We start from the raw sequence: 72,089 nt of genomic DNA, 5'->3' as shown, positions 1-72,089 counted from the left end.
CGAAGGACAAATACACGTATAACTCCAAATATCGTTATAAACGAATCGCTCGGTCTCGAGTCGATACAAAAACAACGAACGTTCAACCAAACCCTCCACTAGAGATGCGTTACCTAAGACGAGTAAACATTCAAACTTTGGGCTTGAAAGTTTCAAATCATGCTTGTTGGACCTTGCAAGTCCATTTACATGATCTATGGGCCCAAAGGGGATAACGCTTATGTGTCATTGGGCCTCCTATGGCCCAATTCCATATAAAAGGACTTTCAATAGCTTTTATGTGCTATTGGGCCCTAGTGGTCCATTAGTATTGCTAGTAAGGTCAAAGTAATCAAATGCGAGATGGGCCAACGTGTCCTTCGCATCCTCGACAGCCTAAAAGTACTTACGATGGTAGCAGGACTTCGTACTCCTCTTCTCTTCGTTTGCTAAGGCTTATGAGTCATCAAAGTAGACGAACTTAGGACGTTATTCAACAGTAATCAAGGCGGTTTGGATTACGTGAGTAATCACGGACGGTACCTCTATGGGTCGTTCGTAGTTGACAGTTATAACCAGCCTTTACCGGACCTCGTTATAATGACTCACTAGTAATGATACTATCCGACACCACCCGAGAAATCAAGGAAGAGTAATCAATATTCATTCGACGTGACGGTATAACAATTAGTAATCAAGTATATCTTTCGACATCGGAAAACATCGGGTTTTCCGGGGAAATCAACACCACTCGCTCGTAAACTCTATAACTATAATACAAAACACCCTTTTTATATATATGCCTTGAAATCATTCATGCATCAACTTATGGATCTTCACACTTTGATAAACTATTGTCTTTTCAGAAAATATCAGATTTTTTGGGTTTTACAAACTATACAAATCATTTTTATCACAACTCTGCTTATGAACTCACCAACATTCCATATGTTGACGTTTTCCAAAATAACTTGTATTCTCAGGTAACAGGTAAGCGGAAGGGTAATACCAAGTATGTTAGGATGTTTTGTTTTGAAAACTCTGAAACATTTTGTGTTATGAATGTGTAATATTTAAAACAATGTATTAGATGTAAACAATATCAGTTGTAATGTATTGATGCATGGTGATGTTTATGTTATGATTCATGTATATTCATTGTGATGGTATTCAATTTAAGTCACGCAAGCCCCCGGACTTTCCGTCGTCTGGTTTCGGGGGTGTGACAGGCGGTGGCTTATAATTTTGACCTAAACCTCGTCAAAAAAACCCAGGGCACACAACACACACCTTACTACACTCATACATACGTACACAGCCACCTCCACGCGGTGGCTGGTGGCGGCAAGTGGTGGTTGAGGGTGACAGCCACCACCTCACGGTGGTGGTGGGTTCTCCATTGGTTCCCAAAGAAGCCAACAATCGCCAAACACAAACCAGCATACTCAGATCACGATTCAGCACTGAAATGCGTACCTACTCTGGGCCATCCTCGTGGCGGCATAAGGCAGTCGGAGGAAAGGATGTCCATCGCGACTGATGCTTGGAGTAGAGATGACGATGGCAGCGCAGCGACAGAATAGGCGGAGGGGAAGAGAATAGTCGCAGCAGAGAACCGGGGGTTGAGTCCTTACCGACAAACGACAGCAACGATCGCGCCTCACAGCTCTTGCGACCCACGTGACGTTTCAACGTTGCTCACGACGTCCGACAGTCGTGGTGGCATTCCGATGGCGAATTAGCGGCGACAACGGACTCGCTAATGCAGCGGCGGCTGAGGGCACTCCAAGGTGGCGGCTAGCAACGTTTTAGGGTTAGGGTTAGCTGATGTATCTTCATACGGGAGGGAATAAGCCGCCGGGTTCAAGTCCCGTGTCCATACCAAACTTCCATACACTTTTGTCACAACCAATCTCTCATTACCAAATCTTTTTCAAACTAAATCCATAATTTACCTTTCAGCCCTTGCTTCCATGATTCCTTTCATAATAAGTCCTAATAATTACCAAGCATACCCTCACTTCTAAAATCCTTTTCAAATTAAATCCGTAATTTACTAAACAGCCCTCAACCTTCAAAACTCTTTACAAATAAATCCGGAAATTACATTTTAACCCCCAAACTCTCAATTATGACTTTTTAACTCCCAAAACCAACGTCTTGCTAAATTATTCCGCATTTAGGGCCACTATTCATTAATAAATTTTATCTATTTATTTATTTAATAAACGGAATGTTACACATACTTTATTCTTTTTCTTTCTTTATACACTTACTCTCTATTTCTCTCTCTCTCTCTCTCTCTATATATATATATATATATATATATATGTATATATATATATATATATATATGGCTTATTACTTATACACTATCTCTATGTGTGTGTATGTATATATATATATATATATATATATATATATATATATATATATCTTTATGTATCTCTATCTTTATACTCATACTCACTCTCTATACTCACCTTGCTCCATCTCTATACTCATACTCACTCTTTATACCTATACTCACTCTATCTTTATACTTATACTCTTTCTTTATACTCATACTCAGTCTTATCACATACACACACACACACGTACACACACACTCTCTCGCTCTATACTCACACTCGTTCTATCTCTATACTCATACACTCTCTATATATATATTCACACTCTTCCTATATATATATATATATATATATATATATATATATATATATATATATATAGATCTCAATTATGCTAGCTCATCAACTCATATAACAATACTCTACTATGTATCTCGGTAACACTTTTTCCTTAACTTTTATAGTAATATAAAATTATGCATCTCAACCATAGTCACTTGTTAATGCATCTTTTAATACTCTATTCATATCTTGAATACTCACTAAAAATATAATGCTTTGTTATGCATCTCAATTATCTCTGTCTAATTATTAAGATAGTAATAAAGTACTATATATATATATATATATATATATATATATATATATATATCAATTTCTCCACTTAGTGTCTCGTATAACATTAGATAGCTATAATGCTCAATTATAACAATTACTCATCTCATGTGATAATAATAAATAAAATTTTAGATATTATACTCTACTCTAAACATACACAATAATTATCACATATCTGGATAACATTTATCTCGAAAAAGATAAGATTACTCACTTGGTTAGCTAGTGAAGACTAACTATTATTCTGACCTCCATCGTTATATTGCGTTTCAATTCATCACTTGTCTAACCATATTTGGACAATATATCAAGTTCATTAGGACTTGTCCAATCTTATCACTATATCAACCACAATGATCAATTACCTGATCACTGACCAGACTCGGTAACCAATTGTCACCAGCTACTCAATCTTTTAAATATAATCACCCAACGACTCACCCTGTAAGTCATTAATCCAATCGACAACTCTCGGTTGAGAAGCTAGCCGATATCTACATTCGGGAGGTTGTGGCACGACATGTGGTGCCGGTTTTGGTGGCTTCTGATAGGGATGTTTGATTCATTTGCAGGTTCTGGAAGAGGTTTCATGAGGAGTTAGGTACTCGTCTGCATTTCAGCACAAATTTCCACCCATAGACTGATGGTCAGAGTGAGCGGACTATCCAGACCTTGGAGGACATGCTTTGGGAATGTATACTGGATTTTGGCGGGAGTTGGGACACGTTGTTGGATTAGGTGTCTAAGCCCATAACTATAATTCGTATGTACTTGACCCGAGAGTAGCATGGTCCATTTCGGGTTGCCTTCACCAGAACAATCTGATAGGATGGATAATTGAGAAAGAGGTTATTTGTGATTTATTAATATATTATAAGTATAATATATTAATTGAGAAATCATATTATTTAATTAATATTGGCCAAGAATTAATTTGGAATTAATTTAGCGATCAAAAGAGATTAATTAAATTAAGGTGACTGATTAAGTAAATCAGTAATACATATAGTTTGGGCCAATGATCCATGATTGATTAGTGATGGACTAAGTTTATGTGAGATTCCATGAAATATTAGTCCATAAGGCTTATCATATGGGTTATTGGATTAAAGGCCCAAGGAATGAATTAGGGTTTATAAGTTGAAACCCTAGAAATTTCATACTATAAAAGCAACCCCTTAGCTCCAAATTCACTACCCCAAGGGTTCTAAGAGAACCCTACCTGATTTTGGTGGTTCTAGCCTCTCTCACAAAGTCCTCCATTTGTTCATGGTGTTTGTGACTTGTTTGAGGCATCACACTTGAGGTGTTAAGCTCTTTAAAGGCCAACAACTACAAGCTACAAATAAGAGGTATTCTTCTAACTAGTCTTATGATTCATGTACCAAATTTGTATGCTAGATAGGTTCATGCTTTGGATATTTTTTTGTTGCATGTATAACTAGAGAAAACTTAGATCCAAAGCTATAAGGTTTGAATGTGCACCATAGGAGTGTTATAGCCCACAAAACTCAACAGTGGTATCAGAGACATGGGTAGTTATCTGTTATATTTGATGCATGGCTAACTTTCAAAGCTGAAAATTTTCAATTTTTTGCTGTCTGACTACTGGAATCGACGAGTCCCATGGGTGGATTCGCCGAGTTGGATCATCTGGGGATGAACTCGTCGAGTCCATGCCTTGACTCGACGAGTTAGGCAGTCTGTTGGCAGAATTTTCGAGTTTGGCCTGTTTTGGATTACGATCATTACCACAAAATGTTTTGGTTCATAAAATTTGATTTTGTTGGTATGGTAATGATTATCCCCATCCAATAATATGATGATTGCCAAACTTTAAGATAATTACTTGATTTTGTGAAAAACTAATTATTTGTAAAATTTGGATCATCTTGCTAAGCGACTTGAATTAGATCAATTTAGTAATAGATAAAATGATATGATTGTTTTATTAGTTTAAAGTTTGATCTAAATGTGTCTTGCATAGTTTCATAACTTGTCCTCAAGTTATGGAACTTGAAAAGTTTGTATTCATGAAACAAATTAACTCCTTAAGTTATGGATTTCAAGAGTCTTGAAAGGTTACAAAACTTGTCATTAAGTTATGGAATCCAAAAGGTTTTGAAGAGTTTCAAAACTTGCCCTCAAGTTTTGGAATTTGAAAAGTTTGAATAAAAAGTTTTAATTTGGAATATTGAATTCTAAAACATCTAGTAATTGAAATGTTTCAAAAGGTGCAACTCTTGGGTTCATAACTTAAAAATTAATTAAATAGTTTTAATTTTGAATTTTTAATAACCTAGATGCTTTGAATAGTTAAATTACACCTTATGGACTTTATTAAATTGATTAAAGTGTTTAATTAAAAGAGAATTAATAAATCCATAATCATATGGTTTAAAGTTAATTAAATTAAGAGTATAATTTATTAATAGATTAAACAACCAAGTATTTTAAATGGGTAAAATACACCCTTATACTATATACAATTAAAAGTTTAATATATTATATATGTATAAGTTAAAAGTCAGTCTTACCGTTAGTAGGCCTCATTCACGAAGCTGGTCTATAAGGGGTGTTTAGGGAAATTGCCTATAAAATGGCGATTGAATGTGTATCCACTCTTACCCACCGAACTCTTGACTAGTGGAGGGTCGTTAGCCGAACGGGTTTGATATGACATTTAAATCCTCATTAAAAGTATAATGAAATATAAAGTAACTAAACCTTTTATAAATTCTCAATCTTAGTTACTTAGGAAAAATGTGAATTTGATGCTAACCCATGAAATTGAACATTGCACCTTATTAGTCATTAGTGGAGCGTGTGTGGTTAACCGGCACACTAATATGGGACTAATGAAGGATGGAAATAGGTAGCTCGTAGTTTGTCATAGATCAATGGAGCGTGTGTGGTTAACCGACACATTGGTTAGGTGATAAATAACTTCGAGAGTACCAAGCTAATTTGCATGGTTATTCACACCTTGTTTGTGATCCTCGGTATCCCAATCACAAACTTGAAGGGCATAATCGAGATTAAACATGCCATTGAAAAGTTCAATGAATCTCAAAAGAATCGAGGAATTTCAATTCATTTAAAACCTAATATTCATTTTCGTTTTTCATGGTGGAAATTGGTAAATCCTCATTTACCTACCTTCAAATATTTTACAATTGGATTACAGCATCCCTCTTCCGAATTGTACAATATTGTGTTGGGTCCTAGCCTTAATATTTCATTTTGGGTGTTATATTAAGGACTTAAATCAACTAACTTGAAATTCTCCCCTTATAGATGTCTAGGTCAGACAACTATGGCCTGCCTTATCCTGTTGGAAAAAGCTTTCCACATGAAGATGATATTCTACAATATCATACTTCACTTCCTCCACCTCCTCCAATAATTCTCCCTAACCCACATGTTCGTCGACTTGAAAAGTTCAAGGTCACTCAAGCCCTATTGGCAAGCAAACATGAAGATGGAAGGTCTGTGTGTGCACATGTCTTGGAGATGAAGTCACACATTGATAGGCTAAGAATGTTGGGTGTCATTTTTCCAAGGAAGTTGGCTGTTGACTGGGTTCTTCAGTCACTTCCCGAGTCATATGGTCAGTTTGTTAAAGACTACTATATGACAGATCACGACGTGACCCTTATCGATCTTACCTGTTTGTTAATTGCTGCTGAATCAGCAATGATTTGGCGCACTGGTCAAGCAAATTTGATTGGAATATCTACTTCCCAAGCTGCCATGGACATAGGCAATGACATAGATAGTCCAGAAATGATCCATTCTCCTATAGGAAGGGAATTGGCTATGGTCAAAAGATTTGACCATAAGAGAAAAGCTAGTTCTGAAATAATTCCATGTGCAAATGCAAAAGAGTCCACTTGCTTCTATTGCCAAGAGAAGGGGCATTGGTGGCGAAGCTGCATTATCTACTTGAAGGATCATAAGGATGCTAAAGTCAGAGTGTATAACTCTGCTTCAGGTAAGTCCACTATCTAACTCTATTCAGTTCCTATTTGAAGATTCTTAATACATGATGTGATGAGATCACATTTTGATGTTTTGTAGGATCGAAGAAGAGAAAGGAAGCTTAAAGAAAGAGTACGATGAGTCTGATCGCGAAGAGATGGATTTCGATCGCATGGTTCGATGATCGGATTTTTGAGCTGCTACTTAAGAGTTATGATAGATTGCTTAGAAATATGTAGTAACATAGTTTTCATTTGTAATTGCATTGTAAGGACAAGTTTATCCGCATCTTATAAATAAAGAAAAATTCTGATTTTATCTTATTTCATATTTCCTTGCAATGACATTTGTGAAAATTGATGTTTGTATGTTTCTATTTTTAGCAATATGGATTTGATTCTTTAATTTGTGGTAGTGTCTAAATTTACCAAATAAGGAAAGATTCTCATCACCAAGTTTCAATTGGACAGAAACTTGGAATCATGCAACTTGTATTGTATAATGAATGAGAACATTCATCTTTGGGAAATTAAGACTAATTCCTTGTTCACATATAGATGTGAGTCAAGAGAAGGACTAAGAGATCAAGTACACATTGTTATGCACTAGTCGGGTCCACCACAAAGAACGATAAGACTATTCGTCATGATTTACTAAAAGTTTAGTAAATATGGTTATGCTTACAAGTTCAAGTACATTGAAAAAGTTTCAAGGTATAGCAGAACGAATAAGAATAATCAAATTAGACAGAAAGATAAAAGTTTCTCCAATCTGAAAGGAAAGGAGAGTACTTTAGTATCGTGTTTTATGATCATATTTGTGACATCCCCAAAATCACGTCCAGAAAAGACCGATTTAATTTATGCTTTTAAAATAATTTTCAGAGTAATCATTTGATTTAAAAGAGTTGCGGAATTTGTTCCCAAAACAAAACATGATAAATAAAATATTTACCAAAGCATTTCGTAAAGAAATGTATTTTCATTATATAATCAAAACTCAGGATGTCATGTTCCGATACAGACCAAAAAGCATAAACGGCACATTATAAGTCTTACAACAGTTATATATAACTACAGGCCTATAAACAAAATAACTTGATGATTCATCCATCTTATGCCCTCACGCCACTACCTGTAATGCAAATAAGACTGAGTGGGTCAGGCTTGGGAGCCTGGTGAGCATATAGGGTTTTCAACCCACATTAAATAATTATATGTAATTTCACCAACCAACAATAACCCGATTACCCATTCCCGTTATACTGACTTTACGTCCCTAAAACAACATCTATTACCAGGGACCTAATCTACGATTTTCATCGGGATGGACACTACTGCCAAGGGGTTTCCTCAGCAATGAATGTCCTAAGGCAACCATGAGGGGGATAGAGTACACCGGTGAACACATCGTTCATAACACCTACAGGTTATGAACCTGCCAGCGTTCCACTGGACAGTCTAGAAAGAGTCTGTGGTTGTCATCCATACTCTGCTAGATGACTAAATCAACAACAACATCGAGGCCTCTCATCAGTTTATCACACGTCAACTATCTAACCAAGTTCTACCCAACAGTTTTGTAGATAACAACATACATATGCATTAACATGCAACTTAAAAACTGATAAGATATTCATTTGATACTCATTCCAAATAAACATATAATATATATATATATATATATATATATATATATATATATATATATATATATATATATATATATATACACATATATTTATACACACATAACACATATCTTATAGAGACACTTCATATTTATGTGTTAGAAGATAACACTAATACACTCACATAAAACATATACTTAATACATTCAATCGATACTTGTATTAAAATCGTGTATATGAAAGGGACTATGCACTCACCTGATCAGAAGATGATCGGACAGCACTACGGCTCTAAGAGTAGTATTCTTCGGTGAAACCGGGATGCTTTCTTGAAAACCGGGCTTCTCGCGGGCAGAGTTTCGGCTCGGAAACTTTACTTCTCGGGATCCTCGGGGATTTGGGACTTGCTTCGGGTCTTGGGAATGATACCGGGGCTTCGGGGGTACTTCTTTGCACGTAAATCGAGGTAATATGGGTGAGAGAAGAGTGAATTAGCAACCTTGGCCGGCTGCCCCTTCAATTCTATTTATAGGGCTGATTTCATGAAATTCACGTCGTGAACAGTACTCCCACGTTGTGGGCTTGATCGTCACTTCATGCGTCATCACAAGTTGCGTCTGACAGGCTCTGAAAGGTCAAATCACTGAGTTCACGTCGTGAACCCTGACACAGCTTTGGGGTTCGCGCCCCGAACTTCAGGAATTCATAACTTTCGCATACGAGCTCCGTTTTCGACGTTCTTTATATCGACGCGTAGGTGAGATTATGCTCTACAACTCTCGTTTAGACTCTGTCGGATAATTTTGAATTTATTTTTATTATATTTTTATTATATTATTTTTAGTAGGCCGGGACAGGAAAACTCCGTTAGAAAATCATATCTTTTTCGTCTGACGTCCGTTTTCGTCTGTCTTTTCACCGTTGGACTACTATCGAGGAGATCTTCAATTCTCATTTAGAAAGTTTTGGCTAGATATCTCTCTATCTTAAATTCGTATTTTACGTCACACAGTGTCGTACCGGTTCTGTCGCGAAACTTCGACAGGTCATAACTTCTTCGTTATAACTCGGATTTCAGCATTCTTTATATATTTGGAAACCTCGTCACGACCACTACCACATCCTTCATAGATATCGGGTTTATCTAACATTTAATTTTGACGCTTATTTTTATCCTTAATTCATTTAAGTCACACAATTAAGCACAAAACACATAATACTCAAATAATACATCTTTATTATTTCAAGACGGGTTACAAAGGTTAACCTAGACTATTACATCATCATTAATGCCTAGCCTAGAAACACAGGCATTAGAATTCTCTCCACCTTAGGATGATTCCGTCCCCGGAATCACACATCAACAAACAAATGCGGATAGCGACTCATCATGTCACTCTCCGTCTCCCAGGTGAGATTTGGCCCATTCGTATGTTTCCATTGGACAAGCACTAATTCGACCATCTTGCGTCGTAACTTCTTAGTCTTTTGGTCAACGATTGCCTCTGGTTCTTCAATTAACCTTTTGTTCTCATCAATTCTTAACTCAGAAATTGGAATTATATCGGGAACTTCTCCTGTGAACTTCCTCAAATAACACACATGAAAAGTGTTATGAATACCATTCAGTTCTTCTGGTAGTTCCAGCTTGTAAGCTTGGTTCCCAATCCTCTGAAGAACTTTAAAAGGTCCAATAAATCTTGGACTCAACTTTCCCCTTTTACCAAATCTTATAAGTCCCTTCCACGGCGAGACTTTAAGTAAAACCGAATCTCCAACCTCAAAAGTCATCGGTCGTCGTTTCTTGTCAGCATCGCTCTTTTGACGATCCTGAGCTGCTAACATTCTCTTCCTAATTATTTTCAACTTTTCAGCAGTCTGATGGACTATCTCAGGTCCCATAAACTGCTTTTCTCCAGCCTCAAGCCAACAAGACGGTGTACGACACTTTTGTTCGTACAAAGCTTGATAAGGTGCCATCTTGATGCTCGAATGGAAACTATTATTGTAGGAAAATTCTACCAAAGGTAAATGTTCATCCCAGTTACCTTGGAATTCCAGGGTACATGCCCGTTTGTACCGAACACCTTCAGTCCATGACCGTTTGTACCGAACACCAACGTTTTGCCCAAACGTTCCTCCTTACGGTCATTCTTTTCAGAAGCTTCCTCTTGAGCTTTCTTTATACTCTCCTCAATTGTCGAGACAACTTCTATTCTCAACGCTCTTGGCCTTTTTCTTTCAAGATTGACTTTCCGACTGAGAGCATCGGCAACAACATTGGCTTTACCGGGGTGGTAAAGTATCTCACAGTCGTAGTCCTTAAGTAATTCTAGCCAGCGTCGCTGCCTCATATTCAATTCCTTATGACTAAAGAGATATTGGAGACTCTTATGATCAGTGAAAAGTTTGCACTTCGAGCCATAGAGGTAATGCCTTCATATTTTCATAGCAAATACTACCGCTGCCAACTCCAAATCATGAGTGAGGTAGTTCTTTTCATGCTCTTTTAGCTGTCGAGACGCATATGCTATCACCTTTTCCCTTTGGGTCAAAACACAACCCAACCCAACACCAGACGTATCGCTATAGACAGCGAAGTCTTCAACTTCATCGGGTAAAGAAAGAATCGGTGCTTCACATAGCTTCTTCTTTAGCAACTCGAATGCTTCTTTGTGTTTATCACTCCAAGCATAAGTAGCTCCTTTGTGAGTCAAAGCTGTTAATGGAGTAGCGATCGAAGAAAAGCCTTGGATAAACCTTCGGTAATATCCGGCTAATCCTAAAAAGCTTCGGATCTCCGTGGGACTTTTCGGTTGTTCCCACTTCATCACAGCTTCAATCTTTGTTGGATCAACCATTATTCCTTCTTGGTTGACCACGTGACCCAATAATTGGACTTCTCGAATCCAAAAATCACATTTGGAGAACTTAGCATACAACTTCTCCTTCTTCAAGACTTCTAACACTTCGCGCAAGTGTTGGCCATGCTCCTCCTGGATTTTCGAGTAAATCAGAATGTCATCTATGAACACTATCACAGATTTATTGAGGAACGGATTACAAACTTTGTTCATTAAATCCATGAATGTTACTGGAGCATTGGTTAGTCCAAACGACATAACCAAAAACTCGTAGTGTCCATATCGTGTTCTGAATGCAGTCTTCTCGATATCCTGCTCTTTCACCTTCAGCTGATGATATGCTGACCTCAGATCGATCTTCGAAAAATAGCTTCAACCTTGAAGCTGATCGAACAGGTCATCAATCCTCTGCAACGGATATCTATTCTTTATCGTTGATTTATTCAGCTCTCTGTAATCGATCCACATTCTCATACTTCCATCTTTCTTCTTTACAAATAACACCGGAGCTCCCCAGGGTGATGAACTAGGTCTAATGAAACCTTTGTCCAACAACTCCTGAAGTTTCATCATCAGCTCCTTCATCTTCGTTGGCGCTAGTCGGTAATGTAACAAAGAAATTTTTCAAATAGATTTTTCATTTTAAAATCGCATACTTTTCATAACATATTGTATAGAAATCTCGTTTATTCAAATTACAAAGCACAACTCCATTAATAATCCAGGATCCTCATAACTCTTTCTCTGGTGTGTACAATCAAGCCGGTGCCGTCCCGCGATCCTGAGAAAACCTGAAACACATAACACATAACACGGTAAGCACAAAGCTTAGTGAGTTCCCCAAAATACCACATACAACACATACGCCACTCGAGGCTACAGTACGACCCTCCGGTCGATGTGTCTCAGCGGGACCCTCCAGTCCCGTAGCTCGTTGGACCCTTCGGTCCGGTCTGTATCGTTGGACCCTTCGGTCCGGTCTGTATCGTTGGACCCTTCGGTCCGGTCTATATCGTTGGACCCTTCGGTCCGGTCTATATTGTTGGACCCTCCGGTCCGGTCTATACAACACATAACATGCATTTATCACATAACACAAAATCTGATACATACACATAGCACACAAGACCCTCCTGTCTACACATAGATACCACTCTAGGTAATGTATAGTGAGAAGACTCACCTCGGATGATGAACAGCTCCTATAGACACTGTTGATACGCACCGGCCTCTATCTCTGTGCCAAACCCACAATTATCTCAATTAGGAACTAGGTCCAAACCCTTACTTATTAGGTCTAAAGATAGACCACCTACCAGCCCATCAACGCCCTAAACCCATTGGGCCCACCAAGGCCCAATAATAAATGGGCCCTCACACGGCCCAATTCCCAAACAAAAAGGTAAGCCCAAACCAAGGGCCCAAAGCACATATATACACTTCTCTAGTCCAAGACTCTATTGCATGAAGTCCAAACTCTAGGCCCAACACTCAAGGCCCAACACAATGCTTAGCCCAAAAACCCCCAGAAGGAGTTACGCGGGGCGTACCCCCTTGGTACGCTCAGCGTACCCAAACGCGCATGGAACTGGTCGGGGATCTCAACCCACTACGCTGTGCATTCTGAGACTTACGCCCAGCGTAAGTCCCAGACTCATCCTTTCTATATTTTTGGTCTAAATAGATTAAGACAACAGTTCATATCTCAGATCTCGACATTCCTCAGTCTCCTAAACCATAAAGTCGAGACCTTTAGGCCTTTACATGGCTGAAAAGGTTATAACTCACTCCGACCTTTTATCCCCTTTTCTCATTAAGACCAAAACTCATGCATGACCCCATAACCACGACCAAGTTTGGATTTTTATAGATCCACAACACATCCTAAACTGAAATGGGTCAGATCAAGGCTTAGGGAGACCATTTACACCAAAAAGTCTCCATCTTGGGACAAAACCCTAGAAAATGGACTATGAAACACAAAACCAAAATAAAGAGGAAAGTTCTGAGCTTTTTACCTCCAAGTGAAGCTCCTCCCTCTGAAGAACTCAGATCCAAGCTTGAACTCCAAACCCTAGCCTCCACAAGCACCTCCCCTTCTTCTTCACTAACACACAAAGGCACTTTCTAGCTCAAAACACTCACACACAAGCTTTAGAACGAAGATAATGCTCTCTTAGGGTTTCTCTCTGTGAAATGGTGGCTGAGGATAAGGCCATAACATTCCTTATATAGTGCACAAGTCTCATTTAGGGTTTGAGTCTGGGCCCACTACACCCAACGTAGTTCAAGGTACGCCCAGCGTACCGTGAGTATTCCGCGTCCAACTTAAGCGCATGAGTACGCGCAGCGTACTCTTTAGTACGCCCAGCGTACTCATTTGCCATGACTTTCATTTAAGGGCTAATCTTGACAACTTGAAGAAGAAGAAGGGTTAAATAGATATATTCAAATTCCCGGATGTTACAATTCTCCCCCACTTGAATTAGGTTTCGTCCTCGAAATCGCTCCTCAAACCACATAGATCGAATCCAATAACCGAAATGCACCACCGAGAGGATCTAATACCACACAACTATCTCCCTCCCCGGACACCTAAATCCAAACAGGAACTCCCACCCAGAAAAAGGACAGACCCTTCTGCTGTTACGATAACCCTTCTGACTCTCCAGAATCTGGAAACTCTAGTGGCCTGTATCTCTGCCAGACCGCCTTCTCCATATGTCACCACGTTATTCACTCGTCGAATAACAAACCACGATAGCTCTTTGCCCCTCTGATTCTCCAGTGGGGACCGATAAAACAAGTCTATGCCCAAAACTAGCTACCGATCACTCGTCCCAGACATGATAAACAATCCAGATCATATACCAAGGAATGGGAGGATCACATCACACCAGGGACTCATCCACTGTACTGCAATCACAACCCTTCTGAACAACGAACCCTCAACACCCTGTCCTCAGACACGAACAATGACCATGCTTGTTCAGAAGCGTCCTCCGACATCTGACAAACATAAACCTCAACTCCCTTCTCAATATCCCTTTCAAGACTGAGCACCAGGTCATCTCCCGACCCAGCAATTGAACCTCCAAAGGTTACCCATTGCATGTACCAAAACGTCTCACTGACTTCCTTATCAATACAACTATCTCGGCCCAGTGCGACACACAAGTCGCAAAGTTTGCTTTACCTCAAGCGAATACGGACTTCGACTCACTCTCGATCTCTGCCGTCTACTACTCATTAGTTCCATGCGTTTCGCGGTTTTCTCATACCAACGAATTGACCCACTCAGGTCTAAGACACCAGATGGAACCAATACCCCCTTCCAAAGGAAATTCGTTTCTGAATCCAGAATCTCGTTTTGCCTACTCAATACACCACTAGAATCGAACTCAACTCGAGAGTCTGGTCCGACACAGAGTTGGAACCACTCGTCCCAATGAACCACTCAACTCATGACTCATGACCCGCAACCCATGCGTTCCTCACTTATCCACTTCCCTTTGGTTGCGACAACCACTACTCAATTCAGAATATAACGACTCTCGACAAATATGGAGACCCCAGTCTCGCCCCTGGTTCGACCCCAGGCTTTCACAAACTCAAATATTAGGGCTACCCAAGCCTATAACTCTCGCTGACTAATGGGTACTACGGCTCCCCACAGTATCACAACGACCTCTCACTGAATAGTGAGTACTACGGCTCCCCGTAGCATCACCACACCCCTCACTGAATAGTGAGTACTACGGCTCCCCGTAGCATCACCACACCCATCACTGAATAATGCGTACTACGGCTCCCCGTAGCATCACCACAACCTCTCACTGGATAGCGAGTACTACGGCTCCCCGTAGCATCACCACACCCCTCACTGAATAGTGAGTACTACGGCTCCCCGTAGCATCACCACAACCTTTCACTGAATAGTGAGTACTACGGCTCCCCGTAGCATCACCACAACCTCTCTGCACTGACTCATTGAAACTGCAGCTCTCCGCAGTCTTACCGCACTTACTCTTACCACTTCACAAACTCATCCTCAGGTTGGCACCACACTACGATCATTAACTCATGCTCTGCGGCCCAGCATAGATAGGTACACACACACCCATCCAGGCTAAGCATCACTGCTTCGGACGACCACCGTCGTGACAAGACCTCTTTTTCTCGCTGCAATTCACATTCTCAAAGAAATCCCTTTGATGTCAATTAGCTGAAGGGCCCCCACCGAAACCATAGACACTCGATACACCACTTGTCATCTCAAACTCAAAACTCAAAATAATCCGAGATTTAGGACATTAAACTCGGATACCCCGGAATACTCCATCTCCCAAATTAAAACACGGAGGAATTGCCAACGACTCAGAACACGAAGATGACAATCCGAAACTTCCTCCTCTATTGCTCAAAACTCATGCAAGAATACTCATAACGACCCTGAAGTTGGTTGCCCAATCAACTTCTTCCCTTCCCATACTGCATATAATAGCCCATACTCTGAACCAGAATTCCTCAACCGCCGAACTAACCTCACAAGCCAACCACCTCGAATTCACCCTTTTAATCTTGAAGGATTCCTAACCACCACAAGGTCTCCGACCAACGGCCACTTGCTGTGGAGACACTCATCCTTTCTCAAGCACGTACCACATGCACTATCTCACTCTGCACCTCTCCTTGACCACCAATAACCCTGGTCTTAGGAATCCGCACCGCAAGCCATCTCTATCTAGTTCTCTAACCGCTCTCGAACAAATCTCTGATCTCCTCAAAAGTACCCGGTTCTCCCCCACTCAGGGTTCGAACCATCACCAATTGGTTCGCCAACAATCTAACCCACAGACTGTTTTTACCAATAACATCGTACCTACTCCTGGAAGGTGATACGCAATGCTCGATGATCTCCCCGATGGAGGTCAAGCAATTCCAAATACCCCGAATCTCCGATGAAATCCTCAAAAACTTCTCATCATGACTACCTCTAGTCATTCAGAATCTCGTACCATCCCACTACCGGACATCTCAACTGTCCAATCGTAACCCTGACTCTCAGTCTGAAAATAACGAACTAACATATTCCTCATCCTCGACTCTTCAACCAACGTTCCATCACGTGGGTTGTAATAAGAGTGGAGTCCTCATTACCACACTCGATACTCATCATAGACAAAAAGAGCCACCGCCCCAATATCCTCTTCTTGATCGTCTGCCGCTGCAGCTAATGAATGCCCTACTATGCTCAAATAGGGTGTATCTTTGTCCTTAACCAACTCAGCCCCCGCTGACAACCTGCTCATGCTCTAACATTACCTCTCGGCAGACATACTGCCCAAATACTCTGATGAAAGATCGTAACTAAAGCTACCCCACAGGGCTCGCCCCCAACCTTGGAAACTGAAAATCTCAATACCTCTCATGTTTCCCACAGGAATAGAAATAGCACCGCTCAGGTCACAGAAAATGACATCTCCACCATCGGCCGGTTGCTCAGCCCAGACCGTATTCTCCCATAACGCACCATCTCTACTCATCCCTGAGTCTTGCGACTCCAACTGGCATCTCACCAACAATCCCTCGGAGCTAACTCGATTTCCCTTTAAAGGGATGCTCGTTCATCATGGCCCTCTGGCCCCATATTCTTTCACATCAGATCTCAGTCTAGATAATCACAACGAAATAACTGGTAGAACCAGTAACACTAACCGCCACGGGTCATGGTACTCGAACCATGTGGCCACCTCTCGATCTGCTATGAATCATGGTACCCGCACCATGTTATCTCTTCTCAATCCGCTACGAATCATGGTACTCGAACCATGACATCACCTCTCGAGCTGCTACAAATCATGGTACTCGAACCATGAAATCACCTCTCGACCTGCTACAAATCATGGTACTTGTAACGACGTAAATTTCCAAAACAATTTTTCATTTTTAAATCGTACTTTTAATCATAAAACAATATCAAAACATAATGTATCCAATGTCATCATCACAAAACAATTCCCAGAAACTCAACATAATCTCTATGAGTGTGTACTGATCATGCCAGCGCCTTCCCGCGATCCTCACTGGTACCTGAAACACATAACACACAACACGGTAAGCATAAATGCTTAGTGAGTTCCCTAAAATACCACATACAACACATACGCCACTCGAGGCTATAGTACGACCCTCCGGTCGATGTGTCTCAGCGGAACCCTCCAGTCCCGTAGCTCGTTGGACCCTTCGATCCGATCTGTATCGTTGGACCCTTCGGTCCGGTCTGTATCGTTGGACCCTTCGGTCCGGTCTATATCGTTGGACCCTCCGGTCCGGTCTATACAACACATAGCATACATATAACACAATGCACATAATCTCATATATACACATAGCATACAAGACCCTCCGGTCTACACATAAATACCACTCTAGATAATGTATAGTGCGAAGACTCACCTCGGGTATCTCGGATGATCTCTCACACGAATATACTGATCTAGCCCCCGCCTAATCACATACACAATATCCTCAAATAAATAATGGCTCTCAAAGGCTAGATTAACTCCCCTTCTACAATCCCTCAAAAGGGTAAAAGACCATTTTACCCCTCCTTGATCCAAAAGTTCAAATGTCGACCAAAACCCTAAAAGTCAACGAAAGTCAACGGTCAAACTTTGACCCGACTCGTCGAGTGCACATGGGCGACTCGGCGAGTCCATGCGTGTCCTTTTCGCCCCTGGTCCTCACTCGACTCGCTGAGTCAACCCTACACTCAACGGATTATCACAGGCCGCGAATCGCGGGGCAACCCGACTCGACTCGTCGAGTCCCTTATGGACTCGGCGAGTTCCTCCCATGAAAATGCTCAAATGATCTTTTGAGGTCAGATCTGATTCACCAATCAGTAGATCTATCCTTCTAACACTCGAAAGTCACGTAAAGGTTCAAACTTTACGTTCATGCAATGCTTATAAGACCAAAAATGGAGAAATAACCTTTAAAATGGGGTTCTACTCTCAAGGCTCACATGAAACCTCATAAAGCTGGAAGCTTGGGACCTTTTGGACCTCTCAAGGTCCAGATCTATCATCTATACCCAAAGGAACCTCATATGCTTCACAATCTAACTCAAAATTGTGCAAAGGAAACCCTAGATTCAAGGAATCTATCAAATACACGAAATGGGAAGGAACTTGTACCTCAAAACGTGAATCTCAGTGTGAACAACACAGATCCAAGCTCCACAATCGATCTAGCTTGGATTTTCCCACTCCTTCTTGCAAGATCACACCAAAGGATGAAGAATTAGCCTCCAAATTGCTCTCTAAGCTCTCTTTGCTCTCTAGGGTTTTCACAGGGGAGTAGTGGCCGCAAATGACGGCCATAAGGGCCTTTAAATAGGGATCATGCCCTGAGATTTAGGGTTTCACTTTACAGCGCGGACTCGCCGAGTCCACTCATCGACTCGTCGAGTCCAGTCATTAATCCAGACAAGAACTCGCGATCCTACTCGGCGAGTCTGAGCGGCTACTTGCCAGTCCCTCCATAAAACTCAAGATAAATAATTACAATAAGATACCTGGGAATCCAGATGTTACAGTACTCGAACCATGAAATCACCTCTCGATCTACTACAAATCATGGTACTCGAACCATGAAATCACCTCTCGATCTGCTACTTAAAACCTCTAGAATATTCCCTATATCGAGTATGGGTCCTCTGCTTTCAGTAGTACAGGCCCATACTACTTGCCACATCTATCCATACTTTCCACACGGACCATCCCCGAGTTCCTAAGTAGCTGCTCGACCTTCTCAATCACCAACCCCGTCATGCGTGTTCGCTCCTCTGCGAAATATCCTACTCTGTCAGCGTACTCATCTGACTAGGGTCACCCTTTCATAGGCTTTTCCTAGGTTCTCACACTTCTCTGCCATCAGCTGCTGAAGAACTCTTTATGATGCCAGCCATCTACCTCCTGAATATCGTCATATTCACTTAGTAGCTGACTCTCATCATCAAGAATTCCACAAAGCACGAAGCAAGCAGCATTCGGGCATCGAATAACCTCTACCAACATGTAAAACCACTCTAGGTCATTACCCACTTGCTCTCCTCATACTTAAAGGATATCACCGAACTCAAGCAACTTTACCCCACGCGGGCATCTGACTACTCTCTCAGTAGGCTCCTTAAATGTTCATCTAGGTATCTCTCCTAGATTACTCCTCTACTCAGATCCCTCTCTAAAAGGATTCCTGCTGGATACTTATACTCAGCACATACTCGAGGCACATCACATATAACAGCAACTCCTAGGCTAAGGCATCACAAATCAGGCCACTCTAGTCCTAAAATATGAAATACCTAGCCTATCTCTAGCATGCATAGCATATCACATAATATCTCATAACACATAATGTAAGGGAATTTTGGGAAATCACCGTTCGGGCGCTGGCTGATCGTACACACTGCTCCGTTCTGATTTTCTCAAAAATCTTTTACTCTTTTTAGAAAAATTGTTTCTTTTATGAAAAATTTCCTCAAATCCTCAGTTTAAGTTCAGATACGCCCGAAGGTGCATCCGAATCCCTCAAACCAAGGCTCTGATACCAACTTGTAACACCGAAATTTTTCAAACAGATTTTTCATTTTAAAATCGCATACTTTTCATAAAATATTGTATAGAAATCTCGTTTATTCAAATTACAAAGCACAACTCCATTAATAATCCAGGATCCTCATAACTCTTTCTCTGGTGTGTACAATCAAGCCGGTGCCGTCCCACGATCCTGAGAAAACCTGAAACACATAACACATAACACGGTAAGCACAAAGCTTAGTGAGTTCCCCAAAATACCACATACAACACATACGCCACTCGAGGCTACAGTACGACCCTCCGGTCGATGTGTCTCAGCGGGATCCTCCAGTCCCGTAGCTCGTTGGACCCTTCGGTCTGGTCTGTATCGTTGGACCCTTCGGTCCGGTCTGTATCGTTGGACCCTTCGGTCCGGTCTATATCGTTGGACCCTTCGGTCCGATCTATATTATTGGACCCTCCGGTCCGGTCTATACAACACATAACATGCATTTATCACATAACACAAAATCTCATACATACACATAGCACACAAGACCCTCCGGTCTACACATAGATACCACTCTAGGTAATGTATAGTGAGAAGACTCACCTCGGATGATGAACAACTCCTATAGACACTGTTGATACGCACCGGCCTCTATCTCTGTGCCAAACCCACAATTATCTCAATTAGGAACTAGGTCCAAACCCTTACTTATTAGGTCTAAAGATAGACCACCTACCAGCCCATCAATGCCCTAAACCCATTGGGCCCACCAAGGCCAAATAATAAATGAGCCCTCACACGGCCCAATTCCCAAACAAAAAGGCAAGCCCAAACCAAGGGCCCAAAGCACATATATACACTTCTCTAGTCCAAGACTCTATTGCATGAAGTCCAAACTCCAGGCCCAACACTCAATGCCCAACACAATGCTTAGCCCAAAAACCCCCAGAAGGAGTTACGCGGGGCGTACCCCCTTGGTACGCTCAGCGTACCCAAACGCGCATGGAACTGATCGGGGACCTCAACCCACTACGTTGCGCGTTCTGAGACTTACGCCCAGCGTAAGTCCCAGACTCATCCTTTCTATATTTTTGGTCTAAATAGATTAAGACAACAGTTCATATCTCAGATCTCGACATTCCTCAGTCTCCTAAACCATAAAGTCAAGACCTTTAGGCCTTTGCATGGATGAAAAGGTTATAACTCACTCCGACCTTTTATCCCCTTTTCTCATTAAGACCAAAACTCATGCATGACCCCATAACCACGACCAAGTTTGGATTTTTATAGATCCACAACACATCCTAAACTGAAATGGGTCAGATCAAGGCTTAGGGAGACCATTTACACCAAAAAGTCTCCATCTTGGGACAAAACCCTAGAAAATGGACTATGAAACACAAAACCAAAATAAAGAGGAAAGTTCTGAGCTTTTTACCTCCAAGTGAAGCTCCTCCCTCTGAAGAACTCAGATCCAAGCTTGAACTCCAAACCCTAGCCTCCATAAGCACCTCCCCTTCTTCTTCACTAACACACAAAGGCACTTTCTAGCTCAAAACACTCACACACAAGCTTTAGAACGAAGATAATGCTCTCTTAGGGTTTCTCTTTGTGAAATGGTGGCTGAGGATAAGGCCATAGCATTCCTTATATAGTGCATAAGTCTCATTTAGGGTTTGAGTCTGGGCCCACTACGCCCAGCGTAGTTCAAGGTACGCCCAGCGTACCGTGAGTATTCCGCGTCCAACTTAAGCGCATGAGTACGCGCAGCGTACTCTTTAGTACGCCCAGCGTACTCATTTGCCATGACTTTCATTTAAGGGCTAATCTTGACAACTTGAAGAAGAAGAAGGGTTAAATAGATATATCCAAATTCCCGGATGTTACAGGTAAGGTGCTTTTGCTATTGGCGTCGTTCCTGGTAACAAGTCGATTCTGAACTCCACTTGTCTATCAGGCGGTAATCCGGGAAGATCTTCGGGAAATACTTCCGGATACTCACACACGACGGGAATGCTCTGCATATCCTTTTTCTCCTTCTTTGCATCAATTACGAATGCCAAATATGATATACATCCTTTGGCCAAACACTTTCTGGCTTTCATTAGAGAAATGATTCCAGAATTTACCCTGCGTTTGTCCCCATACACCATAAATGACTCTTTCCCTGGCGGGTTTACTTTGACTATCTTCTTTCTGCATAATATCTCGGCATCATTGGCGCTAAGCCAATCCATTCCCAGCACGATGTCGAAACCATTTAACTCAATAGGCAATAATTCCTCAGGGAACTTATTCCCATTCAAATCAATTAAGATGTTTTTCATACGATGGCTAACAGGTATAAACTTGCCACTAGGAACTTCGACTAATAAAGCATTATCTAGTCTATCGACAGGCAAAGCTAGTTTTCTACCAACTTCATGCGAAATAAAGGAGTAGTTGGCTCCTGAGTCAAACAAAATTTGGGCAGGCAATTCATTTACGAGAAAGGTACCTGAAGCGACATCAACTTCTTCTTTAGCAGCTTCCAGTGTCATCTGAAAGGCTCTCGCCTTCGGCTTTGGTGGAATGTTGGGCTTTGCTGCCTCCTTCTTTTTCGGACAATCCATCGAGATGTGCCCCTCCTCACCACACCCATAGCAGACTTTCTTGGTAAGGGTGCATTCGTTGGCATAGTGCCCTGGCTTTCCACATTTGAAGCATGTGGCTTCCCCGCCACATTTCCCAAGATGCTTCTTCTTGCATTTGTCACACCATTTCGCTTCGCCTCCTCCACCTCCTCTCGAACTAGACTTCGAGAATTTACCCTTTTTACTGGACCCTGAGGGTCCGTCGAACTTCCTCTTTTCACCAACCTCTGACCTCTCCAGACCCTTCTCCCTGATCTGGGTCTGAACATTTCTGGCAGCCCAGATGGCGGCTTTCAATGTGGTTGCTTGCTTAACCATTGGACCATAGTCCGCTGGTAGTCCGAGGACAAACTTGTTGACTTTTGAGAGTTCAGTTGGAACTAGGTATGGAATAAGTTTCATCTTCTTCGTGAAACTTACAGCGTATTCAGCAACGCTCATCTTTCCCTTCTTCAAATTCTGAAACTCGGTATTGATTTCCAGAAGGTCCTGCTCTGAGCAGTATTGCAAATTAAGTTGCACCACAAAGTCTTCCCAAGACATTTTGCTCGCTTCTCCCTTGGGCATAGAGTCAGCTAACAGCTTCCACCAACTCAACATGCCAGATTTTAACAAAGGGATCGCAAGAGCGGTCTTCTGCCTGTTGCTGCATTCGCAACTTTCAAACATTGTCTCCATTTCAGAGATCCAGTCCATAGCTTGCGCCGGCGTCGGGCTTCTGGATAGACACTGTGGCTTAGATGCCATAAAATCCTTGTATTTACATCCTCTCCCATCATTTCCTCCATCACGATTGTTTTGTCTAACAATTGGTGGGTTGGCTTGACCAACAGTCCCACTGAAGTTTCCTCCTTCCGACGACCCTCCATTCACTTCGGGCTCTTCAACTTGAATTGTAAGTTCTTCGCGATTTTGTTGAAGCAGGCGTCTAGTTTCTTCCATCTGACGATCCAACATCGTCTGAATCATCAATTGTACACCAGCCATTGTCATTGGCTCGGGTGCAGCAGCTACAACAGGTATTTGCTCAATCACCGGTGGTTGATTCTTGTTTTCGTTAGCGTTTCCAACGCCACTTCTTGTTCTTGACATTGTTGATCTATACACTGAATAAGGTGAATTTAGATCTTTATTCACGATAGATAATTATCCAAATCACTTCGAAACGTTTACATGCTAGTTCTAATACCGTAATCCAACGCTTAGAATCCTAAACACATAAGCTTTCCAAATCCGATTGGCAACAAACCGTAGATCCGAACAAATAATATCATATATAGCAAACATATAACATTTAGCACATAAAAGCATTTTAGGCAACTTTCCTAAAATAAACTAGTGCTTGTGTCTAAAATATAACAGACACCCATCTCACAATCTTCACTTATCATTCTAAGTTTAAGTCTAGAAATCCTACAAATTCCTAGTTCGCTTAAACTAATGCTCTGATACCAACTGTGACATCCCCAAAATCACGGCCAGAAAAGACCGATTTAATTTATGCTTTTAAACTAATTTTCAGAGTAATCCTTTGATTTAAAAGAGTTGCGGAATTTGTTCCCAAAACAAAACATGATAAATAAAATATTTACCAAAGCATTTCGTAAAGAAATGTATTTTCATTATATAATCAAAACTCAGGATGTCATGTTCTGATACAGACCAAAAAGCATAAACGGCACATTATAAGCCTTACAACAATTATATATAACTACAGGCCTATAAACAAAATAACTTGATGATTCATCCATCTTATGCCCTCGCGCCACTACCTGTAATGCAAATAAGACTGAGTGGGTCAGGCTTGGGAGCCTGGTGAGCATATAGGGTTTTCAACCCACAATAATTAATTATATGTAATTTTACCAACCAACAATAACCCGATTATCCATTCCCATTATCCTCACTTTATGTCCCTAAAACAACATCTATTACCAGGGACCTAATCTAGGATTTTCATCGAGATGGACACTACTGCCAAGGGGTTTCCTCAGCAATGAATGTCCTAAGGCAACCATGAGGGGGATAGAGTACACCGGTGAACACATCGTTCACAACACCTACGGGTTATGAACCTGCCAGCGTTCACATAAAATCGTGTATATGAAAGGGACTATGCACTCACCTGATTAGAAGATGATCGGACAGCACTACGGCTCTAAGAGTAGTATTCTTCGGTGAAACTGGGATGCTTTCTTGAAAACCGGGCTTCTCGCGGGCAGAGTTTCGGCTCAGAAACTTTACTTCTTGGGATCCTCGGGGCTTCGGGACTTGCTTCGGGTCTCGGGAATGATACCGGGGCTTCGGGGGTACTTCTTTGCACATAAATCGAGGTAATATGGGTGAGAGAAGAGTGAATTAGCAACCTTGGCCGGCTGCCCCTTCAATTCTATTTATAGGGCTGATTTCATGAAATTCACGTCGTGAACAGTACTCCCACATCGTGGGCTTGATCGTCATTGCATGCGTCATCACAGGTTGCGTCTGACAAGCTCTGAAAGGTCAAATCACTGAGTTCACGTCGTGAACCCTGACACAGCTTTGGGGTTCGCGCCCCGAACTTCAAAAATTCATAACTTTCGCATACGAGCTCCGTTTTCGGCGTTCATTAAATCGACGTGTAGGTGAGATTATGCTCTACAACTCTCATTTAGACTCCGTCGGCTAATTTTGACTTTATTTTTATTATATTTTTATTATATTATTTTTAGTAGGCCGGGACAGGAAAACTCCGTTAGAAAATCATATCTTCTTCGTCTGATGTCCGTTTTGGTCTGTCTTTTCACCGTTGGACTACTATCGATGAGATCTTCAATTCTCATTTAGAAAGTTTTGGCTAGATATCGCTCTATCTTAAATTCGTATTTTATGTCACACAGTGTCGTGCCGGTTCTGTCACGAAACTTCGACAAGTCATAACTTCTTCGTTATAACTCGGATTTCAGCATTCTTTATATATTCGGAAACCTCGTCATGACCACTACCACATCCTTCATAGATATCGGGTTTATCTAACATTTCATTTTGACGCTTATTTTTATCCTTAATTCATTTAAGTCACACAATTAAACACAAAACACATAATACTCAAAAAATACATCTTTATTATTTCAAGACGGGTTACAAAGGTTAACCTAGACTATTACATCATCATTAATGTCTAGCCTAGAAACACGGGCGTTACAATATTAATGATTATGAAAACCATATCACAATTGATCCTCTAAGGTCACCTTAGTGCACTTGTATGGCTAAGAAGAGGAATTAGGAATTGTTGAAATGGTTAAATCAATTAAGGTGAGTCATACTTCGTTCCAAAATCAAGTCTTAGAGTCATACTCCAAGATTGTTCCTTGAGTGACATATCTTAAGTAGGTTTATAACACATTTAGAATTGGTAGTTGTGATGTCTTTAAGACAAAGACCAACTAAGACCAATTGTATGAAGTGTTTTTCCTTGATAAGAATCCGCACTAACTCTTGAATATTTGTTTGTCAAGGAGTGTTTCTTGACCAGAGAATCTTATATGTCAAGAAGTCAGTGGGAGTCTTAAATATCTTGAAAAGGTTCAGGAACTGATTAAGAATAAACCATTGTTTATCACTAGCACACGGCTTGAGGTTTGTAACCTATCGTGTTGACATATTCTTGTTTCTGTGCCCATTCCAGTTAAAGTTGACTATGCATGTGAGTTCTATGAGTTCTCAATTGTTTGCATAAGGCAAGGCACCTTGATTAGTGAAAGTTCATTGATCAGTAAGGGTGATCTGCTCAACAACTTGGAAGACATGGTAGGCCCTTGTGTTGCCAAGTGGCAAGAAATTAAGATTGAACAAGTTTAGTCCATATGATTTTGTATCTGCCATAGACCTTATCTAATGATAATGGTTGGAAATGACAGGTTCACATGGATAGGAACACATACACCATAAAATCTAAGTGTCATAAGGATTCTCTCCAATTCATGAAAATGATTGTGAGGAAACGCTTTCACTAAGTAGATTTTAAGGAGATAGCAGTTGTGTTAATTCATTATCAAATTCGATTATGATTACAACATCCCTCTTCATAGTTCGAATTGTGAGAAATGGCAAATAGTTTGAACATTCGGAACTTACTGCTGTAATTTCTGAAATAGTTTAGACACACATATGAGCTATCTAAGGTAAGGTGTATGATTTTGAGAAGCCTAGATAAAGTCTTATCGAAACATCTCATATCAAAAATCTAAACTTTGGTAAGAAAGTCAATAAATTATTGATTTCTAGAAGTCCAGCTGATTTCCGAGTACATGTCAAAGCTAGTGGGAGCATAAGTGTTATGCTAGTAAGAATATAATTATCATGATAGTGGGAGCATGATTATTATGTGAAGTGTTGCAAGTTAGCAATACTAGTTATAGGAAACAAAGGTTACAAATTTGCAAAGTTGCAAAGTTTGAAAAGTTGTTTCGCTATAATAAGGGAGAGGATACTTATACTTTATTTCGAATCTAAACGTTTAGATTGAAGTATTAATTAGACTTAGTCATGGATATATATATGATTACCATATTGGAATGTTTCAACATGGGAATTTTATATATGGAAGTATTATAGCAAGAGACTGGTATAGTATCATGTCTTTATGTGAGACTGTGACATCCCCTAATTTCTCGGCCAGAAAAAACCGATTTAATTTATGCTTTTAAAATAAAATCAGAGTAATCCTTTTAAAAGATGTTGCGGAATTTGTTCCAAAAACAAAACATGATAAAAGTTTATCAAAACCTTTCTTTAAGAAATATATAATTTCATTTTATATCAAAACCTCGGGATGTCATGTTCCGATACAGATCAAAAGCATAAACAAGACATTATAAGCCTTACAACAGTTATTTACAACTACTGGCCTATAATCCAAAAATCTCTCATCATCATCCGACTATGCTCGGGGTCCACTACTTATAAGATAAAAAGCTAAGTGGGTCAGACTTGGGAGCCTGGTGAGCATATAGGGTTTTCAACCCACAATAAATAAATTTATTATGCTTAAACATCAAAAAATCAACCTAATTACCCAACCCCATTATCTTATTTATTTCTTAAGGATTTACCCTAAGAATCAACTATCACTCATTCCTAAGGGTTCATCCTAAGGAATAGGAACGAAGTCACATCGTCGCCAGGGTGTATACAACAGGAAGTAAGTCCATAGCTGCCAAGGTAACCAAAGGATTAGGCACGAAGTCACATCGTCGCCAGGGTTTATACAACAGGCACTAAGTCCATAGCTGCCAGGTTTATACAACATGTGCTACGTCCATAGCTCTTATTTATCGACAGTATGATTCACGGGAATCCCCCTGCAATACATGTCAATGGGTTTTTAGAGTACAACTGATGAACATATAGTTCACACACTTATAGGTTGCGAGCCTGCTAGTGTTCCACAGATCATCTAGAATAGTCCATGGTTATCATCCATACTCTGTTGAATGACGGGGGCCAACGTTTGGGTAAGTGATTCTCTCATATTTTACCACTCACCCTCATCTCATGATCTATAACACTGATCATCTCATTTATCCAACTCATCTTTCATCACATACCAACTATTTCATCTACCCATGTTTTACCCAACATTTTTGTAGATAAAAAAAATACATATACAATTTAAATTATTTAAAAATCTGTATAAATCATTCCTTCAACATCCATCTCAAATAAACAAACAATATATATTCACATAGCACGTATTTTATATAAAATACTTCATATCTATGTGTAAGATGAAAGTGACTGTACACTCACTTGATTTAATGATAATCGGGCAGCACTTCGTTTCCTAAAACAACCGTTTCTAATAAAATCGGGAGTTTTATTGAGAAACCGGGCTCTGCGAGGGTTGGGCTTCAAAACCGAAAAGATAAATTTTTCCGGGTCTTCGGGCACTTCAGGGCGTGTTTCGGGTGTTGAAAATGATCTCGGGGCTTCGGGGGAGGTCGAAATAGTGAAAATATGAGTTTAGGGGTGAAAAAAGGCAAAATCCCAAAATTACTCGGAAAGTATCGCAGCCCTCCCTTTTATAGGGTGCGAGCTTCGGATCTGAGGGCTGAGAAGCGAACAGATGGCAGCAGATGCGAGGGGCAGGTGGTGCGTACGTGCGAGGCTCCAGGTGGTTCGTGCGAGGCTCGGACACGCGTCTGCTTCGGATTGGACCTGCGCTTCGGATGCGAGGGTTGCGACACGTGGGTCGGACACGGGGCAGCTTCTGATTGGCCAAGCCTTCCTTGCAAGGATGGTGCGACACGCCTCGCCAGCTGGCCTCGGATGAATCAGCAATTCAGACATGTGGCATGCTACGAGCGAGGGTGACGTGGCCGAAGCATGACCATGCGAAATTTCTCGGATTTTGGGATTTTTCTCGATTTTTGTGCCTCAAACTTCTAAAATCCATAACTTTCGCATACGAGCTCCGTTTTCGACGTTCTTTATATACACGCGTAGGAAAATTTTCGCTCTACAACTTTCGTTTAGACTTCGTCGGCTATTTTTGACTTTAATTTTTATATTATTATTTTTAACATACCGGGATAGAAAATCCGTTAAAAGTTCATAACTTATTCATCCGACGTCCGTTTTCGTCTGTCTTTTTACCGTTGTACTACTATTGACGAGACCTTCGATTCTCGTTTAGGTTGTGTCGGCTAAAAATCATTCGATCTAAAATTCGAGTTTTTAGCTGTCTACTACTAAGCTGAAACTTAGAAAAATCATAACTTCCTCATACGAAGTCAGATTTAGGCGTTCTTTTTATGCATACTCTCGGTTTAACGAACACTACGACTTTCATTTAGATCACTAAGGCTAAAAAGTAGTTTATCAAAAACTCACTTTTTACGTCATTCGGCACCGTGTCGGTTTTGTCGCGAAACTTCGACAGGTCATAACTTCTTCGTTATAACTCGGATTTCGGTATTCTTTATATATCCGGAATCCTTGTCACGACCACTACAAATTTATTAATAGATATCGGCTTTATCTAATATTTATTTTCGACGCTCATTTTTATTCTTAATTAATTAAATCCTAATAATTAAGCATACACACATAATTCACATAATAATCACATAATTCCTCTTCATTTCTTCAAAATGAGTTACAAATGTTGACCTAGACTATTTCATCATCATTATTGTCTATCCTGGAAACACGGGCGTTACAATTCTCTCCCCATTTGGATGATTCCGTCCCCGGAATCACACATCAGCAAACAAATGCGGGTAGTGACTCATCATGTCACTCTCCGTTTCCCAGGTGAGATTTGGCCCATTCGTATGTTTCCATCGCAAAAGCACTAAATCGACCATCTCACATCGTAACTTCATAGTCTTACGGTCAACGATTGCCTCTGGTTCTTCAATTAACATCTTGTTTTCATCCAACCTTAATTCAGAAATTGGAATTATGTCGGGCACATCTCTCGTGAACTTCCTCAAATAACACACATGAAAGGTGTTATGAATACCCTCTAGTTCTTCTGGTAATTCTAGCTTGTAAACTTGATTCCCGATCCTCTGAAGAACTTTAAACGGTCCAATAAACCTTGGACTCAATTTTCCCCTTTTACCAAATCTTATAAGTCCCTTCTACGGCGAGACTTTAAGTAAAACCAAATCTCCAACTTTGAATGATATCGGTTGCCTTTTCTTGTCAGCATAGCTCTTTTGACGATCTTGAGCATCTAACATCCTTTCCCTAATCACTTTCAACTTTTCAGCAGTCTGATGGACTATTTCAGGTCCCATAAACTGCTTTTCCCCAACTTCCATCCAATATGACGACGTTTGACACTTTTCTCCATACAAAGCTTGGTAAGGTGTCATCTTGATACTTGAGTGGAAACTATTATTATAGGAAATTCTACCAGAGGTAACGGTTCATCCCAGTTACCTTGGAATTTCAGGGTACATGCTCTCAGCATATCCTCCAACGTTTGAATTGTTCGTTCGCTCTGACCATCGGTTTGCGGATGGTAAGTTGTACTCAAACACAACTTGGTACCCAATTCCTCTTGTAGACTCCTCCAAAACCTTGAGGTAAAACGGTTGTCACGATCTGATACAATCGTTAACGGAACACCGTGAAGCCTCACAATTTCCTTCACGTAAGAATTCACAAGTTTATCCATAGACCATTTCTCATTGGCTGCTATGAAATGCACACTCTTAGTGAAGCGATCAACGACCACCCAAATCATGTCGTGACCGTTCTTTGTTCTGGGCAGTTTAGTCACAAAATCCATGGTGATGTCTTCCCATTTACCCATGGGTACAGGTAAAGGTTCTAAACTCCCATGCGGTTTCGGATGTTGTGCCTTAACCCTAGCACATGTTACACACTCGGCCACATACTTAGCAACATCGAGCTTCATCGTCGGCCACCAGTAGTAGGGTTTTAGATCCCTATACATTTTTGTGCTGCCGGGATGAATCGAGTACATGGTCTTGTAAGCTTCTTTCATCAGAAGATCTCTTACTCCTCCCGTCTTAGGTACCCAAATCCTTTCTTGGCATACCTTCAGTCCTTGACCGTTTGTATCAAACACCAATGTTTTGCCCAAACGTTCTTTCTTTCGGTTATTTTTCTTCAAAGCTTCCTCTTGAGCTTTCTTTATACTTTCCACAATTATCAAGACAACTTCAATTCTCAACGCTCTTGGCCTTTTTTTTTCAAGGTTTACCTTCCAACTGAGAGCATCAGCAACAACATTTGCTTTACCAGGGTGGTAAAGTATCTCACAGTCGTAGTCCTTGAGTAACTCTAGCCTGCGTCGTTGCCTCATGTTCAATTCCTTTTGATTAAAGAGATATTGAAGACTCTTATGATCAGTGAAAAGTTTGCATTTAGTGCTATAAAGATAGTGCCTCCATATCTTTAAGGCGAATATTACCGCTACCAACTCCAGATCCTGAGTGGGGTAGTTCTTTTCATGCTCTTTCAATTGCCTCGATGCATATGCTATCACTTTATCTCTTTGGGTCAGAACACAACCTAACCCAACTCCAGATGCTTCTCTATAAACTGCGAAGTCATCAACTCCTTCAGACAAAGAAAGAATCGGTGCTTCACATAATTTCTTCTTTAACTTCTCAAAAGCTTCCTTATGCTTCTCATTCCAAGTATAAGTAGCTCCTTTCTGGGTTAAAGTTGTTAATGGAGTAGCGATCGAAGAAAAGCCTTGGATAAACCTTCGGTAATATCCAGCTAATCCTAAAAAGCTTCAGATCTCCGTAGGACTTTCAATTGTAACCTTCGAGTTACAAAGTAAATCCTTATTGAGGAATCCTTCTTCTTCTTAGAATAAGTACTTTCCTTCATTTATTGTAACAGACAGATGGGTCATGTTCTAATGATCTACCATCGTATAATGAAATTCTTAGACTCACGTCTCTTAGAGACAAATTCTGGAACAGACTATACCTTCTTTCATGTTCTAATGTGATACAATCACATTGCAACATGTATAATTTCTAACTACCAACTTCTTTAACAACGAGCGTGATACTTCTATTGATCGCTTTGATCATCTTTCACTTCAATCTTCTGGCTTAAGTCAAATACTACATCGAACTCGGTTCTCTGAACCACGTGACATACTCATCTTAGTCGGACTCGATTCGATATGACCTCTAGGGTCAGAATAACAATCATCTTCTTAGTCATTACCAAAACGAAGGTAATGAAATACTCGAACAAAGACGGAATCAATTTCTAGCTTCTTGGTAACCTTGTGACTTTCCTTGATCCAAGTGTGAGTCATGTGCTTCCAGTATTATAGGCCTCTACTACTATTCACACCTACTCATACTCGTCCCAAGTATTGTCTCGCAGTTCTCCAAGTCACCATACAAGAATTTCACATAGTCATTCAATTCATCAGATGACAAAACCAGGGTTTATATTATTTCTTGAAACGATTACACAGAGGTTCAAGTTTGCCCTATACTATGCCTCTAATAGGCTAAACCACTTGTTACTATTCACATTACTACTTCATAGCTTGATCCTCGGGTATCAAGTCTTTACTTCTAATTCCTAGCGTTGTTATTTGCTTCGTCGAGGATATTCTGAAATTCCCTTGGCGTTGGCGGTGCGCTTGGCCTTGTTATTTCATTTTTCTTCGGGTAGTCCTTAGAAATATGGCCTTCTTCCTTACATCTATAACACACCCTCTTGGGAATCGTACACTCATCGACGTAATGCCTAATTTCTCCACACTTGAAGCAATTTACCTTCCTGCCAAAATTCCCAGAGTGTTTGTTATTGCACTTCCCGCACCATTTTCCTTTACCTCCTCTTTTGCCAGACATTGAGAACATGTTGTTCTTGTTGGACCTAGAAGACCCCTCAAATTTCCTCTTTTTGCCAACTTCAACCTTGTTGGCGGTCCTGTCGTTGATCATTTCTTCAATAAACTTAGCAAGCCAAATAGTTGCCTCAAGATCAGATGCCTGACGTATTGGCACAATAAATTCGTCCTTACTTTGTTGAAGTAAACGTTTTGTCTCTTCCATCTGTTGATCCAACATCGTCCGCACCATTGCCTGTACCCCAGCCATCGTGATTGACTCAGGCTGCGGATTATCGTTTCCGAATCCACTTTGAGTACTCGCCATTTCGATCTATACACCAATCGTAGGTGAATTTAGATCTTTATGTATTTATTTATTTTTTTATAGACGTTAAATCTTCGTTATTACACTGAAACGTTTATATGTTAGTTCTAATATCGTAATCGTACGCTTAGAATCCTACACACATAAGGTTTCCAGATCCGGTTGGCAACAGACCATAGATCCGAACAATTAATGGCATATATGGCAAACATATAGCATTTAGCACATAAAAGCATTTTAGGCATCTTTCCTAAAATAAACTAGTGCTCGTGTCTAAAATATACTAGACACTCATCTCATAATCATCACTTAGCATTCTAAGTTTAAGTCTAGAAATCCTAAAAATTCCTAGTTCGCTTAAACTAATGCTCTGATACCAACTGTGACATCCCATAATTTCTCGGCCAGAAAAGACCGATTTAATTTATGCTTTTAAAATAAAATCAGAGTAATCCTTTTAAAAGATGTTGCATAATTTATTCCCAAAACAAAACATGAAAAAAGTTTATCAAAACCTTTCTTTAAGAAATATATAATTTCATTTTATATCAAAACCTCGGGATGTCATGTTCCGATACAGATCAAAAGCATAAACAAGACATTATAAGCCTTACAACAGTTATTTACAACTACTGGCCTATAATCCAAAAATCTCTCATCATCATCCGACTATGCTCGGGGTCCACTACCTGTAAGATAAAAAGCTGAGTGGGTCAGGCTTGGGAGCCTGGTGAGCATATAGGGTTTTCAACCCACAATAAATAAATTTATTATGCTTAAACATCAAAAATCAACCTAATTACCCAACCCCATTATCTTATTTATTTCTTAAGGATTTACCCTAAGAATCAACTATCACTCATTCCTAAGGGTTCATCCTAAGGAATAGGAACGAAGTCACATCGTCGCCAGGGTTTATACAACAGGCAGTAAGTCCATAACTGCCAAGGTAACCAAAGGATTAAGCACGAAGTCACATCGTCGCCAGGGTTTATACAACAGGCACTAAGTCCATAGCTGCCAGGGTTTATACAACATGTGCTACGTCCATAGCTCTTATTTATCGACAGTATTATTCACGGGAATTCCCCTGCAATACATGTCAATGGGTTTTTAGAGTACAACTGATGAACATATAGTTCACACACTTATAGGTTGCGAGCCTGCTAGTGTTCCACAGATCATCTAGAATAGTCCATGGTTATCATCCATACTCTGTGGAATGACGGGGGCCAACGTTTGGGTAAGTGATTCTCTCATATTTTACCACTCACCCTCATCTCATGATCTATAACACTGATCATCTCATTTATCCAACTCATCTTTCATCACATACCAACTATTTCATCTACCCATGTTTTACCCAACATTTTTGTAGATAAAAAAAATACATATACACTTTAAATTATTTAAAAATCTGTATAAATCATTCCTTCAACATCCATCTCAAATAAACAAACAATATATATTCACATAGCACGTATTTTATATAAAATACTTCATATCTATGTGTAAGATGAAAGTGACTGTACACTCACTTGATTTAATGATAATCGGGCAGCACTTCGTTTCCTAAAACAACCGTTTCTAATAAAATCGGGAGTTTTATTGAGAAACCGGGCTCTGCGAGGGTTGGGCTTCAAAACCGAAAAGATAAATTTTTCCGGGTCTTCGGGCACTTCAGGGCGTGTTTCGGGTGTTGAAAATGATCTCGGGGCTTCGGGGGAGGTCGAAATAGTGAAAATATGAGTTTAGGGGTGAAAAAAGGCAAAATCCCAAAATTACTCGGAAAGTATCGCAGCCCTCCCTTTTATAGGGTGCGAGCTTCGGATCTGAGGGCTGAGAAGCGAACAGATGGCAGCAGATGCGAGGGGCAGGTGGTGCGTACGTGCGAGGCTCCAGGTGGTTCGTGCGAGGCTCGGACACGCGTCTGCTTCGGATTGGACCTGCGCTTCGGATGCGAGGGTTGCGACACGTGGGTCGGACACGGGGCAGCTTCTGATTGGCCAAGCCTTCCTTGCAAGGATGGTGCGACACGCCTCGCCAGCTGGCCTCGGATGAATCAGCAATTCAGACATGTGGCATGCTACGAGCGAGGGTGACGTGGCCGAAGCATGACCATGCGAAATTTCTCGGATTTTGGGATTTTTCTCGATTTTTGTGCCTCAAACTTCTAAAATCCATAACTTTCGCATACGAGCTCCGTTTTCGACGTTCTTTATATACACGCGTAGGAAAATTTTCGCTCTACAACTTTCGTTTAGACTTCGTCGGCTATTTTTGACTTTAATTTTTATATTATTATTTTTAACATACCGGGATAGAAAATCCGTTAAAAGTTCATAACTTATTCATCCGACGTCCGTTTTCGTCTGTCTTTTTACCGTTGTACTACTATTGACGAGACCTTCGATTCTCGTTTAGGTTGTGTCGGCTAAAAATCATTCGATCTAAAATTCGAGTTTTTAGCTGTCTACTACTAAGCTGAAACTTAGAAAAATCATAACTTCCTCATACGAAGTCAGATTTAGGCGTTCTTTTTATGCATACTCTCGGTTTAACGAACACTACGACTTTCATTTAGATCACTAAGGCTAAAAAGTAGTTTATCAAAAACTCACTTTTTACGTCATTCGGCACCGTGTCGGTTTTGTCGCGAAACTTCGACAGGTCATAACTTCTTCGTTATAACTCGGATTTCGGTATTCTTTATATATCCGGAATCCTTGTCACGACCACTACAAATTTATTAATAGATATCGGCTTTATCTAATATTTATTTTCGACGCTCATTTTTATTCTTAATTAATTAAATCCTAATAATTAAGCATACACACATAATTCACATAATAATCACATAATTCCTCTTCATTTCTTCAAAATGAGTTACAAATGTTGACCTAGACTATTTCATCATCATTATTGTCTATCCTGGAAACACGGGCGTTACAGAGACATTATGAATCGTATCCCATATGCTTCGGGTATAGGATCGATTGCATATGCTATAATATTCACGTGTTCTAATTTTCTAAATTCCTAGGGCATTAAGACGGAAAAAGGACAAGAATCGGATATGACAAAAGTTATTAAACAACTGTTAAGAACGAGCTGAGGTTTACCAAGGATTGGTTGCTTGTGGATAGTTAGAAGTATAGTAATGAATGAACCATATTGATATAATTCCGAATAGATAGGATTCTATTAAGAATGGATAGTCATATGGCAATTATGGAAAAGTTTCCATAATGGGAGTTGGATATCAAGAATCTATGAGTAAGTTAGAAACTTTTATGCAAGAAGGATGTTCAAAGGAATGTGCTTTGAATATGAGACTTCGTATCTATGGATTTGTCTTGTAACAATCTCCAATGGAAAGTTTTGTAATTGGCATAGTCTCTGTGACTTGTGTACATAGTCATTACAAAAGGATCACTGCATATAAGCTTAGAATCTAACAGATTACAGTAAGTGGCAAGGAGTATTCTCACACTTACGATAAGGATTTGGAATTGTGAAATGAGTGTCATTGGAAATGTTTACAATTGATCTATTTCACAAAGTAAGGACCATATGTAAACATAGTGTGCATGCTTGGAGCATGGGATAACTATTGTTTTAATTCAAGTATTAAGTTGATTAATCGAAACATTATACAATGAATAATGTGTAATCAATATGGTGATTAAATAAAAGGTGTTTTATTTATATTCAAAAGTTTTGAGACCATATTGGATTTGATTATTCTTATGTTTCACTTCGCATGTTTTGACTTCCCTAATAATAAGATTATTCAAACATCTACAGTCAATCATACTTTGGAAGTAAGTATTGAGGTAAGACTGTCATGAATTCGTCTGTAGATTGTCTAAAGTGTTAGACATAGCACAAGTTTGCTGCAGTATTCATGAGTACTCCTGTAATAAGATTTTGAGTATTGGATTAAACCCACGCTCATCTGAATCACTTCATGAATTTTATCACGAGTGATTGTGAGACGATAATATCTTATATTCTCGAAACGGAGAGATATGAGTTGCAGTTTACAAGTCGGTTACACATTGATGATATGTAAACGCACCAGTAACTTGGTGTTATAAAATGTATCGTTGTGTGTGATTTGATGAGTAAATGGAGCAAGCATATGAGTCGAAGTTTATCCGTTCCTTTTACCCTAAGAGGGATAAAAGCGATATCTATGGGCCCCTCGATGATTTAGTGATGACAACCCTAAGCGCTTGGCCAAGCCTGGACTAATTTGATTTGTTCAATTAGTCAGTTGTCATAAATCGGAAATCGGGAAACAACACATGAACAGAGAGAATGATTATAATCCATGTCTCAGTTCATACGATATCTTGTAGAATGGAGGAATATATGATCCCTTATCTAATGGACGCGTCATTGACTAGGTCAAAGTTCGACAGCGGCTTTTGAGAGCTACGATTTCTAGTCGGGTTTTGAAGTCGTACCTGCAATTATAGTTATTAGACTTATCCAAGTGGGAGACTGTTGGATTAGGTGTCTAAGCCCATAACTATAATTGGTATGTACTTGACCCGAGAGTAGCATGGTCCATTTCGGGTTGCCTTCACCAGAACAATCTGATAGGATGGATAATTGAGAAAGAGGTTATTTGTGATTTATTAATATATTATAAGTATAATATATTAACTGAGAAATCATATTATTTAATTAATATTGGTCAAGAATTAATTTGGAATTAATTTAGTGATCAAAAGAGATTAATTAAATTAAGGGGACTGATTAAGTAAATCAGTAATACATATAGTTTGGGCCAATGATCCATGATTAATTAGTGATGGACTAAGTTTATGTGAGAGTCCATGAAATATTAGTCCATAAGGCTTATCATATGGATTATTGGATTAAAGGCCCAAGGAATGAATTAGGGTTTACAAGCTGAAACCCTGGGAATTCCATACTATAAAAGTAACCCCTTAGCTCCAAATTCACTACCCCAAGGGTTCTAAGAGAACCCTAGCTGATTTTGGTGGTTCTAGCCTCTCTCTCAAAATCCTCCATTTGTTCATGGTGTTTGTGACTTGTTTGAGGCATCACACTTGAGGTGCTAAGCACTTGAAAGGCCAACAACTACAAGCTACAAATAAGAGGTATTCTTCTAACTAGTTTTATGATTCATCTACCAAATTTGTATGCTAGATAGGTTCATGATTTGGATAATTTTTTGTTGCATGTATAACTAGAGAAAACTTAGATCCAAAGCTATTAGGGTTGTATGTGCACCATAGGAGTGTTATAGCCCACAAAACTCAACACACGTGTCTTCCCTTAGCAGAGTTTTGATATAACAACAGTTATCACGCCAACATTGATCGACCTCCTTCTGAGATGCTCTATGGGAGGAAGTATAGGACCCCGATATGTTAGGGTGAGGTCGGTCAGCAGGTTGTGGTTAGTACGGAGGTGGTACTTCAGACGACTGAGTTGATTCAGCAGGTTTGTGGTAGACTTTAGACAGCAGAGTCGACAGAAGAGCTATGAAGATAGACGCCAGTCAGACTTAGAATTCTAGGTTGGGGACATGGTGCTCCTGAAGTTCCGATTCAGGAAGAAGGATAAGTTGGGCCCCAAATATATTGGTCCTTTCAGGGTATTAGCCCGTGTTGGCAGGGTTGCATATCGTTTGGATCTACCAGAAGATCTCAGTTAAATCCATAACACTTTCCACGTCTCTCAGTTGCGAAACTGTATGGTCGATGAGTCTGTAGTGGTTTATGCGGTTTGTGCGGTATTATGCTTATTCGGTTCTCGGGTTATTCGGTTCGGGTTACCCAAATAAGAGCTTATTCAGTTCTAAATACCCAACCCGAATAAGCATTCTTCGTCCCCTTTATCTTAACGACATAAATCAAAATCACAATTCACACTTCTGTCCTCGTCGTTCATAACAAAAAAAACCCTATGCTCGTTCTCGTCGTTTCAAAATCGACCAATCTTATCAACTATTTCCAAACTCGAAATCATTTTTTCTATCCTTCCTCTTGTTTCAGACTTTCAAAAATCGACCATTCTTATTGTCTGTAAGGATTCACGAATTCCTACTTTGTCTAGTCATGAAAAATTAGGCTTCAACTCAAGAAACTCAAGTAAGAAGTTAATTCTCATTATGTTAATCTACTATATAAATGCTAATCTTTCAATGTATTATTGTGTTAAGTTAGTCTTTGAATGTTTTACGTTGATGTATAAAAGTACATTGTTATTATATTATTCGAGTTATTCGGGTTATAGACTCCTAATACAGTTTATACTTTTTTTTTCATTTATATTAGGTCCTTAATCATCTTGAATATGTTATTCGGGTAATAACCGAACCGAACCGATTAATATTCGAACCAAACCAAACCCGTATTGGTTAATTGGTTTGGTTTTCGGTTCATGCAATTACCCTTATTAGGTTTTCTAGTTATTGGGGTTTGGGTCGGTTCGGTCCGGTTCCGACTCGAATAACATCCTTATTTCCAGCAACGTACTTCGATGGCGAAATATTATTCTAATGGGGGAGAATTGTAATGATCGAGTTTCAAGTACTCTTTAATATTAGATTTAGTTTTGAAAAAAATTGGCATTTTGGTCCCTGTTACGTTGGGCGTAACATGGAGTACGCTGGGCGTACTTCCTTAACTTGGTTGCGGGTGTTGGTGGCATACGTTGGGCGTACCCATACGTACGTCGGGTGTACATAAGCAGACCACAAACCCTAATTTTTTGGATTTGGCCTCAAATGCCAATGTGAACCTTGAGGCTGCCCCATCATCAACCTCTTTCCCTCTAAAGACTCACCACAAAACCCTAGCATTTCCTTATGTGTTCTTGAGCTTTAGAAGTAAAACTTTGGTGTTTTTGTGCATTATGAAGAAGTATGTAACACCGTAAATTTTCAAACAAAATTTTCATTTTAGAAACCACATAGTTCTCATAACATAGTACACAAAACCCCAAAAGACAATGTTTCAAAAACACATATTCAGAAAACTATTTTAAACACAATCCAGGATCCTCAAAATGTGACTCCGCCTCGTGTGTACAATCAATCCGGCGCCTTCCCGCGATCCTGAGAAGTACCTGAAACACATATCACACAACACGGTAAGCACAAAGCTTAGTGAGTTCCCCAAAATACCACATACACAAATAATAAGTCTCTCATGGCTATAACTCGGCATGGACCCTCCGGTCTCATGCGTCTCGGTGAAGACCCTACAATCTCATGGCTCAGTGTGGACCCTCCGGTCATGTGTCTCAGTGAGGACCCTGCGGTCTCACAGCTCGGTTTGGACCCTCCAGTCCTATATCTCAGTGAAGACCCTCCAGTCTCACAACTCGGTTTGGACCCTCTGGTCCGATCTCAGTAAAACACAGAATAACATAGCATATATCACAAAGAAAGAAATGTGTAGTATCACATAACTCAATATAAGCACATAGGACCCTCCGGTGGATAACTCAAATAAGACCCTCCGGTCACTCGATATTACCACTCAGGTAAGTATAGTGAGAAGACTCACCTCGTAAGCAAGCAAGGAAACTAAATACCCCTCGAACAGTCTAACCCCCGCCTACATGTAACAAGCATCTCTAATTAACACTTAAAGATCACAATTCTAAATAAACTCATGATAGTCCCTCTTTAGCTCCTAGGATGGGTAAAAGACCATTTTACCCCTCCATGGTCCCCATAATCACTGCCTTGACCAAACCCTAAAGTCAACAGAAGTAAACACTCGAGTCAACTGTCCATGTTGACCTGACTCGTCGGGTGCACCTATGTGACTCTCTGAGTCCCCATTATTCCTCAGAACATCGTGAAAACCCAACTTAACTCGTCGAGTTGTCTCATCAACTCACCGAGTTACCATTGTCCAGATTCATCGGGAAAACCCTAGCTGACTCGTCAAGTCAGCTCATTGACTCGGCGAGTCCCTTCAGTCTGGATTCTCATTCAGACGTTTTAAGCAGATCCACTACTCCAAACTCTAAAGCTAGTATCCTAAGGCTCGAATGTCACGTAAAGCTTCGATCTTTACTTCCATGCATGGCATATTTGCTCCATAGTGCCAATACAAGCTCCAACAAGGGTTAGATGCACAAGATCTTGTCTCTAGCTCAATAAAGTTTGGGTCTTTGGACTCACAAGACCTCCTACAATCCATATCTAAGGTTTCAACCTCAAATCATGCTCAAAGGACTCAAATGACACAAAAGGATGGGAGAAAACCCTAGAAAACTCCCTAAACCAAGACTCATAAGGAAATGATTAAGTTAACAACTTTATACCTCCAACTGAAGCAAAACCCTGATGAACCTGTAGATCCAAAGCCTCCTCTTGATCCAAGCTTTGATGATCTCCTCTTCTCCTTCAAAAGTGCACTAATAATCACAAGATTAGCTTCTCTCTCACTCTCTAGCTCAAGTGGAACGATTAGGGTTTCTCTCAAGGATGTAAGGTGGCTGGTGAGGCGGAAATGAGGGCTTAAGGCCCCTTAAATAGGTCACAAACCCGGGGATTTAGGGTTTCCTCACACAGTGCCAACTTGGCGAGCCGACTCTCTGGCTCGTCGAGTTGGTCATTAAACCCACGTGACCAATCCAACCCTACTCGACGAGTCGGGCACACAACTCGTCGAGTCATTCATTAAATCCCAAAAATAAATATATAAATGTAATACCTGAGAGTCAGGATGTTACAAAGTAGGAGCTTGGTGATCAAGCATTAGTTGGAGTGAAGCCTGAAGATCTTGAATCTTCATCATCTTGACAAGTCTCAGAAGGTATAAAGTTGCAACCTTGATGATTCATCTCTTAAATCTAGCTAGTTTGGAGTTCTTGGCATATTTTGGTCCCGTGAGTTGTTTCTTGTGAGTATAAGCTACTCTAGAAGATTAATATGTTAGATCTTAGTGTTTTCTGAGGTCCCATGTGCATAAAAATGGTAGATTTATGGGTTTAACTCAACCATGCAAGGTTTGATGTTCGCTTCATGAGGTTAGAGTGTTAAAATTGGGTTTTGGGGCTTATAAAGTCATAAATAAGCTTAAAGCTTCCACCTTTATGGATTAAGACCTTGTTTTAGAGTAGATTTGAAGTTTGGAGGAAGGGGTCTTAAGGGATTAAGCCATCCATAGGAGGTTTGGCTCACAGACCAGTATGCCGGGTGTACTTCTATATACGATGCGCGTACTGGGTTCGAACCCCGTAATCTGATCAAGGGTGAGTATGCGGGGCGTATGAGTTGGGTACGCTCAATGTACTCCCAACTGTGAGTTTAGAAGGTTGGGCCGTTTTGGGCTTCGGGTGCTTTTGGGTTGGGTCACGATTATTTGGGCCGATTAAGGGAAAGAGTAAAATGGCCTTTTACCCTAAGGAGTCGGGATTAATGAATTAGGTTTCCGATTATGGTTTATGACCTAATTATTAATTAGGGTATTATTTGATTTATTAGTGCGGGGATTCTCCAGTTCAGTAGCCCGAACATCTATTTGTTTATCAGCGGATCAAGGTGAGTTTGATCGGTATACCGTTGGATACTAGGGTTGTATGTGCTTGTTGTCTTTGTGACTCTTGTTGTATGTATGTATGCCTGTTTTGCTATATGTATGCGGGGTGAAATAGACCCGGGGGTAAAATAGACTTGTACAATTGAAAAATAATGATTGAGTCGAAATAGACTCGGTATAGCCTTGAGCTGTCATATGAGTTGAAATAGACTCGGGCGTGAAATAGACCTGGTACAGCCTTGTGCTGACATTTATGTATGGTATGTGGTATTTTGGGGAACTCACTAATCTTTGTGCTTACAGTTTCAATTTATGTTTCAGGTACTCTCGGTTCGAAGGGGAAGAGCTCGGGATGATCGCATTGCACACACCATGATTTTCTGCTTTATTTGATCCTGATGTACTTTTGGATCATTATTGACATACTCTGATTTCCCTTATGATTTTTATAAACATGTTTTTGTTAAAGATAATATTAAAAAAAAAATGAAATTTTTGGTCATAAATTTGTGGGACGTTACAATAAGTCGGCAACGAATAACTTATTCTGCTTCGCAACTATGTTGTCAATCTGCATTAAATGGTGTTTCTTTCAGCATCCCCAAGTAATCACGTTAACTCGCATTAACAACTCTGACTTGGGAATTTTAGTCTACTAAATAGCTCCACGACAATCATATTTCCTCTTTTGGTCGCTCTAACTCGAGCAACCGTATCTCTATATCACACATCATGGTGAAATACTCCTTAGCTCAACTTGAGATATGACACATTTACAAGTTTTACTGACTCCATACATATTAACTCATATACAAACACATTATATATAATTTTCTATGGTTTATCATGCCATAAAAACATCCAAAATTACATACTAATGAAACAAAACATTGTGGAAAACATATAAAATTAAATACAAACTCAATGAAAGGGCGTTGTTTTTTTTTATAAACATGAAACTCAATACTTATAATGTGATGCGCATCAATTCCCCATTTAGTGTATACAACTTATACCCATCATTTTTAACATAAACACGATTTGTTCATGTGTTAGTATTCAAGACTTTGGCTATACCACTATTGGTTCTTATTGAGAATTTAGAACACAAAACACTTAGCAACGAAAGCATAATAATTAAACACTAAGAATGAACAATGGATCAAAAGTTTTTGCAACTACAAGCAACCCAAACAATCATAGAGGGAAAAACATATTTACCTCTTAAAGCATTAAAGATGAAAAGAACGCAAAGTATAGTTCCTCTATCAGTATTGCATCCCACAACAACAATCAATCAAGTTATTTTTAGGTTACTAAGATGAAATCTCAAACATTAAAAGGATTTCCTCCTTTGTGATTGGCACCGTCAAGAAGAGAAAAGATAGGGGAAATGATAAATCACGAATATTAGGCAAGTCTTGTGTTTGTATCTCAAGGATTTGCACGCCTTATATGGTGCACAACCTATAGAGATTATCTCCCCTCCAAGTTTGCTTAATGCTTACTTATGATATTAATACCATAATTTAAAATATTAACCTTTATTTCATAAATGATCATTCTCCTTTAATTTATGGTTAACTCATTGTTTATCAATGAATACAAAACTAGTCCCATAATTATTTATACTTGTTTTTAAGATTAAACTATGTGTGTAACCCAATGAATACAAAGCTAGTCCCATAATTATTTATCCGGTTCATTATATGTTATTACATTCTAAGTTTATTGCTTGATTTACATATTCCACAACTTATAATTCCAAATATATTAAGTTTGTTGTTAGACGTTTAAAGATTCCAACTCAACAAGTTTTGATTAATAGTTATCATTAAAATGTTTTTGAAAATAATTAGAATTTTCACTGTTATGTTTAAAGAGTTTTCTTGAAAATAAATCATAAGCTAATTTTGAAAATGGCCGATTTTGGGGATGCAACATATTGATTAAAGGGTAAAACAAGTATAAACAATTAAGCCTAACATAAAGAGGGTTAAAGTTAAACAATGCACAATGTACAAAAACACAAATAATAGAAGTAAATACTAGCAATAAAACATGGACCCTACACTAATCGTGAGGCTTGGAACATATACTAGCAAAAACATGCCGACAATAAAGAGGTAACAAAGGTTAGACTCATATGAATATAAGCAAACACACAAACAAAGGTTACCATACAAACTACAAACAAAAACAAAGGTCATGCTCAAATACCACTCATTTTGATGCTTACATTGATTTCGATTAAATGAAGTTTTGATGGGTAACATTGCTTGAATCGAAATAAAGCCTTGAAATTGTTATGTTGAAAATGAAGATGGATGTAATTTTATGTTGATGGATTTTCAAAGTTGTTTCCATGAATGATTAAATGTTGATTGCAAAAATAATGCCCAATCGATTCGATGGGTGAACTGAATCGAAATTGTTATTTCAAATTTAAATGAAGGATTTAAAGTTTCGATGGTTTTCAGTGAGATGAAAAAGGATCGAAATTGGCTAGGTTTATCCAGTGAGTCGAGTTGCTCTTTTCGATGATGAGCCTAGATGCGCGTTTCAATTTTTAGTGAATTTTCATTGGAATCAATCTTGAAGAGGATTCAAGTATGAAGTAAAGCTTCGACCGATTAATTTTCATTGGAATCTCAAAAGTGATTTTAAATGACACCTTTTCGATTAGATGAACAGTGGAGGACGCAAACATTTTTAATAGCAGTGGCACAAAAAAAAATTCGTCCAAATATAATAACATACATATATATATATATATATATATATATATATATATATATATATATATATATATATATATATTAAAAAGTACTAGTACATTAAACCGATCCATTACATCTTAATATTTAAATTTGACATCTACGAGTACACATTTTTTGAAACCGATCCATTACATCTTCGATCTTCACTTTCTTAAGAGCTTCTTTTTCAACATAAAAAATCATGGCATCGTTCAGAAAATCATCACCTATTTTGTTACCTAAGTCTGTCTTTAAAAATTTCATCGTAGAAAAACATCTTTCGACTGTTGTGGCCGCGACGGGTAAAACCAAAACCAACTTCAACAACCTATAAACAATCGGATAATACCGATGTTTCCCCGTTTCCACCATCAAACGAGAAAGGTCGGAAATTCCTTGCAAACTAGTGAACCGATCATCTTTATGCAATGCATGATAATATATCTCAAGTTCACCATCAAGTTGCATCCTTTCCACATCATCAAAATCTTTTTTGTACAACTCACTCAACTTTAGCAACTTTGTTTTGTCAAATTTAGCAAATGAATCACAAGGAATCAAATCCCCCATGTATTCTATTAATTGGGTGTTAAGTTCACTAAATTCGTCCCCGAATTCTGTATTTTGCATATCCATAACCGTGTTGAAAATTTCAACTTCAAAATGAAATTGATAACAACGTTAGTCTTACGACCTTTCGATGTGACATAATTTTCCGTCATATCTACAATATTAATATTATATTTTTGACAAAAAGAGAATACCTTCGATAAAAGTTTAGCAAACCCATGTCTCTTAAAGACTTTAATGCCTCTATTGTCCCTCTAACCAAAGAAGTCAGTTCTAAAATGTCTTGATCCTTTTTTTGAAGATGCTTTGACAATACGTTCGTAAGGTGTAAAATTTCATACATCAAATGTAAGTAAAACACGAAATCAAGTGTCTTGAAATATCTTAAGATACCAAATGCTTGATTTCGGTTACTTAAACTGGATCCTTCTTCTTGAACATAAGCAAGAACATTAAGAACCTCCGGAAATAAGTTCATCAAACTTGTGATTGTTTTGAAATTTGAACCCCATCTTGTATCTCCCGCTCGAACAAGAGAGCTCTCTTGATTTAACCCTCTTCCGGTTTCAAGTTCACCATTTCCAATTGACTTTTGCACCCTATCTCTTTGACTTTCCCGTAACATGTCTTGTCTTTTACATGAACCACCTACGACATTAACCACCAAAGAAAGTTGTTTAAAGAAGTCTTCAACACCATCATGCTTTTTTGTTACACCCACAATACCTAACTGAAGTTGGTGTGCAAAGCAATACACATAATGCGCTGAATCATTATCTTGTAAAATCAAAGCTTTTAGACCATTGAATGCACCTCGCGTATTGCTTGCCCCATCGTAACCTTGTCCTCTTACCTGATAAAAAAACATATTAAACATTAAAGCGAATAATATTTAATTAAAATTCTTAATAAAGGAGAAAGGTTTTAATTAGCTGGGACATACTCAACTTGTTATGGGTAAAAGCTTCATCTATGGCCGCTTAAAGAGTCAAAGATGATGTATCTTTCACATGCACAACTCCAATGAATCTTTCCTTCACCACTCTAAGGTTGTCGACATATCTCAAAACTATGACCATTTGTTCTTTTTTTGATACATCACTAGATTCATCAACCAATACAACAAACACATCCTTACCAATTTCTTTGCAAATACTTAAAATTATCTCTGTTGAAAAACGTTCAACTATTTGCTTTTGAGTCCTCGGGTATGTTACTTGATTATTTTGATGAGCATTTTCTAAGGCAACATTGCGAATGTCTTAATTATGATCTCTCATGAAAGATAATAACTCAAAGAAAAACCCTCTATTAAGGGAGTCACTCGACTCATCATGACCCCGAAATGGTAAACCATTTTTCAATAAAAATTTACAACACCAAATTGAAGCACCTAAACGAAGTTTATAATTACTCTCCTCAATTTTGGTTTGCTTCTTGAAGGCTGCACTAATAGATTGTTTTTCTTTCAATAAAAATTCACAAATTTCTCTTGCTTTGTGATGAAAACTATCAATACCACCCATATGATCTATCAATGAATTTTTTATTCCAAGTATCAAAACCTTGTGAAACAAATGCATCTCTCCCATTTTGTTTTCCCACCATGTCTCCACATACATAGCAAAATAAACAAAATGCTTTGTTTTATTTTATGCTATACTCTAACAAATCAAAGTCATCAAACCACTTAACAACAAAACATCTTTCTTTTGTATCTATTTTCTTTGAAGGGAATATATGACCTCTTGGTTGACAAGGACCTTGAAGCAAATATGCCCTCCTTATTTCATCTCTTTGATTTGGATTGTAAGTTGTAATCTCTGGTCTAACACCTGGGTCATTTGGAAGATCTTTCAATTCAACACTTGTAATTGGAGTAGCTGTAGGTTGTGGATTTACATTAGAAACCAAAGAGAATGATTGATTAGAAGGACATGTTATTTTAGAGGATCCTTCAAAACTTAAATCATTGGAGCATGGTCTTTTGGAGGATTCTCCAACACTTGATTTATTGATGCTTGTTCTTCCAAAAAAGGATCCAATTTTATCCTAACAATTCAATATCAAACAAGTAAGCAATCAATTTATCTAACAATCTAAGTATCTAACAAGTAACAACAATTCAACAACTAATTTCAAGATAAACAACTACTAATTTCACCTAAACAATAAGAAATTTCATCAAAAAAGCAACTAATTTGAATAATTTTATAAACCTAAAAATATAAATACTTACTTGTTTCATCGTAGGATTGAAGAGAACAAAATTGAAATAGTTTGGAGAGTTGGAGCAAAATTAAAATAGCTTAGAGCAATGGAGCTTGGGGATAAAAATTGGAATTTTTTTCTCTTCCTGTTGATGTTTCTGTCGCAGCTTCACAGAGAGGCAGAGATGAGTTCTCTCTCTCTCTCTCTCTCTCTCTCTCTCTCTCTCTCTCTCTTTTCTTTCCTGCTTTGTACGATTGTGCTTATGGCTACACCCATAACTAGGTAATTGAGTATTAGGTTTAAATGGGCTGTGGGCTAATATTTTATTTCTAGCTTGGTGTGGTCTTACCTAGTCTTAAAAATTGGAGTTGCACCTATAACTTTTTTTTGGACAACAGTTGCATCTATAATATATATATATATATATATATATATATATATATATATATATTACACTTGTGAACAAAATTGGAGGAGTGGCCTGGGACCAATTTGCTCCAAAAATAATGTCCAATCGATTCGATGAGTGAAGTGAATCGAAATTGTTGTTTCGAATTTAAATGAAGGATATAAAGTTTCGATGGTTTTCAGTGAGATGAAAAAGGATCGAAATTGGCTGTGAGTCAAGTTGCTCTTTTCTATGATGGGCCTAGATGCGAGTTTCAATTTTTAGTGAATTTTCGTTGGAATCAATCTTGAAGAGGATTCAAGTATGAAGTAAAGCTTCGACCGATTAATTTTCATTGGAGTCTCGAAAATGATTTTAAATGACGCTTTTTCGATTAGATGAATAATTTGTGATTTAATTTATTGGGGATGACTTTCTTCAAGTTACATTTTATTGGGATGCCAAGGAAATCATATAAGCTTCAAGTACTTACGTGACTTATGAAACCGATTATATTAAATATGAGTGAAAAAAAAATGGTCAACATCTATTTTATGCCTAAAAAAACCAAAAAGTAACTTCTTTTAAACCAAAACCTAGACATTCTTAATGCCACATGAAATCAAAAAATAACCAAAACCAAAAATTTAATAAAATAGAGTGTCATTATCCCAATCTTATAACTTAAAATTTTGAAATGTTGGTTCTTTTATGAACATTTCCATAAATTTAAGTTGGTGCTTCAAATAAAGCAAAAATTACCCTAAAATCTCTGAAAACCCGCCGTATCTTTCTTTGCAAAATCAAGCTCGCCTCTCCTTCCCTCTCGCCGCCGTAGGGAGAGAGAAAGAAGGCTGCGCTAAGCCTGCCGGAACTTTCGCACTTGCAGGTTGCCATTGTTGACGTTTCCATCAGTATCAGCTTAAATCCTAAACCTCCTATACTTATTTCAAGTGACTCTACCATGTCTGCGAAATGGCGAGCTTTACAGCATCGTCATCGCTACACTTACAGCGCAATCGTCTTTCCTCAATACTACAAGCAAAGTCTCAACGACTTCATTAACTTGTCTGTATCTCAAGACCATGATGCATCCACTCGTGTGTTCTACTCACAACTCAATGAACTCGTTTCTCTCAAGTCAACCTACGCACAACTCAGTCACGCTAAAAAACTCGCCTCCGCTTTCACAGAGCTACTTAAAATCAGCAATGAAATCGTTGTTTCTCAAGCGTCCAGATTCTACCTCGAGATCCTGTTCCTCGAAAACTCTGTACCATTACACAGAACTCTGGTTTCTGTTCTTGCGAAAACTAGAGATTTCCAGTCTGTAATCGGTGATTGCTTTCGTTCTCTATGCGAAGAGTATGCAGATTTGAATGGGAATGGAAATGAAAAAAGGAAGAGGTTTTGTGTTTCACGTGTAGGTCTGTCGATGATGAGCTCCCCAAAACTTGGGTATCTAGTGGAAGTTGTTGAAGAATGTGCGATTCTAATGAGTTTAGATGTGGTTTCCAGTTTGAAAAGTGTCGTTTTAGAGACTAATGATTGGTGTAGGCCATCACCAATCGTTATGGAACAATGCCAAGAGGCTTTATCTTGTACCTATTACTTGCTTCAGCGATGTCCTTCTAGATTCACCAGTTTGATTGGATTACATGATTCCAATATCATGGAGACGATCCTCACCACCATTTTAAGTATTTTGAAATCTGAAGCGTTTTCAAGGGATTGCTTCGTGGCTGCAGGAGTGAGCTTTTGTGCAGCTCTACAAGTGTGTCTCTGTCCTGAAGAACTTGGATTGTCACTTATGGAAGGTATCTTTCATCATTCTTTAAATCCCAGTAACACATTTCAAACTGTTGTCATGAAGATTCCATACAAAGGGAATCTGTTTTCAGAAATTCAGAGTTTCTCTCTTCTCAGTAGGCTATGTTTGATTAGAGGCATCCTAACTTCAATACCTAGAACATTACTCGATATTCCATTTGAATGTGGTTCTAAAGATTGTGAAACGATACTTTACAATGGCATCTTACCTGAGCTGTGCAAATATTGTGAGAATCCAACCGATAGCCACTTCAATTTTCATGCATTAACAGTGATGCAGATTTGTCTGCAACAGATAAAAACTCTGATACAAACCACTTACATTGATGATGCAAAGAATCATAATCCCATTTCAGATGACATAGGTGCCCGTGTATTAAGAATTATATGGAACAATCTTGAAGATCCATTAAGCCAAACTGTGAAACAAGTTCATTTGATTTTTGATATCTATCTAGACATACAATCCAGTCTCCCTTCAACAAATGGAAAAGATAAAATCCAATTGTTCTTAAGAAAGATTGCTTCCAATCTTCTTCGAATGGGTGGACGTTGCAAGGGTAGATATGTCCCATTAGCTTCTCTTACAAAAAGACTTGGAGCAAAAAGGATTTTAGAAATGAATCCTGATATGATGTTTGAAACAGCATGGGCATATGTTGATGATGATGTATGTTGTGCTTCCACCACTTTCTTGAAATGTTTTCTTGCATCTTTGCGTGATGAATTCTGGAGTTCTGATGGAGTGGAAATCGGGTCTAGAAATTACAGAAATGCCCTTTTGCCTCCGTTTTTACACGGGCTTGCTTCTGGAAACTCAAAGCTAAGGTCAAATTTAAACACATATGCGTTTCCAGTGATTCTTGAAGTGGATGTTGACAGTATATTTTCAATGCTTTCTTTTATATCTATTGGAGAAGACACTTTACTCTCTTTTACAGATTCAAATATGAATCTGAATCTCACAGTTGAACAAAAGGTAGCTGTTCTTGTTTCACTCCTCAAAGTTTCACGTTCTCTTGCTTTGATAGAAGGAGATATTGATAGATTCGAGAGTTCTGAAGCAAATACAGATTCCGAATACGCCCTTGTCTGTGTAAAGGGTATAAAGGTCAAAGTCCTTGTAAACTGGCTAACCTTGGCTTTAACTCATGTTGATGAGTCTCTTCGAACAGATGCAGTAGAATCCCTCTTTTTAAACCCTAAAACAGCAAGTCTTCCATCTTCTTTAGAGCTAAGCATGATGAAAGAAGCAATGCCATTAAACATGAGATGCTCCTCAACATCTTTTCAAATGAAGTTAACAAGTTTGTTTAGAAAATTCTTTTCACGTGTTAAAACTGCATTAGAGAGACAAATCAAACAAGGAACATGGAAACCTAACAATGGGAACATTCTTTATAAAGAAGAAAAAGATTCCAATTTCAAAAAAGCAGAAGAACTTTTCCATTTCATGAAGTGGTTGAGCACCTTCTTGTTTTTCTCATGCTACCCTTCAGCTCCATACGAGAGGAAAATAATGGCAATGGAACTTATCCTCATAATGAACAACACTTGGCCAATTTTACAAAAACACCCTTCTGAAACCATAACTCCATATGATGCGAAGTTCACATCACCTGAATCAACTTTGTTGCTAGTGGGATCAATTGTTGACAGCTGGGATCGATTAAGAGAGAATTCCTTTCGCATTCTTCTCAATTTTCCAACTCCACTTCCTGGAATTTTGACCACAGAAAAAGTCAAAGATGTAATTATCTGGGCTAAGAAGTTAGTTTATAGTCCTCGTGTTAGAGAAAGTGATGCTGGATCATTAACAATGAGACTTATCTTTAGAAAATACGTTTTAGACCTCGGATGGATTGTGAACACATCTTCTAATGTTGTTATGTCTTCTTCTTCTTCTTCTTCTTCTGATGATGATTCCAAAACTTGTTTCAATTCCCCTGTTGTGGAATATGTGACATGTCTTATTGATTGGTTGCAATCTGCTGTTGAAATGGGAGAACATGATCTTTCAGATGCGTGTAAGAACAGTTTTGTTCATGGGATTTTGCTAACACTTCGTTATGGTTTTGAGGAGCTTGATTGGAGTTGTGATAATGTTTATGGAATGAAGTGTGCATTTGAGAAGCTTCTTGAGTTGATTATGAGAATTACTTCAATGGCTCTTTCTGTGGTTTCGGCTGATGCATGGCATATACCTGCTGACATGGATGAGGATGACCTTGTGGATGTTGATGATGATTCTTACATGTGGGGGGAAGGTAATGCTGACGTGGATGCTGAAAAAGAAAGGAATGGGTCAAAATTGGTGCAGGATGTTGGACCTTCTGATCAAGTTGTTATGGTTGGTTGTTGGCTTGCAATGAAAGAGGTACTCAATACTCAATACTCAATTACTCATTATCTAAAACTTGTTATTTAATAGGGAAAATAGCATAAAAGTCACTAATTTCACACCAAAATTCTAATTTGACACCGCGTGTGTGTGTGTGTGTGTGTTTTTGTCTTAAATTTGACACTGTGTTTTCCAGTTTGTTACAATTCTGACCATTTTACTTGGTCAACTCGGTTGTCTGCTGACGTGACATGATGACATGTGGTTTTGATGACGTGGCATGCGGACATGACATGCCGACGAGTTAAAATTGATTTTTTTTCCACAAAAGACACTAAGTTTTCACTTTTTTCAATTTTGAAATAGTTTTAATTCTTGTTTCAATTTTGACACTCTATTTTTTTTGTTATTTTTTTTTAAAATTTTGTTCAATGTTGACCATTTTCCATTTGAAGCCGTATAAATATTTTTTTTATTACATTTTAAAGCGTGTAAATAATTTTTTTCATTTAAAAACCACATTTTTGTATAACTACAAGGTTTTTTTACATTAAAGAAAATTGGAAAAAAATGATATTCGATTTGGAACAAAAAAATAGTGTCAAAATTGAAAAAAAAATTAAAACTTAGTATCAAAATCGAAAAAAGTGAAAACTTAGTGTTTTTTGTGGAAAAAAAATTCAAATTTAACACGTCAGCATGCCACGTCATCAATACTGACACGTCATCATGCCATGTCAGCAGGCCGTAAAATGGTCAGAACTGTAAAAAATTAGAAAACACAATGTCAAAATTGAGACAAAAAAAAACAGTGTGAAATTAGAATTTTGGTGCAAACATAGTGACTTTTGTACTATTTTCCCTATTTAGTATCATGTAATCAGTTTTAATTAAGTTGTTTGTTATGTGATTCTCAGGTGAGTCTTCTTTTGGGAACTATTATAAGGAAAATTCCTTTGCCTACATCAGATATATCAAGGGATTCGGATGATGTTGTGTTGGATTTCAATCAGCTAGAGACTATTGGGAATCACTTTTTGGAAGTTCTAATGAAAATGAAGCATAATGGTGCAATTGATAAAACTAGGGCAGGTTTTACTGCTTTATGCAATCGATTACTTTGCTCAGATAATCCAAGGTATGTTTTTGGAATTCTATCTGTTTGTTTTGGATAGAATGGAATGGAGTGAAAAAAATCCTACTTTTTTTAACATAGGAATGGAATGGAGGATTCTTAATGGAATGTGATTCCTTTCCATGGAGGAGTATTGTTGTTTTCTTTTCATTCCTTGATGGAATGGAATTATATGTTATTACTAGTATAAATTACTTTTTTATTTAAATAAATCTTAAATAACAATGATATTTCAAAACTTCAGTTAAATTACTTTTTGTTATTTTTTGCTATACATAACTAAAAATATTTGTTAATTATAATTTTCCCGTTTCAAGATTTCATGGTATTCAATTTTATTCAACTTCTTTTGTAAACAGTTTTTTCGAAGTGATAATTAATTTTTTTTGACTACTTGAAGTAAATATAGTATATACATTTCAAGCAACATGAAATACGTTTATATGCATTTTTTGTTTTTATAAAAGGGTTAATCTTATAAAAGACCTTATATTTTGTGTTTTTCCAGATTAAACCTCTAACTTTATTTTTTTTTCCTGAAAAAGACTTTGTATTTTTTCATTTTTTCCAAATAAAATCCTCAATTTTGTCTTTTCTTTTTTCCGAAAAAAACCCTCAACCTGCAACTGTTTCGGAAAAAACACTCAGCTTTTTTAGTTTTTTCCGAATAAAACCCTCCCATTTGACAAGAGCTTTTGAAAAAAAAAAAGGTTTTATGCAGAAAAGTGCCATTATTTGGGAAATTTTTTAATAAAGTTATAATTTTTTTTTGAACATAAAAGACCTGATTATTTAACATTTTGCCAAAACTAGTGAAAAAGATTTTTTTTTAACAGGAAATGAAAGATTATGTGATTTTCCCAAAATAATGAGATTTTTCTGTTTAAAAAAAATACATTTAGGACTTTATCAAAAATTTTCCTTTTCTACATAAAACCCGAAAAAAAAAGTAAAAGGGCCAGATTGAAAAAAATGAAAAAATCCAAGGTCTTTTTCAGAAAAAAAAAATAAAGGTTAGGTTTAATCTGGAAAAAAACACAAAATATAAGGTCTTTTATAAGATTAATCCTTTATAAATCATATATTTATACATTTTTTTTTTCTGTATTCATTTATTCACTTTTCTATTGTACACATTCCTTCCCTAATTCCATCGTTGTAATTAATTCCATCTTCACATTCCAGACTTAGCAAATTACCGGAATCATGGATGGAACAGCTAATGGAAAGAACAATAGCGAAAGGACAAACAGTAGACGACTTACTAAGAAGAAGCGCGGGAATTCCCGCTGCATTCATCGCCTTTTTCCTTTCAGAACCCGAAGGCACACCAAAGCGACTCCTCCCACGCGCCTTACGTTGGCTAATCGATCTATCCAACAAATCCATAACCAATCAAAACGAATCTGGATCTGGATCCGGATCCAAATCGGACCCAAAGATCCGAGATGAAGGCGTGATTCCAACAGTACATGCGTTCAATGTTCTTAAAGCAGCGTTTAATGATACGAATCTTGCGACTGATACTTCTGGGTTTTCCGCTGAGGCTATGATTATTTGTATACGCTCGTTTTCTTCGAATTATTGGGAAGTTAGAAATAGCGCGTGTCTTGCGTATACAGCTTTAGTTCGTCGGATGATTGGATTCCTTAATGTGCAAAAACGTGAATCTGCTAGACGCGCGTTGACTGGCCTTGAATTTTTCCACAGGTATTTTAATATTTTACCATTTTACCCTTTATTACACCAAAAGTCCAAAACTGATGAAGTGCCATTCTTATTGTTATTTTTATTCTTCCACTTCGTATTATTATGATTTTAATTATGTTTGTTATATTTTAGTTATATACACTCTAAAATTAGTCTAAAAAAGACCTTATATTTTGTGTTTTTTTACAGATGAAACCTAAAATTTATTTTTTCCTGATTTGGCCCTTTTAGTCATTTTTTGCGAAAAAAAGTTGTGAAGTGTAAGGTTTTTTTTTTTTCGAGAAAAACTAAAAAAGTTGAGGGTTTATTTGGAAGCATTTAGAAGGTTGAAGGTTTTTTTCGGAAAAAAATACAAAGTTGAGGGTTTTTTTTGGGAAAAAAATGAAAAAATACAAGTTTTTTTTTTTTTTTTTTTTTCAGGCAAAAATAAATTTGAGCTTTAATTTGAAAAAAACACAAAATGTAAGGTTTTTTTTTTTTAAGATTAACTCATATTTATATTCGAAAAGTTTCTGGTGTTTCGATACTGAAGATTTTGAATATGATGTCATTTAGGTTGGATTAATCAAAATCATCAATTCTGATAAATTTTAGGTAAAAAATGGAAAACTTTTTTAAAGGACAAAATGGTGATTTTACAAATTTAACAAACGGGTCGTTAAAATAAATGACACATGGAACAGAATCAATTAATGACTAAATAAACCCAGTAAAAAATTGTCAGAGCAGTTTCGTAATTCACTAAAAAAATTATTTATGTTTTTTTTTTTTTTTGTGTGTGTGAAGGTACCCATCATTGCATCCATTCTTATACAGCGAACTAAAAATAGCCACTGAGCTGCTAACCACCGGCTCACGTGACCTGGCTCAAGCGGTGCACCCAAGCCTATGTCCCATGCTAATTCTCTTATCCCGGCTCAAGCCTTCAACAATTGCAAGTGAATCCGGAGACGAATTGGACCCCTTTTTATTCACCCCCTTCATCAGAAAATGCTCCACTCAAAGCAACCTTCGAGTCCGTGTCCTTGCTTCACGCGCTTTAACCGGTTTAATCTCAAACGAAAAACTCCCCCTCATTTTAGTCAACACAGTCAACGACCTACCACCTTCCACAACAAAAACAAATCCTCCCGTTTCTTCAAACACAATTCACGGCTTACTCCTACAACTAATCTCTCTTCTCGATATCAATTGCAGAAACTTAATAGATTCTGATAAAAAAGATCAGATTCTAGATGAGTTAGTTGAAACCCTCGTCACACGTTCTTCCATCGCCTACCCGGAAACCCGCCCGACCTGCCCGACGCTTGTTACGAGTTTCTTACGGGTTCTTGATATCATGCTAAGTATTGCGAAAACGTACGATGGAAGCAAAAGCTTTGGCAAAATTCGCGATCTTCTTTCGGATTTATCTTCTAGAAGCTTGGATATGGAAGCTTCTTTTGGATTACCTTATTTCGATCCGACAATATCCGAATGCCGAAAACAAGCTGCCACTTCGTATTTTAATTCGATCCAACATGAATCACAGATTCAAGATCGATTAATCCGGTGTTTTTCCGATCCATCTTATGAAGTTCGAATCGCAACGTTCAAATGGCTTCTTCTGTTTCTTAAAACCTCGGAATCCAATTCCGGTTCCGGAGTCTTGATCGAGTGGATGAATCTCCATCTCCATACGGAAATGGTGAATCTTTTGTCTTTAGAAAGGAATCACAAATGTGTTTACTACATTTTAAAAATACTCTTCGCTTTCCACAAATCATCTCCGGAATCAAGATTCCCGGGAATCACCGATTCCGATTCCGTACTCCTCTTCTGGGAGAAACTAGTTTCGTTATACAAACTCACCCGACATATGAAGACCCGCGAAACGATTCTATGTTGTATGGCAGTTTGTGTAAAACAGTTTGCTAACATGTTCATGAGGAATAACCATGAAGTGTACGATAGCATCAGCTACTATGTTGACCTGGTCAAACTACATTCAAACGCGTCAGAGCCTGTTAACATCAGGAAAGCGGTTTCCGAATCGATAATCGCATCTGGGTTACTTCAAACGGTTGACTTCATTGGTCAACATGTTGACTTTGATCGTGATCTAGACACTTCCATTATTAACATGTATGCTTCTAGAACACTTGATTTGTGGTCTGTGTGTATAAAGCTTCTAGAAGACGAGGATGCTTCTCTTAGAAGCAAACTAGCAACCGATGTTCAAAAGTGTTTCACCTCGGAAACATACGGAATCCCGAGCCAAGTCGATAAAGTGATAATCTCGAGTTTTGAGTATTTGACTTCGGTTTTTGGTCAATGGGTTGACTACTTTGACTATCTTTGTGATTGGGTGTTGAGTGGTTCTGAAAATGTTGTGTCACGTGGGGATCTTGTGAGACGTGTTTTTGATAAGGAGATTGATAATCATCATGAAGAGAAGTTGCTTATTTGTCAGATTTGTTGTTTGCATTTGGAGAAGCTTCCGGTGTCTGGAGGTTTGGATTTGTTATATGAATGGCGGAGGAGATTCTTGCGGCGGTTTATGGTGGTTTCCGGAGACCTTGGTGGGAAGCAGGCGGTGAAGTGGATTGGCGGTTTGGGTAACCATAAAGATGCGTTTTTGCCGGTTTATTCGAATCTTCTTGGTGTTTATGCTTTGTCACGGTGTATTTTCAAGTCAAAGTCAAACAACATCGGTTCCGTTTCCGATTCCAATTCCAATTCCGATTCCGGTTCCGGTTTGTTAGAAATGGCGGATCTTAAAGATGCTATTAAACCTTTCCTTGGTAACCCTCTTATTTGTAACTTGTTTTTATCGGTTGTTAGACTACATGAGGAATCATTGGGTGAAAATGCTGGCTGTTTGACCAGTGAGTTGACCGGGGATGAAGTTGGGTGGGATCGTTTCGATCCTTATTTTCTTCTTAGATGAGAAAATTTATATAATTTATGGGATTTGTTTCTATGCATTTTTGCATAATTTGATCCGGTTTTGCAATTAAAAAGTAACGAGAGATAAAAATGATTGTAAAAGTGGGAATCTTTTAAGAAAGAAAAATATGCAAGAGATTATTCTCATATTTTCATCAAATTTGGTTGAATAATATATTGCCACAGCACATACTATACACCCAAAGATCTTTAAGTGACTTACTGTTAGCCGTTGTACTTGTCCAAGTTTTGTATGACGTTTGTTTTAGAGCAAATTTTGTGGGTGTAACACACGTAAACTTGAAAAAGGTAAGCTTTTGAATAATGGGAATGTTTATGTTGTGAGTTTGTTGCGATGATGGTTTTATACCATATAGGTACATTAATCAATATTAGAATGTAGGATATTATAAAATGGTAAAACTTTGTAAGTTATGTGTGATACTTTGGATTCCTACAAGTCAAATATGTGTTTAAGATTCGTGATTTGGTTATTAATACGCATACCTAAGATCAAAATACGACAAACAAAAAGAATCAGGTAAATCGGACATAAGAATATATTATAGTGATGATGCATATGATTAGAGTCTACCTAGGATGAGGGTAGAGAGTTTGTGTATCTATGTGGGACTACCTAGTAATTCCTAGGTAAATATCCATGGAAAGGGTTCACAAGGCATTGCCAAGTGAATGAAAGCTCAACACTAGCTGCTTAGCTAGTGTTTCGAGATTGTGTTGATGTGATGATAACATGACAAACTATCAAGAGAACCAAGGATAGTTCTTATATGAAAACAAAATGGATAGTGACTATCTAGTGATCCGAGGATAGTTTGGGGACAGATGTGATGATAACATGACAAACTATCAAGTGAACTAAGGATAGTTCTCATATGAAAACAAAATGGATGGTGACTAACTAGTGATCCGAGGATAGTTTGGGGACATGTTTGAATGTATAAGTGGTTGAATAGTGAAAATGGATGGCTATGTTGATATGTCATTTTTTTACTACGTTGATCTTGTTGGTGTATGTTATGTTGTTTTTATTATGTATGGGGAATGTTATGTTACTAATACATACGCATGTAACACTTACATTTTGTCATCATACACTTCGTCTTCATCTAATGTTTTATACCCTTACACTATATTTAACATTTTAAAAAATTATGATTTTGAAAAATGAATGTCTAGCGATATGTATATGTCATTTTTGATGTTATTTATCTAGTTGTATTTTTTATTTTTATTTTTTTATTTTTGATTAAACTTTTAGATTTAATGCGTTATCTTAGTCTCCAATTATTTTAAATAATCTATAAAAAAAAAAGGTGTAAGATGATATGTGACAGAAAGTTGACAGTTTTATTTAATAAGGCAAGGCCATAGAGGGCATGACCTAGCCTAACCACTGTAGGCACAACTTACATACAATACCAGACTCAAGACAACATATAAAACAAAACAAAGAAACAACTACACGTTTATTTATTCCGGCGGCGATACACCATGCACACCACGTCGTAGCTCCTCCATTATTTATTATTCATGTAACCACCACCTCAAGGAATGCTGCACCATTAAAGAAATCCAGTCACCAAATCCTTACATTAATTAACTATAAATCCAATTAAACAAACATTCCACACAAGTATACAAACTCTCACCTGTTACAGTCGACGTTTGGGTTGATGGGAATGGAGGTGGAGATACCACACTTGCCCGGCAGATTAGAGGCGGTATCCTGTCTAACTTTGAACTGTCCGGCGGCGCTTTTGGCACAATTGCAAGCTGTTCGCCTGTCAGCTTGGCTGTGAGTGGCACCCTGAACCTTCCTGGCGCCATCACAACATTGCTTCGTCGGTGAACCTCCTGATTGCAGGTACCCTAAACATGGGCTGATCATGTTAGCAAGGTCACCGCAACTAATGGCTTCTGTTTGGTGCACCATGAGTAGAGCCATGGCTATCATTGCCAACATTGCTACAGTTGCTCCTTTCATATTTGCTTTTTGTGTTGTGTTGGTGATGGGGTGGGGTGTGATCGTGTGGGTGATTTATAGTACGAGGTGATCGGTGATGTTGGGGATATTGGATGTCATCTTTGTAGGTGTATTTGGGCACGTAGGAAGTAAATATGACAAGTGTCTTTAGACTCAAATGTTCATCAAGTTTGGTTTCTAAAAGTAGCAAGTTTGATTCGAGTAGACGATATGCCTTTGAACTCAGTTTCATCAATCATCAATTTTCTTAGATCACGTTTTCATGGTGGTTGTGAAGATCATAAATTAAATGTGGTAAAATAATCGAGTTAAAACTTAATTAAAACTAGGCTTTGTAAATTAAAATTTGGAACCCAAAACCAAGTAACGCATCAAAATCGAATTGATTTTAATTAAAAACTTACATATACTAAGTTTCAAATGTTATAGTTGATTATATTTTCAAAATAGAAAATCCCAAGTTTATATTCGTTTTACCGGCTTGTTTAAAACCAAAGCAACTCTAAACTATAATTTAAGTGGTCTCATGTGACATAAGAATGGTTTATGGTGAATATACTATTTAGTATTATTCATCTATTTGTTTTCGGTCTAGTTTCAGCCAAACTAGTCCATATGCACACTTGTAAGTATACATATAATGACAAGTGTCTTTACACTCAAATATTCATCAAATTTGGTTTCTAAAAGTAGCAAGTTTGATTCAACTCAACGATATACCTTTGAAATGACGAGTTTCATCACATTGTTTGACTTTGTTAGATCATGTATTCATGGTGGTTGTGAAGATCATAAAGAAATCTGCATAAAAATCCCTATATTTTGTCTCTGTTGACAAATAGTAATCCCTATATTTTGTCTCTATTGACAAATAGTCATCTCTCTTTTGTTTTTTTATTCTATTCTATTTTGTTTTTTTTTATTTTGTTTTATTTTATTTTACTTTATTTTATTTTTGCAATTTAACCATTGAAACTAGTAAATATTTATAAAATAACCCTTGTAACCTGTGAGTCCTAGTTTTAAGGGTTAAATTGTAAAAAAAAGTCAATGACGACGAAAATTTTCTTTTCATATATACTAAATTTATTTGAAGAACTTATATTTATTTATTAAAAAACTTAAAATAAAGATACTAACTACATCATATTCACTAAAAATTCATTTTTTCTTATTAAAAAACACAATAATGATAATTTATATATCATTTTTGGGATTTTTTTTAACATCCGTTTTTCATAGTGGATCAGTTAAAGACTTATGGGATCAAAGATGGAGTTTTGGAGAAAAACCTTTGCCACGACGTGGTGCATGGATGACCACAACGTGACAGAGATTTTATGGATCACGTGTTTTGGGTGAGCGCTATGACGTGGCAAGCGTTGCAGCCCAAAGCCATGGATTTTATGGGTTCTCCCATATTTAATGTAACGCCCCGATTCTCAGGTATCGATTTTATATAAGAATTTTATTGATTTCAAGGTCTACTCGACGAGTTGGTTGCCCTACTCGTCGAGTAGCAGCGGGTTGGTCCGCGTGTTTTAGTGACCTACTCGCCGAGTCCAAGAAGGGACTCGACGAGTAGGAGCTGGAGGATGAAACCCTAATTTCTGGGGTTTTGCACCCTATTTAAGGATCACTTATTCCCCCTAACCTCTCTTACTGCCTCCCTCGAATTCAGAAACCCTAATTGTGCTTTCCCTCTATTTTTGTGTGCTTCTTATCTTGAAAGAAGATTCTTAGAGTAAAGGACTTGGAGTTCAAGAAGTTTGAAGCAAGGGGCTGTTGTAGATCCGAATTCTTCTCTGTATTGGCATCGTTTTGAAGGTAACAAGTTGTTACCTTGACTCTCCTTTGGTTAGATCTCTTCATTTATGGGTTTAGAGCCCTTTTTGGGGTTTTGAGGTGGTTCTCCGATTTGGGTCAAGATCTGAGGTTTGCAACCTCAGATCTGGACTCCTTTAGCCCCTATTTGTCATAAAGTTTCAGTCTTTGTCAAGCTATGACCTTTCCCTTACCTTAAGCCACTCCTTTAGCTTGTTTTGGGGCATTATCATCTTGCATGCACATAAAGTTTGCAACTTTACGTGATAAACATGCCCTAGGAGCTTAGATCTGCAATATGGAGCCTTTGCATGGCTTAGAAAAGCACCTGTAAGGATGGAGGATTGCAGGGACTCGGCGAGTCGCATGGTAGACTCGGCGAGTCATATGAAGATGGTCATGAACTCGACGGGTTGGATGAACAACTCGGCGAGTCCGATGAAGATTGTCGTAGGCTTGGCGAGTCAGTAGAGTGACTCGGCGAGAGGGTTAATTATGCAAGGAACTCGGCGAGTGTCTAGTTGCACTCAACGAGTTCAGGTCAACATGGATTGTTGACCTTGGCAGTTGACTTTGACTTTGACCATAGGTTGACTTTTGGACTTTTGGGGGCATTTTGGGAACTTATGAACATGGTTGTATGGCGATTATAGGTGGTGGAGTTTTCGGCAGTGATCCGAGAGTGCGAGCTTATCTTTCGAGTCGACATTTGCAAGGTGAGTTATCCTCACTATACCAATGGGTCTAAGGCACCAAGGCCGGCCCTTTATATATTGTATCTGGATTATGGCATGATATGTTTAATGATTACATCCTGGTAGTTAGGATGATGGTATGCTTATGCTTAGTGACCTGGTTAGGTCAGTGTCCTGGTTATAGGATGATGCTATGTTAGTGACCGGTTAGGTCTGTATCTCGGTTATTGGGATGTTGCTATGATTAGTGATCTGTTAGATCGGTTTGACTGTTATATGATATGAGCTAGCGTATGATATTTATGTGCACATGTTTGTTTGATTGGGGGTTGGGTTGAGGCGGTCCTGATTTGTGTTGTAGGCCAACATACCCGGGGAGCGGTCCGGATAGGCTGTAGGCCCTGTGAGGCGGTCCAGTCATGCCGAAGGCTCGGGAGCGGTCCAGATAGGCTGTAGGCCCTGTGAGGCGGTCCATTCAGGCTGAAGGCTCATTATGCATGCTGATCTGTAATTGTTATTTGTTGTGGTTATATTGGTATGGCGTTGGTATTTTGGGGGAAACTCATTAAGCTTTCGAGCTTACAATTTCAGTTTGTTGTTTCAGGTACATCAGGGGATCGCGGCAAGGCGAATGCATGATCGTACAGCTCCTTATGATTTGTTTATGTTTCTGGGAAAAACTCTGATATTATAAATTTTGAAAACAAAGTTGTAATGATTTTTTTATGGGTTGAAATGTTTTAAAAGTTCAAATTTGTCTTGAAATTTTTGGGTGTTACATTTAAGCACCTTAAGTCCCACTTTAGGGCATCCCTTTAGCCTCAATCTTCTTAAAACAAAACCCTAACCCCTCTTCCATAGTTATGAGCTTGGTGGCTAGATTTTGAAGTTGTTCCTCTGGTCTTAGTGAAGCTTGTGAAGAAAAGAAGTCTTTCTTGGTGCAAGGAAGCATAGAGCAAGACTAGGTCCATCATCTTCTTCAAGTTTATGGACCTTTGGAGGTAAAAATCTTGCATCTTGACCTTGTTCTTTCAAGATTCATGTTTAAGATCTTTAATGAGGGGTTTTTCCCTTCTTGGAAGCTCTTGGAGTTTAGGGAAACTCTAGAGCTTATTATAGGACTCTTGTGCTCATGAACTTCTGTAATGGATAAAAAGGGGTCATAACTTGAGTGTTCTTGGTCCCATGTTCAAGTTTTGGGCATATTAAGAGCTTAATGGACTTAGGGTTTAAGATCTTGCCTTGGGGTGGAGTCCTAATGGATAAATTTGGAAACTTTATTCATTAAGTCATTGAGAAGAAGTAGATATGGAAGTATGAGCCTTGATCTGTAAGGATTAAGCTATTAATGAGAGAAATGACATTCTGCTAGTGACCACAACATGACCAATGGATAGCCATGACATGGTGAATGTTTGGATCCGCGACTGTTTCTCCAGCCATTGCCACAACGTGGCCAAAGAGGGTCCACGATGTGGCAATGTCATGAATGTTGACTGTTGATCTTGACATTTCCACGACGTGGTGAAGGAAGGACCACGAAGTATCGCTGACTTTGACTGGGTTAACCGTTAACTTTTGACAAGTTTAACCTAGGTTCAAACTTGGAGGATTTGGGTTGTAGCTTGAGGATTTATCTATCATGGTGTTAGTAGGTTCGAGGGATTGATCAGTGCAAGGAGTTAGTGTGTTGATGTGATTCTCTAGTTCTGCAATTCAGGTGTGTTTCTCACTATGCCACATATCCTATTGTATGTCTTTGCATGATAGGATAGAGGTGCTGTTACAGTACAAGTATGCTAGTGCCCAGGATAACTTCTTTGTATGTATGTGCAGTTTAGGACACTTGGTGTCTCGGTATGCTAAGCTGATAGGCTATTGACTGTAGATCGTATGGTACTTATGGTACTGATAGGAGTTATGGTTGGTTAGGGTAATTGGAGTAGACCAATTATTAGGGTTATATATGACTGGCCACCAAAGGACTTAATTGAGAAGTGGTCAATGGCAGTGAACTAGGAATGGCTAGTTTCTAAGGGTATATACATGCTAGTATTTGCCATGTGTTTATGTGACATGATTATGTGATAGTGAAGGATTAGGTTCTATGTAGTTTAAGTCGGATAGCCTGAGAACTCTTTGTCTAATACCTGATTGTGATGTTCTTGTTTGATTGTTCGCTCTCGGGTGGGTCTTCTGTTCGACTGTCTATCTGATCCCTGACTACATATGACTTTATGATTTGCATGCGAGACTATGGTTAGATCATAGCACTGATATGAAAGACCGTGGTTGGATCACATCATTGATATGAAAGACTGTGGTTGGATCATAACACTGATATGAAAGACTGTGGTTGGATCAATAAAAGTCATATTAATTGTATTTAGCATGTGTTTTTATAACCATTATAACTCTTTTATTAATACAAGAGCTAGAATAGTTATAAAAACACATTCTAAATACAATTAAAAGGAATTTTATTGATTTGTTGTAAGAAGTGCGTTTATTGGCCACATAGTGTGTATAATGGAGCTATATTTAGGAATAACAACCTCTGGAAAACCTTTATTTTTTGAGGTGTCGATCGATTGTGAAAATATCTTCGATAGGTTGTAGTTTTATGGTAAACGTTTTACACCCAAGACCTAAAAATTCAACAATGAAGTAACATTTGGCCTAGATATGCACTTCTTGCGACAAATCAACAAAGTCGTGTTAAGTTATATAAGATATATATGATATCTTTATGATTGTAGTAATGATATTTATTAAAGAGAATCACAAAAAATGGAGCTTTATATAATGGAGCTCTATTTAGGCTACATATATAATGAAGCTAAAAAAAATATATAATGCAGCTCTAAATAGGAATTGTATTTAGATGATATATTTATGATTGTCCTAATGATATTTATTAAAAAGAATAAAAAAAAATCAAAAAATGATATATAAATTACCACTGTTTGTTTTTTAATAAAAAAATATGAGTTTTTTTAGTGAAAGTGTAACACCGTAAATTTCCAAACAAAATTTTCATTTTAAAATCATATAATTCTCATAATGCATTTCACAAAATCTCATTTATTTAGTTTACAAAACGCATCTCCATAATTGTTTGATTAATAATCCAGGATCCCCAAAACATAACTCTTTCTCTGGTGTGTACAATCGAGCCGGTGCCTTCCCGCGATTTTGAGAAAAACCTGAAACACATAACACATAACACGGTAAGCACGAAGCTTAGTGAGTTCCCCAAAATACCACACACAGCTCTGTAGCCACTCGAGGCTATAACACAGTAAGACCCTCCGGTCCCACAACTCTGTGGGACCCTCCGGTCCCACAACTCTGTTGGACCCTCCGGTCCTAACTCTGTAAGCTCTGAATAATACACAACATAAATCACAGAGAAATAATGCAGGATATCACAATACACAATGTAAGCACATAGGATATCTCAGTCACACAAAAATACCACTCATGGTAAGTATAGTGAGAAGACTCACCTCGGATGAAGAACAGCCCCTAAAAACGCTGCTGCTACGCACCGGCCTCTAACTCTGAGCCAAACCCACAATTAACCCAATTAGGAACTAAGTCCAAACTCTCACTCATTAGGTGTAAGGGTAGACCATTAACCATCCCATTAATAGCCTAAAACCCATTGGGCCCACCAAGGCCCAATAATAAATAGGCTCACCCGAGGCCCACTCTCAAAACTAAATGGCAAGCCCAACTCAAGGGCCCAAGCACGAATATATATATATATATATATATATATATATATATATATATATATATATATATATATATATATATATATATATATATATATATTCCTCTGGTCCAATACTCTATTGCAACAAGCCCAAACTCCAGGCCCAACACTCAAGGCCCAAAATGAGACTTAGCCCAAAAGCCCACAGTGAGGTTATGCGGGGCGTACCTCTCTTGGTATGCTCAGCGTACTCGCGAATCTATATTGGCCATCGAGGACACTGGGGTAGTACGCGGGGCGTACAGTAATTACGCTCACGTACTCCCCATATTCACTCTTTCTACTCATTTGGTCTTAAATGGTTAAGACATTACCTCAAATCCCAGATCTTGACTCCCTAATGGCACTTACTCCATAAAGTCAGTGACTTTAAGCCTTTGCATGGCTGAAAAGGTCACAAACACCCAAAACACTCACTTCCTTATCTCAAAAAGCTCTTATCTCATGCATTGATTGATTCCAACGTCCAAGATTGGATTTTTATGACATAACACCACTAAATACACTTAAATGGGTTGATCATAGTCTCTGGAGCTCAATATCTCATAAAGTCTCCACCTTTTGGGACAAAACCCTAAAATACTCTAATATGATGCTCAAAACAAAAGAGTGAGAAAGCTTGAAGCTTTATACCTCTATATGAAGCTTCCAACTCAGATATGCTCAGATCCAAGGCCTGGACTTCTCACTCCTTCTTCTCCAAAGCTCCTTCTTTACTCCAAGAACACACCAAAATCACTCAAGGCTCTCAAATGCACTCACAAGCTCCATGAACGGAGGATTAGGGTTTTAGAGGGTTTATAGACTGATGATAGTGGCCAGGTATGAGGCCATCTCATTCTTTATATAGGGACACATCCAAAGTTAGGGTTTCCACTCTATTCCTAGTACGCCCAACGTACTAGGTGGTTCCGCTTGAAAATCACGCACATGAGTACGCTAAGCGTACACATATGTACGCCCAACGTACTCAGCTGCCACCTTTCTCAAATAAGGGACTTATCCTGCCACAACTTCAAACTTCCATCGCTTCCTCGATATAACCCCGATTCCCATGAACCTTAAACCCACGACAAGGTGACGAGATGCCCTAAGCTTCTAGCAACTCGTCGCAACCCCGAGACCTCCTCATGCCCGGTTTGCAGCCCACGAACCCTAATCACGGACGATCCGAAACAGGATGTTACAGAAAGATTTAGATTGTAACACCCATTTTCCAGGATGAATCGAATTACGATTTCGTGGAGTTAAAAGGTTGGATTTTAGAAGAAAAGAAGTCTCACAACGTGAGATTGGAGGCTCACGACGTGAGATGGGTTGCATGAAAACTTTTATCCGGGACTGACGTGAGAGCTGATGCAGTCCAAGCCCATGGTCATTTTAGGGTTTCCTTCGTATTTAATCACCTCTAACTCATTTTAGGGTTTCTTATCATCCCCAAACCCTCTTTTAGGATTGTATGCATTTTTGCATAATTTGATCAGGTTTTGCAATTAAAAAGTAACAAGAGAAAAATGATTGTAAAAGTGGGAACCTTTTAAGAAAGAAAAATATGCAAGAGATTATTCTCATGTTTTCATCAAATTTGGTTGACTAATATATTGCCAAAGCACATACTATACACCCAAAGATCTTTAAGTGACTTACTGTTAGCCTTTGTACCTGTCCAAGTTTTGTATGACGTTTGTTTTAGAGCAAATTTGGTGGGTGTAACACCCGTAAACTTGAAAAAGGTAAGCTTTTGAACAATGGGAATGTTTATGTTGTGAGTTTGTTGCAATGATGGTTTTATACCATATAGGTACATTAATCAATATTAGAATGTAGGATATTATAAAGTGGTAAAACTGTGTAAGTTATGTGTTATACTTTGGATTCCTACAAGTCAAATATGTGTTTAAGATTCGAGTGATTTGGTTATTAATATGCATACCCAAGATCAAAATAAGACAAACAAAAAGAATCAGGTAAATCGGACATAAGAATATATTCTAGCGATGATGCATATGATTAAAGTCTACCTAGGATGAGGGTAGAGTGTTTGTGTATCGATGTGGGACTACCTAGTAATTCCAATGTAAATATCCATGGAAAGGGTTCACAAGGCATTGCGTGGGTAATAATGATCACGAATGAAAGCTCAACACTAGCTAGTTTTCCGAGCAAAGTTGTAAAACTCGCTATTCGGTACTTGCTCGGCCGACTGCCGAGTAGCGAGTATTCGCGAAGTACTCAGATTCGGTAATTCATGCACAATATATTTTAAGGAAAATTATATATGTCAAAATTATAATTTAAAATCATAATTTGATTGAAATATATAAGAAAATTAGATACATGTGAATAATAAAAACTGAAATACACATAATTGTCTCACTTCGTGAATAATTACTGAAAATTTAAGATAGATATGTAGTAATAATCATATGTGTGTGTTAAATAATAAATCATTAAGTGTATTATACATATTAATTTTGAAATTCTTGATTTTTTTCTCTTTTTATGACAATTTTGACCATTTGACCGAGTTGGCCGAGTTTGACTTTGTTGACCGAGTAGGCCTGAGTAAGACCGAGTAATACCGAGTAGGCCCGAGTTAGAAAGATGTTGACCGATTTTTGACCGAGTTTGACTTAATCCGATTTTTTTGCCGAGTTCACATAACTCGCCTCGGTGGAGGGCCGATTCCGAGTACTCGACCGAGTACGCCGAGTTTTGCAACACTGGTTCTGTGATTGTGTCTATGTGATGATAACATGGCAAACTATCAAGTGAACTAAGGATATTTCTCATATGAAAACAAAATGGAGGGTGACTATCTAGTGATCCGATGATAGTTCATCCAGAAAGTGAAAGTAATATGGGGACATGTTTGAATGCATAAGTGGTTGAATAGTGAAAATTGATGGCTATGTTGATGTCATTTCTTTACTACGTTGATCTTATTGTTGGTATATGTTATATTGTTTTTGTTATCTATGGGGAATGTTATGTTACTAATACATATGCGTGTAACACTCACATTTTGTCATCATACACTATGTCTTCATCTAATGTTTTATTCCCTTACACTATATTACACTCATTTTGAAAAATTATGATTTAAAAAAAATGAATGTCTAGCTATATGTATGTCATTTTTGATGTTATATATCTAGTTGTATTTTTTATTTTTATTTTTTATTAACCTTTTAGATTTAATGTATTCTCTTAGTTTCCAAATATTTTAAATAATCTAACAAAAAAAAAGTTGACAATTTTATTTAATAAGGCAAGGCCACAGAGGGCATGACCCAGCCTAACATATAAAACAAAACAAAGAAACAACTACACTTTATTTATTCCGGGGGCGATACACCATGCACACCACGTCGTAGCTCCTCCATTATTTATTATTAATGTCCAGCAACCTATAAACCACCACCTCAAGGAATGCTGCACCATTAAAGAAATCCAGTCACCAAATCCTTACATTAACTATCAAACCAATTAAACAAACATTCCACACAAGTATACAAACTCTCACCTGTTACAGTCGACGTTTGGGTTGATGGGAATGGAGGTGGAGATACCACACTTGCCCGGCAGATTAGAGGCGGTATCCTGTCTAACTTTGAACTGTCCGGCGGCGCTTTTGGCACAATTGCAAGCTGTTCGCCTGTCAGCTTGGCTGTGAGTGGCACCCTGAACCTTCCTGGCGCCATCACAACATTGCTTCGTTGGTGAACCTCCTGATTGCAGGTACCCTAAACATGGGCTGATCATGTTAGCAAGGTCACCACAACTAATCGCTTCAGTTTGATGCACCATGAGTAGAGCCATGGCTATCATTGCCAACATTGCTACGGTTGCTCCTTTCATATTTGCTCTTTCGCTTTGTGTGGTGTGTTGTTTTGTGTTGGTGATGGGGTGGGGTGGGTGTGATCGGGTGGGTGATTTATAGTACGAGGTGATCGGTGATGTTGGGGATATTGGATGTCATCTTTGTAGGTGTATTTGGGCACGTAGGAAGTAAATATGACAAGTGTCTTTAGACTTAAATGTTCATCAAGTTTGGTTTCTAAAAGTAGCAAGCTTGATTCGACTAAACGATATATATCTGAAGTCTGTACTCAGTTTCATCACATTGCGTCATTACCCGACTTTGTAGAACACTTGATTTTTGGTCGGCATGTATATATATAAAGCTTCTAATAAAATACGGAATCCCGAGTCAAATGGATAAAGTGATAATTTCGAGTTTTGACTATTTGACTTCGGTTTTTGGTCAATCGGTTGACTATTTGACTACCTTTGTGACTGGCCAACTGGGTGTTAAGTGTTTCAGACAATGTTGTGTAACGTGGGGATCTTGTGAGACGTGTTTTTGATAAGGAGATTGATAATCATCACGAAGAGAAATTACTCGTTTGTTAGATTTGTTGTTTGCACTTACAGAAGCTTCAGGTGTCTGAAAATGGAGGTTTGGATTCGTTATATGAATGGCGGAGGAGATTCTTGCGGTGGTTTATGGTCGTTTGTCACTGTGCATTTTCAAGCACAAGATCAAAGAACATCTGAATTCGATTCCAATTTCAATTCCATTCCGGTTTGAGAGAAGTGGCTGATCTTGGAGATGCTATTAAACCATTTCTAGGTAACCCTCTCATTCATAACTTGTTTTTATTGGTTGTTAGACTACATGAGGAATCATCGGGTGAAAATGCTGGCTGTTTGACCGGGGAGTTGACCGGCGATGAAGCTGGGTGGGATCGTTTCGATCCTTATTTTCTTCTTAGGTGAGAAAATTCATATAGTTTATAGGGTTGTTTCTTTGCATTGCATAATTTGATCCAGTTTTGCAATTAAAAAGTAACGAGAGAGAAAAATGATTGTAAAAGTGGAACCATTTAAGAAAGAAAAATATCCGACAAAGATTTTATTCTCATGTTTTCATCAAATCTGGTTGATTATTTATTAATATATTACCAAAGCACATACTATATTGATACACCCAAAGATCTTTATGCTACTTACTGTTAGCTTTGTACTTGTTCAAGCTTTGCATGATGTTCG

General features: G+C 38.4%; 4 protein-coding genes across 4 annotated transcripts; 1 reads left to right on the top strand and 3 right to left on the bottom strand.

Annotated features, from left to right (window-relative positions):
• Window positions 1-45,718: 45,718 nt before the first annotated feature.
• LOC145164511 (uncharacterized) lies at window positions 45,719-49,748 on the bottom strand. Its single transcript, XM_079083225.1, has 4 exons — window positions 49,545-49,748; window positions 47,963-48,235; window positions 46,400-47,036; window positions 45,719-46,269 (listed from the first exon to the last, which is right to left on the bottom strand). Exons 1-4 carry the CDS (start codon window positions 49,746-49,748, stop codon window positions 45,719-45,721), a joined length of 1,665 nt encoding a protein of 554 aa, XP_078939351.1.
• Window positions 49,747-58,760, top strand: LOC145167100 (thyroid adenoma-associated-like protein). The gene is made up of 4 exons (XM_079086189.1): window positions 49,747-52,989; window positions 53,871-54,091; window positions 55,274-55,798; window positions 56,585-58,760. The coding sequence occupies exons 1-4, from the start codon at window positions 49,747-49,749 to the stop codon at window positions 58,725-58,727; spliced, it is 6,132 nt and encodes a 2,043-aa protein (XP_078942315.1). The 3' UTR covers window positions 58,728-58,760.
• A 1,534-nt stretch (window positions 58,761-60,294) lies between these two features.
• LOC145164510 (non-specific lipid-transfer protein AP10-like) lies at window positions 60,295-60,734 on the bottom strand. The gene is made up of 2 exons (XM_079083224.1): window positions 60,400-60,734; window positions 60,295-60,304 (listed from the first exon to the last, which is right to left on the bottom strand). The coding sequence occupies exons 1-2, from the start codon at window positions 60,732-60,734 to the stop codon at window positions 60,295-60,297; spliced, it is 345 nt and encodes a 114-aa protein (XP_078939350.1).
• Window positions 60,735-70,459: 9,725 nt separating this feature from the next.
• LOC145164509 (non-specific lipid-transfer protein AP10-like) lies at window positions 70,460-70,895 on the bottom strand. Its single transcript, XM_079083223.1, has 2 exons — window positions 70,561-70,895; window positions 70,460-70,469 (listed from the first exon to the last, which is right to left on the bottom strand). Exons 1-2 carry the CDS (start codon window positions 70,893-70,895, stop codon window positions 70,460-70,462), a joined length of 345 nt encoding a protein of 114 aa, XP_078939349.1.
• Between the last annotated feature and the right edge of the window lie 1,194 nt (window positions 70,896-72,089).

The sequence above is a fragment of the Lactuca virosa genome, chromosome 3, assembly GCF_052849685.1.
Source record: "Lactuca virosa cultivar CGN04683 chromosome 3, Lactuca_virosa_CGN04683_v6, whole genome shotgun sequence".
NCBI classification, from domain to species: Eukaryota; Viridiplantae; Streptophyta; class Magnoliopsida; order Asterales; family Asteraceae; genus Lactuca; species Lactuca virosa.
Note: the sequence above shows the minus strand (reverse complement) of the source record. Positions and strands in the feature narration are given on the sequence as shown.

Coding starts and splice junctions, on each gene's coding strand:
- LOC145164511 (XM_079083225.1), bottom strand. CDS start 49,748: ATGGTAGAGTCACTTGAAATAAGTATAGGAGGTTTAGGATTTAAGCTG. Junction 48,236..49,544: donor GGGTTTTCAGAGATTTTAGG/GTAATTTTTGCT, acceptor TTGAATTGTTAG/GATAAAATTGGATCCTTTTT. Junction 47,037..47,962: donor AAAGAGATGAAATAAGGAGG/GCATATTTGCTT, acceptor TTTTTTTATCAG/GTAAGAGGACAAGGTTACGA.
- LOC145164509 (XM_079083223.1), bottom strand. CDS start 70,895: ATGAAAGGAGCAACCGTAGCAATGTTGGCAATGATAGCCATGGCTCTA.
- LOC145164510 (XM_079083224.1), bottom strand. CDS start 60,734: ATGAAAGGAGCAACTGTAGCAATGTTGGCAATGATAGCCATGGCTCTA.
- LOC145167100 (XM_079086189.1), top strand. CDS start 49,747: ATGTCTGCGAAATGGCGAGCTTTACAGCATCGTCATCGCTACACTTAC. Junction 52,990..53,870: donor GTTGGCTTGCAATGAAAGAG/GTACTCAATACT, acceptor TGTGATTCTCAG/GTGAGTCTTCTTTTGGGAAC. Junction 55,799..56,584: donor GGCCTTGAATTTTTCCACAG/GTATTTTAATAT, acceptor GTGTGTGTGAAG/GTACCCATCATTGCATCCAT.